Genomic DNA, 72,089 nt, shown 5'->3' with positions numbered 1-72,089 from the left:
TGGTGATAAACGGAGACTCCCACCTACTTTGGGAACTGCTGTGGCCACAGGTGGCAAGCGGGCACCCACAGGGAAGCCCCTAAGCCTTTGCCCGGGCCCCCAAAGAGCCTGAGGCTACTTACCCACAGGCGCCATGTGCAGGCCCGCACAGAGCCAGTAGGATGAGGATGCACAACAAAATCATTGCCGTCACAGCTGCAAGTCAGCTGCAAGGAGAGAGAGCTTGACACCTCCAGGGCAGCTGCCAACGTAATGCCAACAGAATTTGCTTTGCCGCAGTGCCCTCGGCCCTAGGCCTGATGTCACAGAGGGACTGGTTCCATGTTCCAGACACGGTGCTGGCCGCTGCAGGCAGGGGGGAAGGGCAATTTAGAGGCCTAAAACCACAGAAAGGTCTGGATTGGAAGGTACCTTAAGGACTGACTAGTTTCAAACCCCAACCATGCACACAGAGGCCTTCCACTACACCAGGTTGCTCAGAGTCCCATCCAAGCTGGCCTCAAATGGTAAAAGGAACGGGGCATCCACAGCTTCTCTGGGAAACATGTGCCACTCTTGTGCTAATGATACAAGATTTTGCTTGACATCCAAAACTACAGAATTGGCAGTAACAACAATTCAAAGCAACACACATTCTGATTTTTAAAAAGTTTGTGACATTGCAGGACTACTACTGTAGCAATCCACATCACTCACTAATCTCCTTGGGGCTATATGGGCACTGCATAAGATCTTCTTCAGGCTAGCTGTGCTAGCCGTTCTGACAGAAAGTGGCATTGTTTAGCAAGACCGCCTTTTTCCAGACCTTTTGTGACTTTTTTTTTTTCTTTTTTCTTTTTTTTTTTTTAAATTTCAGGCCATTTAAGCGCATAATTTAGCTAAATGCATCTTCCTTAGAGGGATCCTGCCTTTGAAAATGGAAGTGTGGGAGAAGAAAGCAGTCTATCCTTATGCAGAGGTGAAAGAGGTGTTTCTCTTCCATGGCTCTGGGCAAGCCTGCACAGACCTAAGGGTAAGGGCCTAGCCCAGTGTTTATGGCTGACCTGGTACACCCCTGATGCCCGCTTTGACTGTGAGCATGATAGTCACAGTAACAGGATGGAGTTTTGTCTTCTAATCCCAGGTGGGTAGAGCTCATCCTCAGGACCACGTAGGATGACCAACACATCCTTCATGACTCGTTCTCTGAGCTGGATGAGATCTGTATGAAAGAGGCTGAAGATGCCGAGTGCAAAGAAATGGCAAGGTAAATCCCTGCTGCCGGCTGCGATGGGAGAGAAGTACCCATGCTGGCAATACCCTCGGGCTCTGTCTTCTGCTCTCTGGAACACTTTCTGCAGCTGCTGATGGAAGCAGCCTTCTCCTCTTGCCAGCCCAGAGCTTTAGCAATGCAATTGGAGACCTGGAGCTGAAGAGGAGATGAATGACAGTATCAAGTGAAGGATCATGCCCTATGTGGCTACTCTCTCCTTGCACAGCCTCTGAACTGAGGAGCTGCACCACAAATGAAAGGATGCTGCTGGACAATTGTGCCAACAGCATCAAAGACACTGAAGGTAACGCGGGAGCCACATCCCTCTGGGAGTGGCCGAGCTTGGTTTGTCGCATGGCCCTTCACTCCCAAATCAACCTTGCCCCGAAGATGCATCCTTTTTCACAAGTCCCATTGGATCTTTAAATTCTGTAGTCATCATCTCTCTAGTATTGCGAAGGCTGGCTCATTAAGTCAATTCCTAAGGCATCCAAGGAAACATTTGCTTACCACACTTCAGCCTATTAGTCGGCATTTTGTACAGTCCCTAACACTTGGTGGCCTACAGCTGCTAGTCTCGTTTCCTAAGTACTGCTTAGTTATACAAAGAATTCCATAGTCCTGCATTACCTGGGTTAGTTGGAACAGTTCAAGGTTTTGTCCTGCACCTATGGCTAAGCTTAACTAGCCAGAATAGCTAGGCATGCTCACACGAGCGACACCCAAGGTTTTCTGCCTCTCATGCTGGAGTGGCAGTCCTCACCTTCCCTTGGAGGCTTTCTCATAGCCCTCCTAACACTGGGGTTTCTGCTCTTTGTCTTGCACTGACACCTCATCCTTTTCTTGACCCTCACCCTGCCTTAAGCCCATGTCCAGCATGAGCCTTGCCAGCCAAGGCTGTCTACCTTGCACCGGGTCTTAGCCATTTCAGTCTTCATCAATTCCCAAGACATTCAAAAAACAGGAGAATTGTATTGATGCATTTCTCATGGAAGGAGGAGATGACTCCAGTACAACTTATGAATAGGGGTGGAGACTCCCTAACAGAAAAACAATTTTACAACCTCTACTACTGACAGAACAGAAGTATGCATACGCAACAAACGGTCAAATGCACAAAAACTCCCCAACTTTCCAGATTTTCTTGGTACACTTTCCTGTCTCAAACTCAGCTCTATGTTATTGCTTCATAGTTGTTCCTAAAGCATTTCAATAGGGTTCTGTATATTCCTCCAGGAGAGGCTGCAGCACCTGCACCATGACCTCCCCATCTGGACCGCAGAGGCGCAGGGCATACAAGATGCTGTTCTCTGCTCTCACTGCCAGCCACCGCTGGGACCCATAGATTGCCTCCAGCCTCTGGCGCAGCCAGGGCAGCATAGGGTCAAGAACATGCTCTTCTTTTTGGAAAAGTTCTGCCCAGACCTTGGCAGCAGGCTACCCACAGCCTCTGCCCCTGCAGGCCCCTGCTCAGCTGGGGAAGGTGTCCCTTGCACAGGAACCGCTCCTGGGCGCTGGCAGCTGTTTCCATCCAGGAGGCCAAGAGATCTTTCTGCCTCTCTCTTGGTCTCTGGTGATTCTCCCTGGGGTGTGATGACACACTCGAGGTATTTTTGTTCCCGCAGAGAAAACCTGACAGACTCTATCAATCTTCTGCAGAGTGGGCACTCTGCTTTCTTCTCTGCCCAACGCAGCATGCAGCCCATGCAGAACTCATGGCCACAGGGTATGGCATAAGCAACACCCTCTTGCTCATCATGACAAATGGGGCAGCTGCACTCTGTCCCCATGGCTCTGTCTGTTCTCCGTGGCAATTCAGGGAGTCCTGAGAAGCTGCTCCCCATCACTGGCACTACCAAAGAATCTCACACACTGCAACAAAATGGAGAAACCTTGGTCTCTTCCTGTCCCAAGGAGCAGATGAAAAAATGCCCAAGCCCCTGGACAAGGATATTCTCCTGACTCCTCAAGCCCTAATGACCTTCTCACTACCACCCTGGGGAGACTCAGCCTTCAAGGTCTTACAGGCATGCTTGACAGGCTGTGACTTTCCTGAGAGCGTGGAAAGATGGTCTCGGGCAGCTGAAATCGTGTAGGGTTGAGACTCCTGTCTGTGAAAAACAGGTGTTGGGATTAAGTGGTTCAACAATTTGGAGGTCCTGAATTTTTAATTAAATCTCTGGAGGCTGGATTTTTCCTTTCTTTCTATCTTTTTTAAGTTCACTCTTGAATCAGAAAATGTTATTCATTGAATGCAGTTTTTATAAGGGGGAGGTTCTCTTCCAAAGTGAACGCTGTGGGCAAAAATTTAATATGGCCTTAGCAGGCACTGCGCACGTCAGCTGGGTATGCTGGTCAAGCATCACCTCTGCAGGTGATCTCTAGGGAAGAGTAGATGCGTGGCTTTGCTCCCCGCTGATGACTCTTAGGGGCTCTAAGAACCTATGCACCCTTGATGACCAGAGCTGCATAAGATATTGCAAGACACTTAAAGAGCAGAATTGCCTTAAACACCAATCACAGAACCACAGAATCGACTAGGTTGGAAAAAAAACCATCTGAGACCATTGAGTCAAACCTATGACTCAACACCACCTTGTCAACCAGACCACAGCACTAAAAGCCATGTGCTATCTTTGCTTAAACACCTCCAGGTGACTCCACCGCCTCCCTGGGAAGCCTATTCCAATGCCCAAAATCACCCTTTCTGTGAAGAATCTTCTTCTCAATGTCCAGTCCCAACTTCCTGTGGTACAGCTTAAGACTTTGTCGGCTTCTCTTGCTGCTTGCCTGGGAGAAGAGACTGACCCCCACTGGGCTATACCCTCCTTTCGGGGACTTATAGAGGTTGGTACGCTCACCCCTGAGCCTTCTCTTCTCCAAGCTAAGCAACCCCAGCTCCCTCAGCTGCTCCTCATAAGACACGTGTCCCAGACCATTCACTATCCTTGTTGCCCTCCTCTGGACCCATTTGAGCATCTCAACGTCCTTCCTAAACTGAGGAGCCCAGAACTGGACGCAGCACTCAAGGTGCGGCCTCACCAGTGCTGACTACGGGGGAAGAATGACCTCCCCGCTCCTGCTGGCCACACCATTCCTGATCCAGGCCAGGATGCCATTGGCCTTCTTGGCCACCAGAGCGCACCGCTGGCTCACGTTCAGCTGCTGTCTCCAGTACCCCCAGGTCCCTTTTCTGCCTGGGCACTGTCCAGCCACACCAACCCCAGCTTGTGGTGCTGCAGGGGCTTGCTGTGATTCAAAGGCACGACCTGGCACTTGGACTTGTGAAACCTCCCATTGTTGGATTCAGCACACCTATCCAGCCTGTCCAGGTCCCTCTGCAGAGTCCTCCTACCCTCTAACAGAGCAGTGCTTGCTCCCAGCTTGGTGTCATCTGCAAGGTGATCCCCTTGTCCGGATCATCAGTGAAGATATTTAAACAAGACTGGTCCCAACACAGACCCCTGGGGGGCTGCACTAAGTGACTAGCCCCCATCTGGATGCAGGACCATTCACCTCCAGTCTCTGGGCCTGGCCATCCAGCCAGTTCTGAACACGGCTCCTGCCCAAGCTGTGGGCTACCAGCTTTTCCAGGAGTGCGCTACGGGAGATGGGGTAAGAGGCTTTGCTGAAGGCCAGGTATACAACATCCACAGCCTTCCCGTCATCCACCTGGCGGGTCAGCTGGTAACAAAGGGAGATCAGGTTGGTTAAAGCACAACCTGCCCCTCCTAAATCCCTGCTGGCTGGGTCTGATCCCTCAGCTGTCCTGTAGGTGCTGCGTTATCGCACTTAAGATGATCTCTTGTTTAACCTTACTGAGTACCAAGGTCAGGCTGACAGGCCTGTAGTTTCCCATGTGCTCCTTATGGCCCTTCTTATGGATGAGCATCACGTTGGCCAGCCCAGTCGTCTTGTTACCCAGGACTGATGGTAAATGATGGAAAGCGTCTTGGTGACGTCTTCTGCCATCTCCTGCACCACCCTAGGATGAATCCTGTCTGGTCTCATCGACTTGTCAGCATCTAAGTGGCTCACATGGTCACTAACTACTTTCTCCTGGATAACAGGAGAGGCTGTTCTGTTCCCTGCTCCCCATCTACGAGTTCAGGAGGCCAGTTGCCTTGAGGACAACCCGTCTTTTTGTTGAAAACTGAAGCAAAGAAGATGCTAGGGACCTCAGCCTTTTCCTCATCTTTGATAACTATATTCCCTCCCTTATGCAATAAAGATGAGAGGTTCTTGCCCCTCCAAGATGCATTAAGATTATTGAAAGGCTTTGCCCACTGTGACAAACTCTCCAAAGAAGCAACTGCTCATCGGCAGCAACTGAAGCTCCCCCTCCCTGAACATGCCTCTGTGAAACTTGGGCTGTCAGTTAACCCACCCGAGAGGAATGTGAGGTAGGATTGGATGCGCTCTTAGACTAGCGGGAGGAAAACAGATACTGGAGGAGCACTGATACTGGACAGAAAGAACCCACACTCAAAGCCAACAAAGCCACTCTGTTGAAAAGCAACTCTGAGTGGGTAACTGTAGCCAATGAGCATTGATTCCTTTGTTGGCTAAAATGCCTAAATAGCAAAAAGGTTTGAATGCCTGGGGGAAGCACACCAGCAAGAAGACCAGGGTGAAGAAAAGGTGCAAGAGGATGCTTTCTGGATCCAAGTGCGGTGATAGCTTTCTACTTCAACTGTCTCACTCTTTCTCTCCCTCTGGCCCTCCTCTCTTTCCTATTTCTATCTCTCTACCTCATGCTTACTGTTAAAGAAAATCCATGCTATTGACTTCGGCACATGCCTCTTACCTTCAGGTAGAGGCATGTGCCAATAATCGGATCATAAAAGACGTGCTGGTACAACAGACTGCTGCTGTGAGGGGGTGAGATGTGCAATTGATCCTTGGCCCAGGGATTGGCACTGGAGAAGGCAGATGCAGCTCTTCCCTTCCCTGGAGTGTTTGTGCATTGGTCTTACACGCCACTCCTATGTGGAAGGGAGCAACAGAGGTTCGTCGATGTTCACGGATGGAAAAGAATGGCAAAAAGCAAAAGGGTCCAAAAAAACCTCACCGCTTTTTATTAACAAACTACACACTCAGCATGGCAATTGGTATATGTTTTGCCACTACCTTCTAATAATAAGACAGAAGACTAAAAGAAAAGAGGGAAGAAGAAGGGAAAGAGGAATCGGGTAGGAGAGGAAAGAAGATTAAAGTCCTGGGTCCAGCACCGATCCAGCCAACAGGTGTCCAGGGTCCTGAGAGAATGCCACCCGGCCTCTGTGGTGGTACATTTTTCTAGGTAAGTTTTCCCCATTCTGGGATTAGGTTCCTCACTCTTTGTACAAATGAGTTGGCATGTGCAGCCTAGTATTCTAGACTTTTCTGGAAATGGGCTGGGGGGCTTTGGGTTTGTTTTCTTTTTTTTTTGTGGTCTTGATTCTCCATCTATTGGTCTTGCTTGCTCCTTGACCCCACTCCTGCACTTAAGCTGTTCTTTATGTTGTGTGGTCACTACAGACTGGAACAGGAACTTCAGCTCCAGAATGGGGCTGGCCTACGTTCAATACAGCTCCCCTTTCCAGGCACATGCTGTTATAACTCGTTTGCTTGATGGCTGTTGGTGTTCAGGGCATAGCAGTGCATGAACTCTTTACTGCTTAGGTTTCTACATGGGCCAAAAAACCCAGTTGCCATCTGATGGGGACAAAAACCATCCTTAGGGCACAGAGCAGAATGAAGGGCTTCACATTTTTGATGACAGGGCAACATCTGCACCCTTCTTTTCTTTTCTCTTGTTTTCCTAGTGTTGTGTTTCTTGAACTTGTTTTTGCAAACTTAAGGTGCCAGATGCTACTCTTCCGCTGCAGACGTACCAATAGCTGTGGGGAAGGCATTGATCTGTACGGAAGGGAGTGTGAAGCCAAATTCTTCCTAGATGAGTATGAAGGGATCCCTGAGTTCAGGACTGCTTGGGCAAAATCAAGCCAGCGGGATTTTAGAGAATTTGGATGCAAATTTGTCGCAGAGCAGAAAATACAGATCTCCTTTTGAGTTTGCTTCCAATTTAATTCCGTTTAATGCAATTCAAATTAATAGAACTCAGAAGGAAAGGGTTGTGGTCTACTATAGCCTGAACTGCAGCTGGTCCATTTTGCCGTTCAAACAATTTTTCCCTTTAGGTACAGCAAGATCTCCTTCAGCAGATTAAAGAATTGGAGCAGCTTTGCCCGAGGAACTGGACAGGGTTGAGTTGGTCTTGGAGGTAGTGTCTGCAGGGGGGTTGAGGTGTAGGCTGGTGCTGGCGTAATTCCTGGTACTGGCCTTCTTCCCACTGTAGTCCGGATCCAGTCGTAGTAGTACTGAGTGGAGCTGGAGACTGCAGGCCGTTTAGGTCTAGCACAGCCTACTCCCCAGCTGGTCACACCAATTTGCCAGAAGAAGCCGGCATGCTTATCTTGGCAGACAAGAGGCCCCCCGCTGTCACCCTGGAGCAGAGCAGAGAGGATTAAGGTGCCTCTGTGTGCCCCTGTCAGCAGTCGGAGTTGGTTGCTTTACTCTCTTCAGCCCCTGCCAGAAGAACTGGACTCCTGGCTGAGCAAGGCCCTGCTCAAGTGCTGGAACCTGTAGAACCTCAGCACCCTTGGGAGCAGGTTGGGGGCCTGTCAGGTGAGGCTCTCTGTCTCCCCTGTGCTTGGATGCTTCAGGGTTAGCATCTGGACCCCACAGAGCAAGGACCCACGGATGGGAAAGGGGGCAGAAGCTTCAGCGGCAGTGCAGAGCTGGGGCTGGGAGAGCAACTGGTCAGGGAAAGCACGCGCTGGGCTGTGCTTGGGTGCTGGGATGAGGCTGCCTACACTGCTGGGGGCTGGGGGACTCGGCATGCTCCTACCTGGCAGGTGCCAACGCCGCCCTGGCCAGCACACACGTGGAAGTCATAGATGTACCCATGCAGCCACTCACTGCTGTTGCAGAGCTGGTTAGGGACCACTTGCACCTTGGCCTGCTGCAGGATATCTCTACCTGAAGCTGTGAGCAGAGAAAGGAATGAGCTCCCAGCAGCTCTTTGCCCGTGTGTTGAAGTTTTTCCCTAGAGGCTTGCTGGCCTCTAGAGAGGTGTTGGGAGTGCTGTGTCGCTGCTGTGTGGCATTGGGCAGCAGGCCAGGCCAGAGGCATATGTCCCACGGCCTAACTCTGCTGTCAGGAAGGCCCAGCCGTCTCTCCCTGGTGGGCCAAGCTTGCCCTCAGGGTCCAGATCCTTTATGGGAACTCACTCACATTTCACGATTCTGTCACCCCAGCCAGCAACGTAACAGTTTTTCAGCTCCGACACTTTCACTGCAGGACCAGGCAGGCAGGCGGTCTGAATGGTGGAGCTGCACTGGACTGGCCGATCCAGTTCCAGCAAGGCGATGTCGTTATACTCAAGGTCAGGGATGTATTTTTCATGAATAATCAGCCGCTTAATCCGGCGCACTTCCACACCAGGGCCCGACTGGCCCAACGAGGTGGCCCCAAGAACGATGGCCCACTCGCTGATGGGACTGGAAGGCAGATGGAGAGAGGGGTGAGGGCGAGTAGAATCACGTGCTGTAACACCCCAGCCCTTCCTGCCTTCTGCTTCCTGAGGCAGAGAGGAAAACAGCACTCCACAGAGTGAAAGTAGGCTTGAGCTATATTGAGCTGCAGGCTGCTAGGAAGCGGTGGCATGAACCCAGTCGTCTCCCTGAGCAGTCTCTCAGCTGGGCCCTGCAATGTCCTGGCACTAGGCACATGCAAGGAAATGGGATGGGAATAGCATGCACTGGTGGTGTGGGGATATCCCTGTGCCCAGGTCCGACTTACTTTGTGATGTTGACAAAGCAGTGGGCAGCTGAGAGCAGCCACTTTGCGCTGATGAGGGTCCCTCCACAGATATGCACAGATACCGGTGGTTTCCAGACGCAGCGGATACTGGCGATCCCAGCCCAGGCCCCAGACCCTGGCATGACATCTGTGCCACCCACAACGCGTGATGAGCTGAAGGTAGTACCCATGGGCCGCAGCCCACAAGTCTGTCTGGAAGCAGAAAGTCGTTAGTGTCCCATGAGAAGGCCTGCTGCTGTGCTGAAGGTCAGCCAGCTTCCCTCCTCACAAGGCTCTGGTTGCAAAGCCAGCAGGGAGCTGCCTGGGATGTCCACATGTTTGCCCATTTCTGCTTTAGCCCCTTAGACAACTGGTGCCAGCAGCCTGGCCAGTGGTGATAAACGGAGACTCCCACCTACTTTGGGAACTGCTGTGGCCACAGGTGGCAAGCGGGCACCCACAGGGAAGCCCCTAAGCCTTTGCCCGGGCCCCCAAAGAGCCTGAGGCTACTTACCCACAGGCGCCATGTGCAGGCCCGCACAGAGCCAGTAGGATGAGGATGCACAACAAAATCATTGCCGTCACAGCTGCAAGTCAGCTGCAAGGAGAGAGAGCTTGACACCTCCAGGGCAGCTGCCAACGTAATGCCAACAGAATTTGCTTTGCCGCAGTGCCCTCGGCCCTAGGCCTGATGTCACAGAGGGACTGGTTCCATGTTCCAGACACGGTGCTGGCCGCTGCAGGCAGGGGGGAAGGGCAATTTAGAGGCCTAAAACCACAGAAAGGTCTGGATTGGAAGGTACCTTAAGGACTGACTAGTTTCAAACCCCAACCATGCACACAGAGGCCTTCCACTACACCAGGTTGCTCAGAGTCCCATCCAAGCTGGCCTCAAATGGTAAAAGGAACGGGGCATCCACAGCTTCTCTGGGAAACATGTGCCACTCTTGTGCTAATGATACAAGATTTTGCTTGACATCCAAAACTACAGAATTGGCAGTAACAACAATTCAAAGCAACACACATTCTGATTTTTAAAAAGTTTGTGACATTGCAGGACTACTACTGTAGCAATCCACATCACTCACTAATCTCCTTGGGGCTATATGGGCACTGCATAAGATCTTCTTCAGGCTAGCTGTGCTAGCCGTTCTGACAGAAAGTGGCATTGTTTAGCAAGACCGCCTTTTTCCAGACCTTTTGTGACTTTTTTTTTTTCTTTTTTCTTTTTTTTTTTTTAAATTTCAGGCCATTTAAGCGCATAATTTAGCTAAATGCATCTTCCTTAGAGGGATCCTGCCTTTGAAAATGGAAGTGTGGGAGAAGAAAGCAGTCTATCCTTATGCAGAGGTGAAAGAGGTGTTTCTCTTCCATGGCTCTGGGCAAGCCTGCACAGACCTAAGGGTAAGGGCCTAGCCCAGTGTTTATGGCTGACCTGGTACACCCCTGATGCCCGCTTTGACTGTGAGCATGATAGTCACAGTAACAGGATGGAGTTTTGTCTTCTAATCCCAGGTGGGTAGAGCTCATCCTCAGGACCACGTAGGATGACCAACACATCCTTCATGACTCGTTCTCTGAGCTGGATGAGATCTGTATGAAAGAGGCTGAAGATGCCGAGTGCAAAGAAATGGCAAGGTAAATCCCTGCTGCCGGCTGCGATGGGAGAGAAGTACCCATGCTGGCAATACCCTCGGGCTCTGTCTTCTGCTCTCTGGAACACTTTCTGCAGCTGCTGATGGAAGCAGCCTTCTCCTCTTGCCAGCCCAGAGCTTTAGCAATGCAATTGGAGACCTGGAGCTGAAGAGGAGATGAATGACAGTATCAAGTGAAGGATCATGCCCTATGTGGCTACTCTCTCCTTGCACAGCCTCTGAACTGAGGAGCTGCACCACAAATGAAAGGATGCTGCTGGACAATTGTGCCAACAGCATCAAAGACACTGAAGGTAACGCGGGAGCCACATCCCTCTGGGAGTGGCCGAGCTTGGTTTGTCGCATGGCCCTTCACTCCCAAATCAACCTTGCCCCGAAGATGCATCCTTTTTCACAAGTCCCATTGGATCTTTAAATTCTGTAGTCATCATCTCTCTAGTATTGCGAAGGCTGGCTCATTAAGTCAATTCCTAAGGCATCCAAGGAAACATTTGCTTACCACACTTCAGCCTATTAGTCGGCATTTTGTACAGTCCCTAACACTTGGTGGCCTACAGCTGCTAGTCTCGTTTCCTAAGTACTGCTTAGTTATACAAAGAATTCCATAGTCCTGCATTACCTGGGTTAGTTGGAACAGTTCAAGGTTTTGTCCTGCACCTATGGCTAAGCTTAACTAGCCAGAATAGCTAGGCATGCTCACACGAGCGACACCCAAGGTTTTCTGCCTCTCATGCTGGAGTGGCAGTCCTCACCTTCCCTTGGAGGCTTTCTCATAGCCCTCCTAACACTGGGGTTTCTGCTCTTTGTCTTGCACTGACACCTCATCCTTTTCTTGACCCTCACCCTGCCTTAAGCCCATGTCCAGCATGAGCCTTGCCAGCCAAGGCTGTCTACCTTGCACCGGGTCTTAGCCATTTCAGTCTTCATCAATTCCCAAGACATTCAAAAAACAGGAGAATTGTATTGATGCATTTCTCATGGAAGGAGGAGATGACTCCAGTACAACTTATGAATAGGGGTGGAGACTCCCTAACAGAAAAACAATTTTACAACCTCTACTACTGACAGAACAGAAGTATGCATATGCAACAAACGGTCAAATGCACAAAAACTCCCCAACTTTCCAGATTTTCTTGGTACACTTTCCTGTCTCAAACTCAGCTCTATGTTATTGCTTCATAGTTGTTCCTAAAGCATTTCAATAGGGTTCTGTATATTCCTCCAGGAGAGGCTGCAGCACCTGCACCATGACCTCCCCATCTGGACCGCAGAGGCACAGGGCATACAAGATGCTGTTCTCTGCTCTCACTGCCAGCCACCGCTGGGACCCATAGATTGCCTCCAGCCTCTGGCGCAGCCAGGGCAGCATAGGGTCAAGAACATGCTCTTCTTTTTGGAAAAGTTCTGCCCAGACCTTGGCAGCAGGCTACCCACAGCCTCTGCCCCTGCAGGCCCCTGCTCAGCTGGGGAAGGTGTCCCTTGCACAGGAACCGCTCCTGGGCGCTGGCAGCTGTTTCCATCCAGGAGGCCAAGAGATCTTTCTGCCTCTCTCTTGGTCTCTGGTGATTCTCCCTGGGGTGTGATGACACACTCGAGGTATTTTTGTTCCCGCAGAGAAAACCTGACAGACTCTATCAATCTTCTGCAGAGTGGGCACTCTGCTTTCTTCTCTGCCCAACGCAGCATGCAGCCCATGCAGAACTCATGGCCACAGGGTATGGCATAAGCAACACCCTCTTGCTCATCATGACAAATGGGGCAGCTGCACTCTGTCCCCATGGCTCTGTCTGTTCTCCGTGGCAATTCAGGGAGTCCTGAGAAGCTGCTCCCCATCACTGGCACTACCAAAGAATCTCACACACTGCAACAAAATGGAGAAACCTTGGTCTCTTCCTGTCCCAAGGAGCAGATGAAAAAATGCCCAAGCCCCTGGACAAGGATATTCTCCTGACTCCTCAAGCCCTAATGACCTTCTCACTACCACCCTGGGGAGACTCAGCCTTCAAGGTCTTACAGGCATGCTTGACAGGCTGTGACTTTCCTGAGAGCGTGGAAAGATGGTCTCGGGCAGCTGAAATCGTGTAGGGTTGAGACTCCTGTCTGTGAAAAACAGGTGTTGGGATTAAGTGGTTCAACAATTTGGAGGTCCTGAATTTTTAATTAAATCTCTGGAGGCTGGATTTTTCCTTTCTTTCTATCTTTTTTAAGTTCACTCTTGAATCAGAAAATGTTATTCATTGAATGCAGTTTTTATAAGGGGGAGGTTCTCTTCCAAAGTGAACGCTGTGGGCAAAAATTTAATATGGCCTTAGCAGGCACTGCGCACGTCAGCTGGGTATGCTGGTCAAGCATCACCTCTGCAGGTGATCTCTAGGGAAGAGTAGATGCGTGGCTTTGCTCCCCGCTGATGACTCTTAGGGGCTCTAAGAACCTATGCACCCTTGATGACCAGAGCTGCATAAGATATTGCAAGACACTTAAAGAGCAGAATTGCCTTAAACACCAATCACAGAACCACAGAATCGACTAGGTTGGAAAAAAAAACATCTGAGACCATTGAGTCAAACCTATGACTCAACACCACCTTGTCAACCAGACCACAGCACTAAAAGCCATGTGCTATCTTTGCTTAAACACCTCCAGGTGACTCCACCGCCTCCCTGGGAAGCCTATTCCAATGCCCAAAATCACCCTTTCTGTGAAGAATCTTCTTCTCAATGTCCAGTCCCAACTTCCTGTGGTACAGCTTAAGACTTTGTCGGCTTCTCTTGCTGCTTGCCTGGGAGAAGAGACTGACCCCCACTGGGCTATACCCTCCTTTCGGGGACTTATAGAGGTTGGTACGCTCACCCCTGAGCCTTCTCTTCTCCAAGCTAAGCAACCCCAGCTCCCTCAGCTGCTCCTCATAAGACACGTGTCCCAGACCATTCACTATCCTTGTTGCCCTCCTCTGGACCCATTTGAGCATCTCAACGTCCTTCCTAAACTGAGGAGCCCAGAACTGGACGCAGCACTCAAGGTGCGGCCTCACCAGTGCTGACTACGGGGGAAGAATGACCTCCCCGCTCCTGCTGGCCACACCATTCCTGATCCAGGCCAGGATGCCATTGGCCTTCTTGGCCACCAGAGCGCACCGCTGGCTCACGTTCAGCTGCTGTCTCCAGTACCCCCAGGTCCCTTTTCTGCCTGGGCACTGTCCAGCCACACCAACCCAAGCTTGTGGTGCTGCAGGGGCTTGCTGTGATTCAAAGGCACGACCTGGCACTTGGACTTGTGAAACCTCCCATTGTTGGATTCAGCACACCTATCCAGCCTGTCCAGGTCCCTCTGCAGAGTCCTCCTACCCTCTAACAGAGCAGTGCTTGCTCCCAGCTTGGTGTCATCTGCAAGGTGATCCCCTTGTCCGGATCATCAGTGAAGATATTTAAACAAGACTGGTCCCAACACAGACCCCTGGGGGGCTGCACTAAGTGACTAGCCCCCATCTGGATGCAGGACCATTCACCTCCAGTCTCTGGGCCTGGCCATCCAGCCAGTTCTGAACACGGCTCCTGCCCAAGCTGTGGGCTACCAGCTTTTCCAGGAGTGCGCTACGGGAGATGGGGTAAGAGGCTTTGCTGAAGGCCAGGTATACAACATCCACAGCCTTCCCGTCATCCACCTGGCGGGTCAGCTGGTAACAAAGGGAGATCAGGTTGGTTAAAGCACAACCTGCCCCTCCTAAATCCCTGCTGGCTGGGTCTGATCCCTCAGCTGTCCTGTAGGTGCTGCGTTATCGCACTTAAGATGATCTCTTGTTTAACCTTACTGAGTACCAAGGTCAGGCTGACAGGCCTGTAGTTTCCCATGTGCTCCTTATGGCCCTTCTTATGGATGAGCATCACGTTGGCCAGCCCAGTCGTCTTGTTACCCAGGACTGATGGTGAATGATGGAAAGCGTCTTGGTGACGTCTTCTGCCATCTCCTGCACCACCCTAGGATGAATCCTGTCTGGTCTCATCGACTTGTCAGCATCTAAGTGGCTCACATGGTCACTAACTACTTTCTCCTGCATAACAGGAGAGGCTGTTCTGTTCCCTGCTCCCCATCTACGAGTTCAGGAGGCCAGTTGCCTTGAGGACAACCCGTCTTTTTGTTGAAAACTGAAGCAAAGAAGATGCTAGGGACCTCAGCCTTTTCCTCATCTTTGATAACTATATTCCCTCCCTTATGCAATAAAGATGAGAGGTTCTTGCCCCTCCAAGATGCATTAAGATTATTGAAAGGCTTTGCCCACTGTGACAAACTCTCCAAAGAAGCAACTGCTCATCGGCAGCAACTGAAGCTCCCCCTCCCTGAACATGCCTCTGTGAAACTTGGGCTGCCAGTTAACCCACCCGAGAGGAATGTGAGGTAGGATTGGATGCGCTCTCAGACTAGCGGGAGGAAAACAGATACTGGAGGAGCACTGATACTGGACAGAAAGAACCCACACTCAAAGCCAACAAAGCCACTCTGTTGAGAAGCAACTCTGAGTGGGTAACTGTAGCCAATGAGCATTGATTCCTTTGTTGGCTAAAATGCCTAAATAGCAAAAAGGTTTGAATGCCTGGGGGAAGCACACCAGCAAGAAGACCAGGGTGAAGAAAAGATGCAAGAGGATGCTTTCTGGATCCAAGTGCGGTGATAGCTTTCTACTTCAACTGTCTCACTCTTTCTCTCCCTCTGGCCCTCCTCTCTTTCCTATTTCTATCTCTCTACCTCATGCTTACTGTTAAAGAAAATCCATGCTATTGACTTCGGCACATGCCTCTTACCTTCAGGTAGAGGCATGTGCCAATAATCGGATCATAAAAGACGTGCTGGTACAACAGACTGCTGCTGTGAGGGGGTGAGATGTGCAATTGATCCTTGGCCCAGGGATTGGCACTGGAGAAGGCAGATGCAGCTCTTCCCTTCCCTGGAGTGTTTGTGCATTGGTCTTACACGCCACTCCTATGTGGAAGGGAGCAACAGAGGTTCGTCGATGTTCACGGATGGAAAAGAATGGCAAAAAGCAAAAGGGTCCAAAAAAACCTCACCGCTTTTTATTAACAAACTACACACTCAGCATGGCAATTGGTATATGTTTTGCCACTACCTTCTAATAATAAGACAGAAGACTAAAAGAAAAGAGGGAAGAAGAAGGGAAAGAGGAATCGGGTAGGAGAGGAAAGAAGATTAAAGTCCTGGGTCCAGCACCGATCCAGCCAACAGGTGTCCAGGGTCCTGAGAGAATGCCACCCGGCCTCTGTGGTGGTACATTTTTCTAGGTAAGTTTTCCCCATTCTGGGATTAGGTTCCTCACTCTTTGTACAAATGAGTTGGCATGTGCAGCCTAGTATTCTAGACTTTTCTGGAAATGGGCTGGGGGGCTTTGGGTTTGTTTTCTTTTTTTTTTGTGGTCTTGATTCTCCATCTATTGGTCTTGCTTGCTCCTTGACCCCACTCCTGCACTTAAGCTGTTCTTTATGTTGTGTGGTCACTACAGACTGGAACAGGAACTTCAGCTCCAGAATGGGGCTGGCCTACGTTCAATACAGCTCCCCTTTCCAGGCACATGCTGTTATAACTCGTTTGCTTGATGGCTGTTGGTGTTCAGGGCATAGCAGTGCATGAACTCTTTACTGCTTAGGTTTCTACATGGGCCAAAAAACCCAGTTGCCATCTGATGGGGACAAAAACCATCCTTAGGGCACAGAGCAGAATGAAGGGCTTCACATTTTTGATGACAGGGCAACATCTGCACCCTTCTTTTCTTTTCTCTTGTTTTCCTAGTGTTGTGTTTCTTGAACTTGTTTTTGCAAACTTAAGGTGCCAGATGCTACTCTTCCGCTGCAGACGTACCAATAGCTGTGGGGAAGGCATTGATCTGTACGGAAGGGAGTGTGAAGCCAAATTCTTCCTAGATGAGTATGAAGGGATCCCTGAGTTCAGGACTGCTTGGGCAAAATCAAGCCAGCGGGATTTTAGAGAATTTGGATGCAAATTTGTCGCAGAGCAGAAAATACAGATCTCCTTTTGAGTTTGCTTCCAATTTAATTCCGTTTAATGCAATTCAAATTAATAGAACTCAGAAGGAAAGGGTTGTGGTCTACTATAGCCTGAACTGCAGCTGGTCCATTTTGCCGTTCAAACAATTTTTCCCTTTAGGTACAGCAAGATCTCCTTCAGCAGATTAAAGAATTGGAGCAGCTTTGCCCGAGGAACTGGACAGGGTTGAGTTGGTCTTGGAGGTAGTGTCTGCAGGGGGGTTGAGGTGTACGCTGGTGCTGGCGTAATTCCTGGTACTGGCCTTCTTCCCACTGTAGTCCGGATCCAGTCGTAGTAGTACTGAGTGGAGCTGGAGACTGCAGGCCGTTTAGGTCTAGCACAGCCTACTCCCCAGCTGGTCACACCAATTTGCCAGAAGAAGCCGGCATGCTTATCTTGGCAGACAAGAGGCCCCCCGCTGTCACCCTGGAGCAGAGCAGAGAGGATTAAGGTGCCTCTGTGTGCCCCTGTCAGCAGTCGGAGTTGGTTGCTTTACTCTCTTCAGCCCCTGCCAGAAGAACTGGACTCCTGGCTGAGCAAGGCCCTGCTCAAGTGCTGGAACCTGTAGAACCTCAGCACCCTTGGGAGCAGGTTGGGGGCCTGTCAGGTGAGGCTCTCTGTCTCCCCTGTGCTTGGATGCTTCAGGGTTAGCATCTGGACCCCACAGAGCAAGGACCCACGGATGGGAAAGGGGGCAGAAGCTTCAGCGGCAGTGCAGAGCTGGGGCTGGGAGAGCAACTGGTCAGGGAAAGCACGCGCTGGGCTGTGCTTGGGTGCTGGGATGAGGCTGCCTACACTGCTGGGGGCTGGGGGACTCGGCATGCTCCTACCTGGCAGGTGCCAACGCCGCCCTGGCCAGCACACACGTGGAAGTCATAGATGTACCCATGCAGCCACTCACTGCTGTTGCAGAGCTGGTTAGGGACCACTTGCACCTTGGCCTGCTGCAGGATATCTCTACCTGAAGCTGTGAGCAGAGAAAGGAATGAGCTCCCAGCAGCTCTTTGCCCGTGTGTTGAAGTTTTTCCCTAGAGGCTTGCTGGCCTCTAGAGAGGTGTTGGGAGTGCTGTGTCGCTGCTGTGTGGCATTGGGCAGCAGGCCAGGCCAGAGGCATATGTCCCACGGCCTAACTCTGCTGTCAGGAAGGCCCAGCCGTCTCTCCCTGGTGGGCCAAGCTTGCCCTCAGGGTCCAGATCCTTTATGGGAACTCACTCACATTTCACGATTCTGTCACCCCAGCCAGCAACGTAACAGTTTTTCAGCTCCGACACTTTCACTGCAGGACCAGGCAGGCAGGCGGTCTGAATGGTGGAGCTGCACTGGACTGGCCGATCCAGTTCCAGCAAGGCGATGTCGTTATACTCAAGGTCAGGGATGTATTTTTCATGAATAATCAGCCGCTTAATCCGGCGCACTTCCACACCAGGGCCCGACTGGCCCAACGAGGTGGCCCCAAGAACGATGGCCCACTCGCTGATGGGACTGGAAGGCAGATGGAGAGAGGGGTGAGGGCGAGTAGAATCACGTGCTGTAACACCCCAGCCCTTCCTGCCTTCTGCTTCCTGAGGCAGAGAGGAAAACAGCACTCCACAGAGTGAAAGTAGGCTTGAGCTATATTGAGCTGCAGGCTGCTAGGAAGCGGTGGCATGAACCCAGTCGTCTCCCTGAGCAGTCTCTCAGCTGGGCCCTGCAATGTCCTGGCACTAGGCACATGCAAGGAAATGGGATGGGAATAGCATGCACTGGTGGTGTGGGGATATCCCTGTGCCCAGGTCCGACTTACTTTGTGATGTTGACAAAGCAGTGGGCAGCTGAGAGCAGCCACTTTGCGCTGATGAGGGTCCCTCCACAGATATGCACAGATACCGGTGGTTTCCAGACGCAGCGGATACTGGCGATCCCAGCCCAGGCCCCAGACCCTGGCATGACATCTGTGCCACCCACAACGCGTGATGAGCTGAAGGTAGTACCCATGGGCCGCAGCCCACAAGTCTGTCTGGAAGCAGAAAGTCGTTAGTGTCCCATGAGAAGGCCTGCTGCTGTGCTGAAGGTCAGCCAGCTTCCCTCCTCACAAGGCTCTGGTTGCAAAGCCAGCAGGGAGCTGCCTGGGATGTCCACATGTTTGCCCATTTCTGCTTTAGCCCCTTAGACAACTGGTGCCAGCAGCCTGGCCAGTGGTGATAAACGGAGACTCCCACCTACTTTGGGAACTGCTGTGGCCACAGGTGGCAAGCGGGCACCCACAGGGAAGCCCCTAAGCCTTTGCCCGGGCCCCCAAAGAGCCTGAGGCTACTTACCCACAGGCGCCATGTGCAGGCCCGCACAGAGCCAGTAGGATGAGGATGCACAACAAAATCATTGCCGTCACAGCTGCAAGTCAGCTGCAAGGAGAGAGAGCTTGACACCTCCAGGGCAGCTGCCAACGTAATGCCAACAGAATTTGCTTTGCCGCAGTGCCCTCGGCCCTAGGCCTGATGTCACAGAGGGACTGGTTCCATGTTCCAGACACGGTGCTGGCCGCTGCAGGCAGGGGGGAAGGGCAATTTAGAGGCCTAAAACCACAGAAAGGTCTGGATTGGAAGGTACCTTAAGGACTGACTAGTTTCAAACCCCAACCATGCACACAGAGGCCTTCCACTACACCAGGTTGCTCAGAGTCCCATCCAAGCTGGCCTCAAATGGTAAAAGGAACGGGGCATCCACAGCTTCTCTGGGAAACATGTGCCACTCTTGTGCTAATGATACAAGATTTTGCTTGACATCCAAAACTACAGAATTGGCAGTAACAACAATTCAAAGCAACACACATTCTGATTTTTAAAAAGTTTGTGACATTGCAGGACTACTACTGTAGCAATCCACATCACTCACTAATCTCCTTGGGGCTATATGGGCACTGCATAAGATCTTCTTCAGGCTAGCTGTGCTAGCCGTTCTGACAGAAAGTGGCATTGTTTAGCAAGACCGCCTTTTTCCAGACCTTTTGTGACTTTTTTTTTTTTCTTTTTTCTTTTTTTTTTTTTAAATTTCAGGCCATTTAAGCGCATAATTTAGCTAAATGCATCTTCCTTAGAGGGATCCTGCCTTTGAAAATGGAAGTGTGGGAGAAGAAAGCAGTCTATCCTTATGCAGAGGTGAAAGAGGTGTTTCTCTTCCATGGCTCTGGGCAAGCCTGCACAGACCTAAGGGTAAGGGCCTAGCCCAGTGTTTATGGCTGACCTGGTACACCCCTGATGCCCGCTTTGACTGTGAGCATGATAGTCACAGTAACAGGATGGAGTTTTGTCTTCTAATCCCAGGTGGGTAGAGCTCATCCTCAGGACCATGTAGGATGACCAACACATCCTTCATGACTCGTTCTCTGAGCTGGATGAGATCTGTATGAAAGAGGCTGAAGATGCCGAGTGCAAAGAAATGGCAAGGTAAATCCCTGCTGCCGGCTGCGATGGGAGAGAAGTACCCATGCTGGCAATACCCTCGGGCTCTGTCTTCTGCTCTCTGGAACACTTTCTGCAGCTGCTGATGGAAGCAGCCTTCTCCTCTTGCCAGCCCAGAGCTTTAGCAATGCAATTGGAGACCTGGAGCTGAAGAGGAGATGAATGACAGTATCAAGTGAAGGATCATGCCCTATGTGGCTACTCTCTCCTTGCACAGCCTCTGAACTGAGGAGCTGCACCACAAATGAAAGGATGCTGCTGGACAATTGTGCCAACAGCATCAAAGACACTGAAGGTAACGCGGGAGCCACATCCCTCTGGGAGTGGCCGAGCTTGGTTTGTCGCATGGCCCTTCACTCCCAAATCAACCTTGCCCCGAAGATGCATCCTTTTTCACAAGTCCCATTGGATCTTTAAATTCTGTAGTCATCATCTCTCTAGTATTGCGAAGGCTGGCTCATTAAGTCAATTCCTAAGGCATCCAAGGAAACATTTGCTTACCACACTTCAGCCTATTAGTCGGCATTTTGTACAGTCCCTAACACTTGGTGGCCTACAGCTGCTAGTCTCGTTTCCTAAGTACTGCTTAGTTATACAAAGAATTCCATAGTCCTGCATTACCTGGGTTAGTTGGAACAGTTCAAGGTTTTGTCCTGCACCTATGGCTAAGCTTAACTAGCCAGAATAGCTAGGCATGCTCACACGAGCGACACCCAAGGTTTTCTGCCTCTCATGCTGGAGTGGCAGTCCTCACCTTCCCTTGGAGGCTTTCTCATAGCCCTCCTAACACTGGGGTTTCTGCTCTTTGTCTTGCACTGACACCTCATCCTTTTCTTGACCCTCACCCTGCCTTAAGCCCATGTCCAGCATGAGCCTTGCCAGCCAAGGCTGTCTACCTTGCACCGGGTCTTAGCCATTTCAGTCTTCATCAATTCCCAAGACATTCAAAAAACAGGAGAATTGTATTGATGCATTTCTCATGGAAGGAGGAGATGACTCCAGTACAACTTATGAATAGGGGTGGAGACTCCCTAACAGAAAAACAATTTTACAACCTCTACTACTGACAGAACAGAAGTATGCATATGCAACAAACGGTCAAATGCACAAAAACTCCCCAACTTTCCAGATTTTCTTGGTACACTTTCCTGTCTCAAACTCAGCTCTATGTTATTGCTTCATAGTTGTTCCTAAAGCATTTCAATAGGGTTCTGTATATTCCTCCAGGAGAGGCTGCAGCACCTGCACCATGACCTCCCCATCTGGACCGCAGAGGCACAGGGCATACAAGATGCTGTTCTCTGCTCTCACTGCCAGCCACCGCTGGGACCCATAGATTGCCTCCAGCCTCTGGCGCAGCCAGGGCAGCATAGGGTCAAGAACATGCTCTTCTTTTTGGAAAAGTTCTGCCCAGACCTTGGCAGCAGGCTACCCACAGCCTCTGCCCCTGCAGGCCCCTGCTCAGCTGGGGAAGGTGTCCCTTGCACAGGAACCGCTCCTGGGCGCTGGCAGCTGTTTCCATCCAGGAGGCCAAGAGATCTTTCTGCCTCTCTCTTGGTCTCTGGTGATTCTCCCTGGGGTGTGATGACACACTCGAGGTATTTTTGTTCCCGCAGAGAAAACCTGACAGACTCTATCAATCTTCTGCAGAGTGGGCACTCTGCTTTCTTCTCTGCCCAACGCAGCATGCAGCCCATGCAGAACTCATGGCCACAGGGTATGGCATAAGCAACACCCTCTTGCTCATCATGACAAATGGGGCAGCTGCACTCTGTCCCCATGGCTCTGTCTGTTCTCCGTGGCAATTCAGGGAGTCCTGAGAAGCTGCTCCCCATCACTGGCACTACCAAAGAATCTCACACACTGCAACAAAATGGAGAAACCTTGGTCTCTTCCTGTCCCAAGGAGCAGATGAAAAAATGCCCAAGCCCCTGGACAAGGATATTCTCCTGACTCCTCAAGCCCTAATGACCTTCTCACTACCACCCTGGGGAGACTCAGCCTTCAAGGTCTTACAGGCATGCTTGACAGGCTGTGACTTTCCTGAGAGCGTGGAAAGATGGTCTCGGGCAGCTGAAATCGTGTAGGGTTGAGACTCCTGTCTGTGAAAAACAGGTGTTGGGATTAAGTGGTTCAACAATTTGGAGGTCCTGAATTTTTAATTAAATCTCTGGAGGCTGGATTTTTCCTTTCTTTCTATCTTTTTTAAGTTCACTCTTGAATCAGAAAATGTTATTCATTGAATGCAGTTTTTATAAGGGGGAGGTTCTCTTCCAAAGTGAACGCTGTGGGCAAAAATTTAATATGGCCTTAGCAGGCACTGCGCACGTCAGCTGGGTATGCTGGTCAAGCATCACCTCTGCAGGTGATCTCTAGGGAAGAGTAGATGCGTGGCTTTGCTCCCCGCTGATGACTCTTAGGGGCTCTAAGAACCTATGCACCCTTGATGACCAGAGCTGCATAAGATATTGCAAGACACTTAAAGAGCAGAATTGCCTTAAACACCAATCACAGAACCACAGAATCGACTAGGTTGGAAAAAAAACCATCTGAGACCATTGAGTCAAACCTATGACTCAACACCACCTTGTCAACCAGACCACAGCACTAAAAGCCATGTGCTATCTTTGCTTAAACACCTCCAGGTGACTCCACCGCCTCCCTGGGAAGCCTATTCCAATGCCCAAAATCACCCTTTCTGTGAAGAATCTTCTTCTCAATGTCCAGTCCCAACTTCCTGTGGTACAGCTTAAGACTTTGTCGGCTTCTCTTGCTGCTTGCCTGGGAGAAGAGACTGACCCCCACTGGGCTATACCCTCCTTTCGGGGACTTATAGAGGTTGGTACGCTCACCCCTGAGCCTTCTCTTCTCCAAGCTAAGCAACCCCAGCTCCCTCAGCTGCTCCTCATAAGACACGTGTCCCAGACCATTCACTATCCTTGTTGCCCTCCTCTGGACCCATTTGAGCATCTCAACGTCCTTCCTAAACTGAGGAGCCCAGAACTGGACGCAGCACTCAAGGTGCGGCCTCACCAGTGCTGACTACGGGGGAAGAATGACCTCCCCGCTCCTGCTGGCCACACCATTCCTGATCCAGGCCAGGATGCCATTGGCCTTCTTGGCCACCAGAGCGCACCGCTGGCTCACGTTCAGCTGCTGTCTCCAGTACCCCCAGGTCCCTTTTCTGCCTGGGCACTGTCCAGCCACACCAACCCAAGCTTGTGGTGCTGCAGGGGCTTGCTGTGATTCAAAGGCACGACCTGGCACTTGGACTTGTGAAACCTCCCATTGTTGGATTCAGCACACCTATCCAGCCTGTCCAGGTCCCTCTGCAGAGTCCTCCTACCCTCTAACAGAGCAGTGCTTGCTCCCAGCTTGGTGTCATCTGCAAGGTGATCCCCTTGTCCGGATCATCAGTGAAGATATTTAAACAAGACTGGTCCCAACACAGACCCCTGGGGGGCTGCACTAAGTGACTAGCCCCCATCTGGATGCAGGACCATTCACCTCCAGTCTCTGGGCCTGGCCATCCAGCCAGTTCTGAACACGGCTCCTGCCCAAGCTGTGGGCTACCAGCTTTTCCAGGAGTGCGCTACGGGAGATGGGGTAAGAGGCTTTGCTGAAGGCCAGGTATACAACATCCACAGCCTTCCCGTCATCCACCTGGCGGGTCAGCTGGTAACAAAGGGAGATCAGGTTGGTTAAAGCACAACCTGCCCCTCCTAAATCCCTGCTGGCTGGGTCTGATCCCTCAGCTGTCCTGTAGGTGCTGCGTTATCGCACTTAAGATGATCTCTTGTTTAACCTTACTGAGTACCAAGGTCAGGCTGACAGGCCTGTAGTTTCCCATGTGCTCCTTATGGCCCTTCTTATGGATGAGCATCACGTTGGCCAGCCCAGTCGTCTTGTTACCCAGGACTGATGGTGAATGATGGAAAGCGTCTTGGTGACGTCTTCTGCCATCTCCTGCACCACCCTAGGATGAATCCTGTCTGGTCTCATCGACTTGTCAGCATCTAAGTGGCTCACATGGTCACTAACTACTTTCTCCTGCATAACAGGAGAGGCTGTTCTGTTCCCTGCTCCCCATCTACGAGTTCAGGAGGCCAGTTGCCTTGAGGACAACCCGTCTTTTTGTTGAAAACTGAAGCAAAGAAGATGCTAGGGACCTCAGCCTTTTCCTCATCTTTGATAACTATATTCCCTCCCTTATGCAATAAAGATGAGAGGTTCTTGCCCCTCCAAGATGCATTAAGATTATTGAAAGGCTTTGCCCACTGTGACAAACTCTCCAAAGAAGCAACTGCTCATCGGCAGCAACTGAAGCTCCCCCTCCCTGAACATGCCTCTGTGAAACTTGGGCTGCCAGTTAACCCACCCGAGAGGAATGTGAGGTAGGATTGGATGCGCTCTCAGACTAGCGGGAGGAAAACAGATACTGGAGGAGCACTGATACTGGACAGAAAGAACCCACACTCAAAGCCAACAAAGCCACTCTGTTGAGAAGCAACTCTGAGTGGGTAACTGTAGCCAATGAGCATTGATTCCTTTGTTGGCTAAAATGCCTAAATAGCAAAAAGGTTTGAATGCCTGGGGGAAGCACACCAGCAAGAAGACCAGGGTGAAGAAAAGATGCAAGAGGATGCTTTCTGGATCCAAGTGCGGTGATAGCTTTCTACTTCAACTGTCTCACTCTTTCTCTCCCTCTGGCCCTCCTCTCTTTCCTATTTCTATCTCTCTACCTCATGCTTACTGTTAAAGAAAATCCATGCTATTGACTTCGGCACATGCCTCTTACCTTCAGGTAGAGGCATGTGCCAATAATCGGATCATAAAAGACGTGCTGGTACAACAGACTGCTGCTGTGAGGGGGTGAGATGTGCAATTGATCCTTGGCCCAGGGATTGGCACTGGAGAAGGCAGATGCAGCTCTTCCCTTCCCTGGAGTGTTTGTGCATTGGTCTTACACGCCACTCCTATGTGGAAGGGAGCAACAGAGGTTCGTCGATGTTCACGGATGGAAAAGAATGGCAAAAAGCAAAAGGGTCCAAAAAAACCTCACCGCTTTTTATTAACAAACTACACACTCAGCATGGCAATTGGTATATGTTTTGCCACTACCTTCTAATAATAAGACAGAAGACTAAAAGAAAAGAGGGAAGAAGAAGGGAAAGAGGAATCGGGTAGGAGAGGAAAGAAGATTAAAGTCCTGGGTCCAGCACCGATCCAGCCAACAGGTGTCCAGGGTCCTGAGAGAATGCCACCCGGCCTCTGTGGTGGTACATTTTTCTAGGTAAGTTTTCCCCATTCTGGGATTAGGTTCCTCACTCTTTGTACAAATGAGTTGGCATGTGCAGCCTAGTATTCTAGACTTTTCTGGAAATGGGCTGGGGGGCTTTGGGTTTGTTTTCTTTTTTTTTTGTGGTCTTGATTCTCCATCTATTGGTCTTGCTTGCTCCTTGACCCCACTCCTGCACTTAAGCTGTTCTTTATGTTGTGTGGTCACTACAGACTGGAACAGGAACTTCAGCTCCAGAATGGGGCTGGCCTACGTTCAATACAGCTCCCCTTTCCAGGCACATGCTGTTATAACTCGTTTGCTTGATGGCTGTTGGTGTTCAGGGCATAGCAGTGCATGAACTCTTTACTGCTTAGGTTTCTACATGGGCCAAAAAACCCAGTTGCCATCTGATGGGGACAAAAACCATCCTTAGGGCACAGAGCAGAATGAAGGGCTTCACATTTTTGATGACAGGGCAACATCTGCACCCTTCTTTTCTTTTCTCTTGTTTTCCTAGTGTTGTGTTTCTTGAACTTGTTTTTGCAAACTTAAGGTGCCAGATGCTACTCTTCCGCTGCAGACGTACCAATAGCTGTGGGGAAGGCATTGATCTGTACGGAAGGGAGTGTGAAGCCAAATTCTTCCTAGATGAGTATGAAGGGATCCCTGAGTTCAGGACTGCTTGGGCAAAATCAAGCCAGCGGGATTTTAGAGAATTTGGATGCAAATTTGTCGCAGAGCAGAAAATACAGATCTCCTTTTGAGTTTGCTTCCAATTTAATTCCGTTTAATGCAATTCAAATTAATAGAACTCAGAAGGAAAGGGTTGTGGTCTACTATAGCCTGAACTGCAGCTGGTCCATTTTGCCGTTCAAACAATTTTTCCCTTTAGGTACAGCAAGATCTCCTTCAGCAGATTAAAGAATTGGAGCAGCTTTGCCCGAGGAACTGGACAGGGTTGAGTTGGTCTTGGAGGTAGTGTCTGCAGGGGGGTTGAGGTGTACGCTGGTGCTGGCGTAATTCCTGGTACTGGCCTTCTTCCCACTGTAGTCCGGATCCAGTCGTAGTAGTACTGAGTGGAGCTGGAGACTGCAGGCCGTTTAGGTCTAGCACAGCCTACTCCCCAGCTGGTCACACCAATTTGCCAGAAGAAGCCGGCATGCTTATCTTGGCAGACAAGAGGCCCCCCGCTGTCACCCTGGAGCAGAGCAGAGAGGATTAAGGTGCCTCTGTGTGCCCCTGTCAGCAGTCGGAGTTGGTTGCTTTACTCTCTTCAGCCCCTGCCAGAAGAACTGGACTCCTGGCTGAGCAAGGCCCTGCTCAAGTGCTGGAACCTGTAGAACCTCAGCACCCTTGGGAGCAGGTTGGGGGCCTGTCAGGTGAGGCTCTCTGTCTCCCCTGTGCTTGGATGCTTCAGGGTTAGCATCTGGACCCCACAGAGCAAGGACCCACGGATGGGAAAGGGGGCAGAAGCTTCAGCGGCAGTGCAGAGCTGGGGCTGGGAGAGCAACTGGTCAGGGAAAGCACGCGCTGGGCTGTGCTTGGGTGCTGGGATGAGGCTGCCTACACTGCTGGGGGCTGGGGGACTCGGCATGCTCCTACCTGGCAGGTGCCAACGCCGCCCTGGCCAGCACACACGTGGAAGTCATAGATGTACCCATGCAGCCACTCACTGCTGTTGCAGAGCTGGTTAGGGACCACTTGCACCTTGGCCTGCTGCAGGATATCTCTACCTGAAGCTGTGAGCAGAGAAAGGAATGAGCTCCCAGCAGCTCTTTGCCCGTGTGTTGAAGTTTTTCCCTAGAGGCTTGCTGGCCTCTAGAGAGGTGTTGGGAGTGCTGTGTCGCTGCTGTGTGGCATTGGGCAGCAGGCCAGGCCAGAGGCATATGTCCCACGGCCTAACTCTGCTGTCAGGAAGGCCCAGCCGTCTCTCCCTGGTGGGCCAAGCTTGCCCTCAGGGTCCAGATCCTTTATGGGAACTCACTCACATTTCACGATTCTGTCACCCCAGCCAGCAACGTAACAGTTTTTCAGCTCCGACACTTTCACTGCAGGACCAGGCAGGCAGGCGGTCTGAATGGTGGAGCTGCACTGGACTGGCCGATCCAGTTCCAGCAAGGCGATGTCGTTATACTCAAGGTCAGGGATGTATTTTTCATGAATAATCAGCCGCTTAATCCGGCGCACTTCCACACCAGGGCCCGACTGGCCCAACGAGGTGGCCCCAAGAACGATGGCCCACTCGCTGATGGGACTGGAAGGCAGATGGAGAGAGGGGTGAGGGCGAGTAGAATCACGTGCTGTAACACCCCAGCCCTTCCTGCCTTCTGCTTCCTGAGGCAGAGAGGAAAACAGCACTCCACAGAGTGAAAGTAGGCTTGAGCTATATTGAGCTGCAGGCTGCTAGGAAGCGGTGGCATGAACCCAGTCGTCTCCCTGAGCAGTCTCTCAGCTGGGCCCTGCAATGTCCTGGCACTAGGCACATGCAAGGAAATGGGATGGGAATAGCATGCACTGGTGGTGTGGGGATATCCCTGTGCCCAGGTCCGACTTACTTTGTGATGTTGACAAAGCAGTGGGCAGCTGAGAGCAGCCACTTTGCGCTGATGAGGGTCCCTCCACAGATATGCACAGATACCGGTGGTTTCCAGACGCAGCGGATACTGGCGATCCCAGCCCAGGCCCCAGACCCTGGCATGACATCTGTGCCACCCACAACGCGTGATGAGCTGAAGGTAGTACCCATGGGCCGCAGCCCACAAGTCTGTCTGGAAGCAGAAAGTCGTTAGTGTCCCATGAGAAGGCCTGCTGCTGTGCTGAAGGTCAGCCAGCTTCCCTCCTCACAAGGCTCTGGTTGCAAAGCCAGCAGGGAGCTGCCTGGGATGTCCACATGTTTGCCCATTTCTGCTTTAGCCCCTTAGACAACTGGTGCCAGCAGCCTGGCCAGTGGTGATAAACGGAGACTCCCACCTACTTTGGGAACTGCTGTGGCCACAGGTGGCAAGCGGGCACCCACAGGGAAGCCCCTAAGCCTTTGCCCGGGCCCCCAAAGAGCCTGAGGCTACTTACCCACAGGCGCCATGTGCAGGCCCGCACAGAGCCAGTAGGATGAGGATGCACAACAAAATCATTGCCGTCACAGCTGCAAGTCAGCTGCAAGGAGAGAGAGCTTGACACCTCCAGGGCAGCTGCCAACGTAATGCCAACAGAATTTGCTTTGCCGCAGTGCCCTCGGCCCTAGGCCTGATGTCACAGAGGGACTGGTTCCATGTTCCAGACACGGTGCTGGCCGCTGCAGGCAGGGGGGAAGGGCAATTTAGAGGCCTAAAACCACAGAAAGGTCTGGATTGGAAGGTACCTTAAGGACTGACTAGTTTCAAACCCCAACCATGCACACAGAGGCCTTCCACTACACCAGGTTGCTCAGAGTCCCATCCAAGCTGGCCTCAAATGGTAAAAGGAACGGGGCATCCACAGCTTCTCTGGGAAACATGTGCCACTCTTGTGCTAATGATACAAGATTTTGCTTGACATCCAAAACTACAGAATTGGCAGTAACAACAATTCAAAGCAACACACATTCTGATTTTTAAAAAGTTTGTGACATTGCAGGACTACTACTGTAGCAATCCACATCACTCACTAATCTCCTTGGGGCTATATGGGCACTGCATAAGATCTTCTTCAGGCTAGCTGTGCTAGCCGTTCTGAGAGAAAGTGGCATTGTTTAGCAAGACCGCCTTTTTCCAGACCTTTTGTGACTTTTTTTTTTTCTTTTTTCTTTTTTTTTTTTTAAATTTCAGGCCATTTAAGCGCATAATTTAGCTAAATGCATCTTCCTTAGAGGGATCCTGCCTTTGAAAATGGAAGTGTGGGAGAAGAAAGCAGTCTATCCTTATGCAGAGGTGAAAGAGGTGTTTCTCTTCCATGGCTCTGGGCAAGCCTGCACAGACCTAAGGGTAAGGGCCTAGCCCAGTGTTTATGGCTGACCTGGTACACCCCTGATGCCCGCTTTGACTGTGAGCATGATAGTCACAGTAACAGGATGGAGTTTTGTCTTCTAATCCCAGGTGGGTAGAGCTCATCCTCAGGACCACGTAGGATGACCAACACATCCTTCATGACTCGTTCTCTGAGCTGGATGAGATCTGTATGAAAGAGGCTGAAGATGCCGAGTGCAAAGAAATGGCAAGGTAAATCCCTGCTGCCGGCTGCGATGGGAGAGAAGTACCCATGCTGGCAATACCCTCGGGCTCTGCCTTCTGCTCTCTGGAACACTTTCTGCAGCTGCTGATGGAAGCAGCCTTCTCCTCTTGCCAGCCCAGAGCTTTAGCAATGCAATTGGAGACCTGGAGCTGAAGAGGAGATGAATGACAGTATCAAGTGAAGGATCATGCCCTATGTGGCTACTCTCTCCTTGCACAGCCTCTGAACTGAGGAGCTGCACCACAAATGAAAGGATGCTGCTGGACAATTGTGCCAACAGCATCAAAGACACTGAAGGTAACGCAGGAGCCACATCCCTCTGGGAGTGGCCGAGCTTGGTTTGTCGCATGGCCCTTCACTCCCAAATCAACCTTGCCCCGAAGATGCATCCTTTTTCACAAGTCCCATTGGATCTTTAAATTCTGTAGTCATCATCTCTCTAGTATTGCGAAGGCTGGCTCATTAAGTCAATTCCTAAGGCATCCAAGGAAACATTTGCTTACCACACTTCAGCCTATTAGTCGGCATTTTGTACAGTCCCTAACACTTGGTGGCCTACAGCTGCTAGTCTCGTTTCCTAAGTACTGCTTAGTTATACAAAGAATTCCATAGTCCTGCATTACCTGGGTTAGTTGGAACAGTTCAAGGTTTTGTCCTGCACCTATGGCTAAGCTTAACTAGCCAGAATAGCTAGGCATGCTCACACGAGCGACACCCAAGGTTTTCTGCCTCTCATGCTGGAGTGGCAGTCCTCACCTTCCCTTGGAGGCTTTCTCATAGCCCTCCTAACACTGGGGTTTCTGCTCTTTGTCTTGCACTGACACCTCATCCTTTTCTTGACCCTCACCCTGCCTTAAGCCCATGTCCAGCATGAGCCTTGCCAGCCAAGGCTGTCTACCTTGCACCGGGTCTTAGCCATTTCAGTCTTCATCAATTCCCAAGACATTCAAAAAACAGGAGAATTGTATTGATGCATTTCTCATGGAAGGAGGAGATGACTCCAGTACAACTTATGAATAGGGGTGGAGACTCCCTAACAGAAAAACAATTTTACAACCTCTACTACTGACAGAACAGAAGTATGCATACGCAACAAACGGTCAAATGCACAAAAACTCCCCAACTTTCCAGATTTTCTTGGTACACTTTCCTGTCTCAAACTCAGCTCTATGTTATTGCTTCATAGTTGTTCCTAAAGCATTTCAATAGGGTTCTGTATATTCCTCCAGGAGAGGCTGCAGCACCTGCACCATGACCTCCCCATCTGGACCGCAGAGGCGCAGGGCATACAAGATGCTGTTCTCTGCTCTCACTGCCAGCCACCGCTGGGACCCATAGATTGCCTCCAGCCTCTGGCGCAGCCAGGGCAGCATAGGGTCAAGAACATGCTCTTCTTTTTGGAAAAGTTCTGCCCAGACCTTGGCAGCAGGCTACCCACAGCCTCTGCCCCTGCAGGCCCCTGCTCAGCTGGGGAAGGTGTCCCTTGCACAGGAACCGCTCCTGGGCGCTGGCAGCTGTTTCCATCCAGGAGGCCAAGAGATCTTTCTGCCTCTCTCTTGGTCTCTGGTGATTCTCCCTGGGGTGTGATGACACACTCGAGGTATTTTTGTTCCTGCAGAGAAAACCTGACAGACTCTATCAATCTTCTGCAGAGTGGGCACTCTGCTTTCTTCTCTGCCCAACGCAGCATGCAGCCCATGCAGAACTCATGGCCACAGGGTATGGCATAAGCAACACCCTCTTGCTCATCATGACAAATGGGGCAGCTGCACTCTGTCCCCATGGCTCTGTCTGTTCTCCGTGGCAATTCAGGGAGTCCTGAGAAGCTGCTCCCCATCACTGGCACTACCAAAGAATCTCACACACTGCAACAAAATGGAGAAACCTTGGTCTCTTCCTGTCCCAAGGAGCAGATGAAAAAATGCCCAAGCCCCTGGACAAGGATATTCTCCTGACTCCTCAAGCCCTAATGACCTTCTCACTACCACCCTGGGGAGACTCAGCCTTCAAGGTCTTACAGGCATGCTTGACAGGCTGTGACTTTCCTGAGAGCGTGGAAAGATGGTCTCGGGCAGCTGAAATCGTGTAGGGTTGAGACTCCTGTCTGTGAAAAACAGGTGTTGGGATTAAGTGGTTCAACAATTTGGAGGTCCTGAATTTTTAATTAAATCTCTGGAGGCTGGATTTTTCCTTTCTTTCTATCTTTTTTAAGTTCACTCTTGAATCAGAAAATGTTATTCATTGAATGCAGTTTTTATAAGGGGGAGGTTCTCTTCCAAAGTGAACGCTGTGGGCAAAAATTTAATATGGCCTTAGCAGGCACTGCGCACGTCAGCTGGGTATGCTGGTCAAGCATCACCTCTGCAGGTGATCTCTAGGGAAGAGTAGATGCGTGGCTTTGCTCCCCGCTGATGACTCTTAGGGGCTCTAAGAACCTATGCACCCTTGATGACCAGAGCTGCATAAGATATTGCAAGACACTTAAAGAGCAGAATTGCCTTAAACACCAATCACAGAACCACAGAATCGACTAGGTTGGAAAAAAAACCATCTGAGACCATTGAGTCAAACCTATGACTCAACACCACCTTGTCAACCAGACCACAGCACTAAAAGCCATGTGCTATCTTTGCTTAAACACCTCCAGGTGACTCCACCGCCTCCCTGGGAAGCCTATTCCAATGCCCAAAATCACCCTTTCTGTGAAGAATCTTCTTCTCAATGTCCAGTCCCAACTTCCTGTGGTACAGCTTAAGACTTTGTCGGCTTCTCTTGCTGCTTGCCTGGGAGAAGAGACTGACCCCCACTGGGCTATACCCTCCTTTCGGGGACTTATAGAGGTTGGTACGCTCACCCCTGAGCCTTCTCTTCTCCAAGCTAAGCAACCCCAGCTCCCTCAGCTGCTCCTCATAAGACACGTGTCCCAGACCATTCACTATCCTTGTTGCCCTCCTCTGGACCCATTTGAGCATCTCAACGTCCTTCCTAAACTGAGGAGCCCAGAACTGGACGCAGCACTCAAGGTGCGGCCTCACCAGTGCTGACTACGGGGGAAGAATGACCTCCCCGCTCCTGCTGGCCACACCATTCCTGATCCAGGCCAGGATGCCATTGGCCTTCTTGGCCACCAGAGCACACCGCTGGCTCACGTTCAGCTGCTGTCTCCAGTACCCCCAGGTCCCTTTTCTGCCTGGGCACTGTCCAGCCACACCAACCCCAGCTTGTGGTGCTGCAGGGGCTTGCTGTGATTCAAAGGCACGACCTGGCACTTGGACTTGTGAAACCTCCCATTGTTGGATTCAGCACACCTATCCAGCCTGTCCAGGTCCCTCTGCAGAGTCCTCCTACCCTCTAACAGAGCAGTGCTTGCTCCCAGCTTGGTGTCATCTGCAAGGTGATCCCCTTGTCCGGATCATCAGTGAAGATATTTAAACAAGACTGGTCCCAACACAGACCCCTGGGGGGCTGCACTAAGTGACTAGCCCCCATCTGGATGCAGGACCATTCACCTCCAGTCTCTGGGCCTGGCCATCCAGCCAGTTCTGAACACGGCTCCTGCCCAAGCTGTGGGCTACCAGCTTTTCCAGGAGTGCGCTACGGGAGATGGGGTAAGAGGCTTTGCTGAAGGCCAGGTATACAACATCCACAGCCTTCCCGTCATCCACCTGGCGGGTCAGCTGGTAACAAAGGGAGATCAGGTTGGTTAAAGCACAACCTGCCCCTCCTAAATCCCTGCTGGCTGGGTCTGATCCCTCAGCTGTCCTGTAGGTGCTGCGTTATCGCACTTAAGATGATCTCTTGTTTAACCTTACTGAGTACCAAGGTCAGGCTGACAGGCCTGTAGTTTCCCATGTGCTCCTTATGGCCCTTCTTATGGATGAGCATCACGTTGGCCAGCCCAGTCGTCTTGTTACCCAGGACTGATGGTAAATGATGGAAAGCGTCTTGGTGACGTCTTCTGCCATCTCCTGCACCACCCTAGGATGAATCCTGTCTGGTCTCATCGACTTGTCAGCATCTAAGTGGCTCACATGGTCACTAACTACTTTCTCCTGGATAACAGGAGAGGCTGTTCTGTTCCCTGCTCCCCATCTACGAGTTCAGGAGGCCAGTTGCCTTGAGGACAACCCGTCTTTTTGTTGAAAACTGAAGCAAAGAAGATGCTAGGGACCTCAGCCTTTTCCTCATCTTTGATAACTATATTCCCTCCCTTATGCAATAAAGATGAGAGGTTCTTGCCCCTCCAAGATGCATTAAGATTATTGAAAGGCTTTGCCCACTGTGACAAACTCTCCAAAGAAGCAACTGCTCATCGGCAGCAACTGAAGCTCCCCCTTCCTGAACATGCCTCTGTGAAACTTGGGCTGCCAGTTAACCCACCCGAGAGGAATGTGAGGTAGGATTGGATGTGCTCTCAGACTAGCGGGAGGAAAACGGATACTGGAGGAGCACTGATACTGGACAGAAAGAACCCACACTCAAAGCCAACAAAGCCACTCTGTTGAAAAGCAACTCTGAGTGGGTAACTGTAGCCAATGAGCATTGATTCCTTTGTTGGCTAAAATGCCTAAATAGCAAAAAGGTTTGAATGCCTGGGGGAACCACACCAGCAAGAAGACCAGGGTGAAGAAAAGATGCAAGAGGATGCTTTCTGGATCCAAGTGCGGTGATAGCTTTCTACTTCAACTGTCTCACTCTTTCTCTCCCTCTGGCCCTCCTCTCTTTCCTATTTCTATCTCTCTACCTCATGCTTACTGTTAAAGAAAATCCATGCTATTGACTTCGGCACATGCCTCTTACCTTCAGGTAGAGGCATGTGCCAATAATCGGATCATAAAAGACGTGCTGGTACAACAGACTGCTGCTGTGAGGGGGTGAGATGTGCAATTGATCCTTGGCCCAGGGATTGGCACTGGAGAAGGCAGATGCAGCTCTTCCCTTCCCTGGAGTGTTTGTGCATTGGTCTTACACGCCACTCCTATGTGGAAGGGAGCAACAGAGGTTCGTCGATGTTCACGGATGGAAAAGAATGGCAAAAAGCAAAAGGGTCCAAAAAAACCTCACCGCTTTTTATTAACAAACTACACACTCAGCATGGCAATTGGTATATGTTTTGCCACTACCTTCTAATAATAAGACAGAAGACTAAAAGAAAAGAGGGAAGAAGAAGGGAAAGAGGAATCGGGTAGGAGAGGAAAGAAGATTAAAGTCCTGGGTCCAGCACCGATCCAGCCAACAGGTGTCCAGGGTCCTGAGAGAATGCCACCCGGCCTCTGTGGTGGTACATTTTTCTAGGTAAGTTTTCCCCATTCTGGGATTAGGTTCCTCACTCTTTGTACAAATGAGTTGGCATGTGCAGCCTAGTATTCTAGACTTTTCTGGAAATGGGCTGGGGGGCTTTGGGTTTGTTTTCTTTTTTTTTTGTGGTCTTGATTCTCCATCTATTGGTCTTGCTTGCTCCTTGACCCCACTCCTGCACTTAAGCTGTTCTTTATGTTGTGTGGTCACTACAGACTGGAACAGGAACTTCAGCTCCAGAATGGGGCTGGCCTACGTTCAATACAGCTCCCCTTTCCAGGCACATGCTGTTATAACTCGTTTGCTTGATGGCTGTTGGTGTTCAGGGCATAGCAGTGCATGAACTCTTTACTGCTTAGGTTTCTACATGGGCCAAAAAACCCAGTTGCCATCTGATGGGGACAAAAACCATCCTTAGGGCACAGAGCAGAATGAAGGGCTTCACATTTTTGATGACAGGGCAACATCTGCACCCTTCTTTTCTTTTCTCTTGTTTTCCTAGTGTTGTGTTTCTTGAACTTGTTTTTGCAAACTTAAGGTGCCAGATGCTACTCTTCCGCTGCAGACGTACCAATAGCTGTGGGGAAGGCATTGATCTGTACGGAAGGGAGTGTGAAGCCAAATTCTTCCTAGATGAGTATGAAGGGATCCCTGAGTTCAGGGCTGCTTGGGCAAAATCAAGCCAGCGGGATTTTAGAGAATTTGGATGCAAATTTGTCGCAGAGCAGAAAATACAGATCTCCTTTTGAGTTTGCTTCCAATTTAATTCCGTTTAATGCAATTCAAATTAATAGAACTCAGAAGGAAAGGGTTGTGGTCTACTATAGCCTGAACTGCAGCTGGTCCATTTTGCCGTTCAAACAATTTTTCCCTTTAGGTACAGCAAGATCTCCTTCAGCAGATTAAAGAATTGGAGCAGCTTTGCCCGAGGAACTGGACAGGGTTGAGTTGGTCTTGGAGGTAGTGTCTGCAGGGGGGTTGAGGTGTACGTTGGTGCTGGCGTAATTCCTGGTACTGGCCTTCTTCCCACTGTAGTCCGGATCCAGTCGTAGTAGTACTGAGTGGAGCTGGAGACTGCAGGCCGTTTAGGTCTAGCACAGCCTACTCCCCAGCTGGTCACACCAATTTGCCAGAAGAAGCCGGCATGCTTATCTTGGCAGACAAGAGGCCCCCCGCTGTCACCCTGGAGCAGAGCAGAGAGGATTAAGGTGCCTCTGTGTGCCCCTGTCAGCAGTCGGAGTTGGTTGCTTTACTCTCTTCAGCCCCTGCCAGAAGAACTGGACTCCTGGCTGAGCAAGGCCCTGCTCAAGTGCTGGAACCTGTAGAACCTCAGCACCCTTGGGAGCAGGTTGGGGGCCTGTCAGGTGAGGCTCTCTGTCTCCCCTGTGCTTGGATGCTTCAGGGTTAGCATCTGGACCCCACAGAGCAAGGACCCACGGATGGGAAAGGGGGCAGAAGCTTCAGCGGCAGTGCAGAGCTGGGGCTGGGAGAGCAACTGGTCAGGGAAAGCACGCGCTGGGCTGTGCTTGGGTGCTGGGATGAGGCTGCCTACACTGCTGGGGGCTGGGGGACTCGGCATGCTCCTACCTGGCAGGTGCCAACGCCGCCCTGGCCAGCACACACGTGGAAGTCATAGATGTACCCATGCAGCCACTCACTACTGTTGCAGAGCTGGTTAGGGACCACTTGCACCTTGGCCTGCTGCAGGATATCTCTACCTGAAGCTGTGAGCAGAGAAAGGAATGAGCTCCCAGCAGCTCTTTGCCCGTGTGTTGAAGTTTTTCCCTAGAGGCTTGCTGGCCTCTAGAGAGGTGTTGGGAGTGCTGTGTCGCTGCTGTGTGGCATTGGGCAGCAGGCCAGGCCAGAGGCATATGTCCCACGGCCTAACTCTGCTGTCAGGAAGGCCCAGCCGTCTCTCCCTGGTGGGCCAAGCTTGCCCTCAGGGTCCAGATCCTTTATGGGAACTCACTCACATTTCACGATTCTGTCACCCCAGCCAGCAACGTAACAGTTTTTCAGCTCCGACACTTTCACTGCAGGACCAGGCAGGCAGGCGGTCTGAATGGTGGAGCTGCACTGGACTGGCCGATCCAGTTCCAGCAAGGCGATGTCGTTATACTCAAGGTCAGGGATGTATTTTTCATGAATAATCAGCCGCTTAATCCGGCGCACTTCCACACCAGGGCCCGACTGGCCCAACGAGGTGGCCCCAAGAACGATGGCCCACTCGCTGATGGGACTGGAAGGCAGATGGAGAGAGGGGTGAGGGCGAGTAGAATCACGTGCTGTAACACCCCAGCCCTTCCTGCCTTCTGCTTCCTGAGGCAGAGAGGAAAACAGCACTCCACAGAGTGAAAGTAGGCTTGAGCTATATTGAGCTGCAGGCTGCTAGGAAGCGGTGGCATGAACCCAGTCGTCTCCCTGAGCAGTCTCTCAGCTGGGCCCTGCAATGTCCTGGCACTAGGCACATGCAAGGAAATGGGATGGGAATAGCATGCACTGGTGGTGTGGGGATATCCCTGTGCCCAGGTCCGACTTACTTTGTGATGTTGACAAAGCAGTGGGCAGCTGAGAGCAGCCACTTTGCGCTGATGAGGGTCCCTCCACAGATATGCACAGATACCGGTGGTTTCCAGACGCAGCGGATACTGGCGATCCCAGCCCAGGCCCCAGACCCTGGCATGACATCTGTGCCACCCACAACGCGTGATGAGCTGAAGGTAGTACCCATGGGCCGCAGCCCACAAGTCTGTCTGGAAGCAGAAAGTCGTTAGTGTCCCATGAGAAGGCCTGCTGCTGTGCTGAAGGTCAGCCAGCTTCCCTCCTCACAAGGCTCTGGTTGCAAAGCCAGCAGGGAGCTGCCTGGGATGTCCACATGTTTGCCCATTTCTGCTTTAGCCCCTTAGACAACTGGTGCCAGCAGCCTGGCCAGTGGTGATAAACGGAGACTCCCACCTACTTTGGGAACTGCTGTGGCCACAGGTGGCAAGCGGGCACCCACAGGGAAGCCCCTAAGCCTTTGCCCGGGCCCCCAAAGAGCCTGAGGCTACTTACCCACAGGCGCCATGTGCAGGCCCGCACAGAGCCAGTAGGATGAGGATGCACAACAAAATCATTGCCGTCACAGCTGCAAGTCAGCTGCAAGGAGAGAGAGCTTGACACCTCCAGGGCAGCTGCCAACGTAATGCCAACAGAATTTGCTTTGCCGCAGTGCCCTCGGCCCTAGGCCTGATGTCACAGAGGGACTGGTTCCATGTTCCAGACACGGTGCTGGCCGCTGCAGGCAGGGGGGAAGGGCAATTTAGAGGCCTAAAACCACAGAAAGGTCTGGATTGGAAGGTACCTTAAGGACTGACTAGTTTCAAACCCCAACCATGCACACAGAGGCCTTCCACTACACCAGGTTGCTCAGAGTCCCATCCAAGCTGGCCTCAAATGGTAAAAGGAACGGGGCATCCACAGCTTCTCTGGGAAACATGTGCCACTCTTGTGCTAATGATACAAGATTTTGCTTGACATCCAAAACTACAGAATTGGCAGTAACAACAATTCAAAGCAACACACATTCTGATTTTTAAAAAGTTTGTGACATTGCAGGACTACTACTGTAGCAATCCACATCACTCACTAATCTCCTTGGGGCTATATGGGCACTGCATAAGATCTTCTTCAGGCTAGCTGTGCTAGCCGTTCTGAGAGAAAGTGGCATTGTTTAGCAAGACCGCCTTTTTCCAGACCTTTTGTGACTTTTTTTTTTTTCTTTTTTATTTTTTTTTTTTTTAAATTTCAGGCCATTTAAGCGCATAATTTAGCTAAATGCATCTTCCTTAGAGGGATCCTGCCTTTGAAAATGGAAGTGTGGGAGAAGAAAGCAATCTATCCTTATGCAGAGGTGAAACAGGTGTTTCTCTTCCATGGCTCTGGGCAAGCCTGCACAGACCTAAGGGTAAGGGCCTAGCCCAGTGTTTATGGCTGACCTGGTACACCCCTGATGCCCGCTTTGACTGTGAGCATGATAGTCACAGTAACAGGATGGAGTTTTGTCTTCTAATCCCAGGTGGGTAGAGCTCATCCTCAGGACCACGTAGGATGACCAACACATCCTTCATGACTCGTTCTCTGAGCTGGATGAGATCTGTATGAAAGAGGCTGAAGATGCCGAGTGCAAAGAAATGGCAAGGTAAATCCCTGCTGCCGGCTGCGATGGGAGAGAAGTACCCATGCTGGCAATACCCTCGGGCTCTGTCTTCTGCTCTCTGGAACACTTTCTGCAGCTGCTGATGGAAGCAGCCTTCTCCTCTTGCCAGCCCAGAGCTTTAGCAATGCAATTGGAGACCTGGAGCTGAAGAGGAGATGAATGACAGTATCAAGTGAAGGATCATGTCCTATGTGGCTACTCTCTCCTTGCACAGCCTCTGAACTGAGGAGCTGCACCACAAATGAAAGGATGCTGCTGGACAATTGTGCCAACAGCATCAAAGACACTGAAGGTAACGCGGGAGCCACATCCCTCTGGGAGTGGCCGAGCTTGGTTTGTCGCATGGCCCTTCACTCCCAAATCAACCTTGCCCCGAAGATGCATCCTTTTTCACAAGTCCCATTGGATCTTTAAATTCTGTAGTCATCATCTCTCTAGTATTGCGAAGGCTGGCTCATTAAGTCAATTCCTAAGGCATCCAAGGAAACATTTGCTTACCACACTTCAGCCTATTAGTCGGCATTTTGTACAGTCCCTAACACTTGGTGGCCTACAGCTGCTAGTCTCGTTTCCTAAGTACTGCTTAGTTATACAAAGAATTCCATAGTCCTGCATTACCTGGGTTAGTTGGAACAGTTCAAGGTTTTGTCCTGCACCTATGGCTAAGCTTAACTAGCCAGAATAGCTAGGCATGCTCACACGAGCGACACCCAAGGTTTTCTGCCTCTCATGCTGGAGTGGCAGTCCTCACCTTCCCTTGGAGGCTTTCTCATAGCCCTCCTAACACTGGGGTTTCTGCTCTTTGTCTTGCACTGACACCTCATCCTTTTCTTGACCCTCACCCTGCCTTAAGCCCATGTCCAGCATGAGCCTTGCCAGCCAAGGCTGTCTACCTTGCACCGGGTCTTAGCCATTTCAGTCTTCATCAATTCCCAAGACATTCAAAAAACAGGAGAATTGTATTGATGCATTTCTCATGGAAGGAGGAGATGACTCCAGTACAACTTATGAATAGGGGTGGAGACTCCCTAACAGAAAAACAATTTTACAACCTCTACTACTGACAGAACAGAAGTATGCATATGCAACAAACGGTCAAATGCACAAAAACTCCCCAACTTTCCAGATTTTCTTGGTACACTTTCCTGTCTCAAACTCAGCTCTATGTTATTGCTTCATAGTTGTTCCTAAAGCATTTCAATAGGGTTCTGTATATTCCTCCAGGAGAGGCTGCAGCACCTGCACCATGACCTCCCCATCTGGACCGCAGAGGCACAGGGCATACAAGATGCTGTTCTCTGCTCTCACTGCCAGCCACCGCTGGGACCCATAGATTGCCTCCAGCCTCTGGCGCAGCCAGGGCAGCATAGGGTCAAGAACATGCTCTTCTTTTTGGAAAAGTTCTGCCCAGACCTTGGCAGCAGGCTACCCACAGCCTCTGCCCCTGCAGGCCCCTGCTCAGCTGGGGAAGGTGTCCCTTGCACAGGAACCGCTCCTGGGCGCTGGCAGCTGTTTCCATCCAGGAGGCCAAGAGATCTTTCTGCCTCTCTCTTGGTCTCTGGTGATTCTCCCTGGGGTGTGATGACACACTCGAGGTATTTTTGTTCCCGCAGAGAAAACCTGACAGACTCTATCAATCTTCTGCAGAGTGGGCACTCTGCTTTCTTCTCTGCCCAACGCAGCATGCAGCCCATGCAGAACTCATGGCCACAGGGTATGGCATAAGCAACACCCTCTTGCTCATCATGACAAATGGGGCAGCTGCACTCTGTCCCCATGGCTCTGTCTGTTCTCCGTGGCAATTCAGGGAGTCCTGAGAAGCTGCTCCCCATCACTGGCACTACCAAAGAATCTCACACACTGCAACAAAATGGAGAAACCTTGGTCTCTTCCTGTCCCAAGGAGCAGATGAAAAAATGCCCAAGCCCCTGGACAAGGATATTCTCCTGACTCCTCAAGCCCTAATGACCTTCTCACTACCACCCTGGGGAGACTCAGCCTTCAAGGTCTTACAGGCATGCTTGACAGGCTGTGACTTTCCTGAGAGCGTGGAAAGATGGTCTCGGGCAGCTGAAATCGTGTAGGGTTGAGACTCCTGTCTGTGAAAAACAGGTGTTGGGATTAAGTGGTTCAACAATTTGGAGGTCCTGAATTTTTAATTAAATCTCTGGAGGCTGGATTTTTCCTTTCTTTCTATCTTTTTTAAGTTCACTCTTGAATCAGAAAATGTTATTCATTGAATGCAGTTTTTATAAGGGGGAGGTTCTCTTCCAAAGTGAACGCTGTGGGCAAAAATTTAATATGGCCTTAGCAGGCACTGCGCACGTCAGCTGGGTATGCTGGTCAAGCATCACCTCTGCAGGTGATCTCTAGGGAAGAGTAGATGCGTGGCTTTGCTCCCCGCTGATGACTCTTAGGGGCTCTAAGAACCTATGCACCCTTGATGACCAGAGCTGCATAAGATATTGCAAGACACTTAAAGAGCAGAATTGCCTTAAACACCAATCACAGAACCACAGAATCGACTAGGTTGGAAAAAAAACCATCTGAGACCATTGAGTCAAACCTATGACTCAACACCACCTTGTCAACCAGACCACAGCACTAAAAGCCATGTGCTATCTTTGCTTAAACACCTCCAGGTGACTCCACCGCCTCCCTGGGAAGCCTATTCCAATGCCCAAAATCACCCTTTCTGTGAAGAATCTTCTTCTCAATGTCCAGTCCCAACTTCCTGTGGTACAGCTTAAGACTTTGTCGGCTTCTCTTGCTGCTTGCCTGGGAGAAGAGACTGACCCCCACTGGGCTATACCCTCCTTTCGGGGACTTATAGAGGTTGGTACGCTCACCCCTGAGCCTTCTCTTCTCCAAGCTAAGCAACCCCAGCTCCCTCAGCTGCTCCTCATAAGACACGTGTCCCAGACCATTCACTATCCTTGTTGCCCTCCTCTGGACCCATTTGAGCATCTCAACGTCCTTCCTAAACTGAGGAGCCCAGAACTGGACGCAGCACTCAAGGTGCGGCCTCACCAGTGCTGACTACGGGGGAAGAATGACCTCCCCGCTCCTGCTGGCCACACCATTCCTGATCCAGGCCAGGATGCCATTGGCCTTCTTGGCCACCAGAGCGCACCGCTGGCTCACGTTCAGCTGCTGTCTCCAGTACCCCCAGGTCCCTTTTCTGCCTGGGCACTGTCCAGCCACACCAACCCAAGCTTGTGGTGCTGCAGGGGCTTGCTGTGATTCAAAGGCACGACCTGGCACTTGGACTTGTGAAACCTCCCATTGTTGGATTCAGCACACCTATCCAGCCTGTCCAGGTCCCTCTGCAGAGTCCTCCTACCCTCTAACAGAGCAGTGCTTGCTCCCAGCTTGGTGTCATCTGCAAGGTGATCCCCTTGTCCGGATCATCAGTGAAGATATTTAAACAAGACTGGTCCCAACACAGACCCCTGGGGGGCTGCACTAAGTGACTAGCCCCCATCTGGATGCAGGACCATTCACCTCCAGTCTCTGGGCCTGGCCATCCAGCCAGTTCTGAACACGGCTCCTGCCCAAGCTGTGGGCTACCAGCTTTTCCAGGAGTGCGCTACGGGAGATGGGGTAAGAGGCTTTGCTGAAGGCCAGGTATACAACATCCACAGCCTTCCCGTCATCCACCTGGCGGGTCAGCTGGTAACAAAGGGAGATCAGGTTGGTTAAAGCACAACCTGCCCCTCCTAAATCCCTGCTGGCTGGGTCTGATCCCTCAGCTGTCCTGTAGGTGCTGCGTTATCGCACTTAAGATGATCTCTTGTTTAACCTTACTGAGTACCAAGGTCAGGCTGACAGGCCTGTAGTTTCCCATGTGCTCCTTATGGCCCTTCTTATGGATGAGCATCACGTTGGCCAGCCCAGTCGTCTTGTTACCCAGGACTGATGGTGAATGATGGAAAGCGTCTTGGTGACGTCTTCTGCCATCTCCTGCACCACCCTAGGATGAATCCTGTCTGGTCTCATCGACTTGTCAGCATCTAAGTGGCTCACATGGTCACTAACTACTTTCTCCTGCATAACAGGAGAGGCTGTTCTGTTCCCTGCTCCCCATCTACGAGTTCAGGAGGCCAGTTGCCTTGAGGACAACCCGTCTTTTTGTTGAAAACTGAAGCAAAGAAGATGCTAGGGACCTCAGCCTTTTCCTCATCTTTGATAACTATATTCCCTCCCTTATGCAATAAAGATGAGAGGTTCTTGCCCCTCCAAGATGCATTAAGATTATTGAAAGGCTTTGCCCACTGTGACAAACTCTCCAAAGAAGCAACTGCTCATCGGCAGCAACTGAAGCTCCCCCTCCCTGAACATGCCTCTGTGAAACTTGGGCTGCCAGTTAACCCACCCGAGAGGAATGTGAGGTAGGATTGGATGCGCTCTCAGACTAGCGGGAGGAAAACAGATACTGGAGGAGCACTGATACTGGACAGAAAGAACCCACACTCAAAGCCAACAAAGCCACTCTGTTGAGAAGCAACTCTGAGTGGGTAACTGTAGCCAATGAGCATTGATTCCTTTGTTGGCTAAAATGCCTAAATAGCAAAAAGGTTTGAATGCCTGGGGGAAGCACACCAGCAAGAAGACCAGGGTGAAGAAAAGATGCAAGAGGATGCTTTCTGGATCCAAGTGCGGTGATAGCTTTCTACTTCAACTGTCTCACTCTTTCTCTCCCTCTGGCCCTCCTCTCTTTCCTATTTCTATCTCTCTACCTCATGCTTACTGTTAAAGAAAATCCATGCTATTGACTTCGGCACATGCCTCTTACCTTCAGGTAGAGGCATGTGCCAATAATCGGATCATAAAAGACGTGCTGGTACAACAGACTGCTGCTGTGAGGGGGTGAGATGTGCAATTGATCCTTGGCCCAGGGATTGGCACTGGAGAAGGCAGATGCAGCTCTTCCCTTCCCTGGAGTGTTTGTGCATTGGTCTTACACGCCACTCCTATGTGGAAGGGAGCAACAGAGGTTCGTCGATGTTCACGGATGGAAAAGAATGGCAAAAAGCAAAAGGGTCCAAAAAAACCTCACCGCTTTTTATTAACAAACTACACACTCAGCATGGCAATTGGTATATGTTTTGCCACTACCTTCTAATAATAAGACAGAAGACTAAAAGAAAAGAGGGAAGAAGAAGGGAAAGAGGAATCGGGTAGGAGAGGAAAGAAGATTAAAGTCCTGGGTCCAGCACCGATCCAGCCAACAGGTGTCCAGGGTCCTGAGAGAATGCCACCCGGCCTCTGTGGTGGTACATTTTTCTAGGTAAGTTTTCCCCATTCTGGGATTAGGTTCCTCACTCTTTGTACAAATGAGTTGGCATGTGCAGCCTAGTATTCTAGACTTTTCTGGAAATGGGCTGGGGGGCTTTGGGTTTGTTTTCTTTTTTTTTTGTGGTCTTGATTCTCCATCTATTGGTCTTGCTTGCTCCTTGACCCCACTCCTGCACTTAAGCTGTTCTTTATGTTGTGTGGTCACTACAGACTGGAACAGGAACTTCAGCTCCAGAATGGGGTTGGCCTACGTTCAATACAGCTCCCCTTTCCAGGCACATGCTGTTATAACTCGTTTGCTTGATGGCTGTTGGTGTTCAGGGCATAGCAGTGCATGAACTCTTTACTGCTTAGGTTTCTACATGGGCCAAAAAACCCAGTTGCCATCTGATGGGGACAAAAACCATCCTTAGGGCACAGAGCAGAATGAAGGGCTTCACATTTTTGATGACAGGGCAACATCTGCACCCTTCTTTTCTTTTCTCTTGTTTTCCTAGTGTTGTGTTTCTTGAACTTGTTTTTGCAAACTTAAGGTGCCAGATGCTACTCTTCCGCTGCAGACGTACCAATAGCTGTGGGGAAGGCATTGATCTGTACGGAAGGGAGTGTGAAGCCAAATTCTTCCTAGATGAGTATGAAGGGATCCCTGAGTTCAGGGCTGCTTGGGCAAAATCAAGCCAGCGGGATTTTAGAGAATTTGGATGCAAATTTGTCGCAGAGCAGAAAATACAGATCTCCTTTTGAGTTTGCTTCCAATTTAATTCCATTTAATGCAATTCAAATTAATAGAACTCAGAAGGAAAGGGTTGTGGTCTACTATAGCCTGAACTGCAGCTGGTCCATTTTGCCGTTCAAACAATTTTTCCCTTTAGGTACAGCAAGATCTCCTTCAGCAGATTAAAGAATTGGAGCAGCTTTGCCCGAGGAACTGGACAGGGTTGAGTTGGTCTTGGAGGTAGTGTCTGCAGGGGGGTTGAGGTGTACGTTGGTGCTGGCGTAATTCCTGGTACTGGCCTTCTTCCCACTGTAGTCCGGATCCAGTCGTAGTAGTACTGAGTGGAGCTGGAGACTGCAGGCCGTTTAGGTCTAGCACAGCCTACTCCCCAGCTGGTCACACCAATTTGCCAGAAGAAGCCGGCATGCTTATCTTGGCAGACAAGAGGCCCCCCGCTGTCACCCTGGAGCAGAGCAGAGAGGATTAAGGTGCCTCTGTGTGCCCCTGTCAGCAGTCGGAGTTGGTTGCTTTACTCTCTTCAGCCCCTGCCAGAAGAACTGGACTCCTGGCTGAGCAAGGCCTTGCTCAAGTGCTGGAACCTGTAGAACCTCAGCACCCTTGGGAGCAGGTTGGGGGCCTGTCAGGTGAGGCTCTCTGTCTCCCCTGTGCTTGGATGCTTCAGGGTTAGCATCTGGACCCCACAGAGCAAGGACCCACGGATGGGAAAGGGGGCAGAAGCTTCAGCGGCAGTGCAGAGCTGGGGCTGGGAGAGCAACTGGTCAGGGAAAGCACGCGCTGGGCTGTGCTTGGGTGCTGGGATGAGGCTGCCTACACTGCTGGGGGCTGGGGGACTCGGCATGCTCCTACCTGGCAGGTGCCAACGCCGCCCTGGCCAGCACACACGTGGAAGTCATAGATGTAGCCATGCAGCCACTCACTACTGTTGCAGAGCTGGTTAGGGACCACTTGCACCTTGGCCTGCTGCAGGATATCTCTACCTGAAGCTGTGAGCAGAGAAAGGAATGAGCTCCCAGCAGCTCTTTGCCCGTGTGTTGAAGTTTTTCCCTAGAGGCTTGCTGGCCTCTAGAGAGGTGTTGGGAGTGCTGTGTCGCTGCTGTGTGGCATTGGGCAGCAGGCCAGGCCAGAGGCATATGTCCCACGGCCTAACTCTGCTGTCAGGAAGGCCCAGCCGTCTCTCCCTGGTGGGCCAAGCTTGCCCTCAGGGTCCAGATCCTTTATGGGAACTCACTCACATTTCACGATTCTGTCACCCCAGCCAGCAACGTAACAGTTTTTCAGCTCCGACACTTTCACTGCAGGACCAGGCAGGCAGGCGGTCTGAATGGTGGAGCTGCACTGGACTGGCCGATCCAGTTCCAGCAAGGCGATGTCGTTATACTCAAGGTCAGGGATGTATTTTTCATGAATAATCAGCCGCTTAATCCGGCGCACTTCCACACCAGGGCCCGACTGGCCCAACGAGGTGGCCCCAAGAACGATGGCCCACTCGCTGATGGGACTGGAAGGCAGATGGAGAGAGGGGTGAGGGCGAGTAGAATCACGTGCTGTAACACCCCAGCCCTTCCTGCCTTCTGCTTCCTGAGGCAGAGAGGAAAACAGCACTCCACAGAGTGAAAGTAGGCTTGAGCTATATTGAGCTGCAGGCTGCTAGGAAGCGGTGGCATGAACCCAGTCGTCTCCCTGAGCAGTCTCTCAGCTGGGCCCTGCAATGTCCTGGCACTAGGCACATGCAAGGAAATGGGATGGGAATAGCATGCACTGGTGGTGTGGGGATATCCCTGTGCCCAGGTCCGACTTACTTTGTGATGTTGACAAAGCAGTGGGCAGCTGAGAGCAGCCACTTTGCGCTGATGAGGGTCCCTCCACAGATATGCACAGATACCGGTGGTTTCCAGACGCAGCGGATACTGGCGATCCCAGCCCAGGCCCCAGACCCTGGCATGACATCTGTGCCACCCACAACGCGTGATGAGCTGAAGGTAGTACCCATGGGCCGCAGCCCACAAGTCTGTCTGGAAGCAGAAAGTCGTTAGTGTCCCATGAGAAGGCCTGCTGCTGTGCTGAAGGTCAGCCAGCTTCCCTCCTCACAAGGCTCTGGTTGCAAAGCCAGCAGGGAGCTGCCTGGGATGTCCACATGTTTGCCCATTTCTGCTTTAGCCCCTTAGACAACTGGTGCCAGCAGCCTGGCCAGTGGTGATAAACGGAGACTCCCACCTACTTTGGGAACTGCTGTGGCCACAGGTGGCAAGCGGGCACCCACAGGGAAGCCCCTAAGCCTTTGCCCGGGCCCCCAAAGAGCCTGAGGCTACTTACCCACAGGCGCCATGTGCAGGCCCGCACAGAGCCAGTAGGATGAGGATGCACAACAAAATCATTGCCGTCACAGCTGCAAGTCAGCTGCAAGGAGAGAGAGCTTGACACCTCCAGGGCAGCTGCCAACGTAATGCCAACAGAATTTGCTTTGCCGCAGTGCCCTCGGCCCTAGGCCTGATGTCACAGAGGGACTGGTTCCATGTTCCAGACACGGTGCTGGCCGCTGCAGGCAGGGGGCAAGGGCAATTTAGAGGCCTAAAACCACAGAAAGGTCTGGATTGGAAGGTACCTTAAGGACTGACTAGTTTCAAACCCCAACCATGCACACAGAGGCCTTCCACTACACCAGGTTGCTCAGAGTCCCATCCAAGCTGGCCTCAAATGGTAAAAGGAATGGGGCATCCACAGCTTCTCTGGGAAACATGTGCCACTCTTGTGCTAATGATACAAGATTTTGCTTGACATCCAAAACTACAGAATTGGCAGTAACAACAATTCAAAGCAACACACATTCTGATTTTTAAAAAGTTTGTGACATTGCAGGACTACTACTGTAGCAATCCACATCACTCACTAATCTCCTTGGGGCTATATGGGCACTGCATAAGATCTTCTTCAGGCTAGCTGTGCTAGCCGTTCTGAGAGAAAGTGGCATTGTTTAGCAAGACCGCCTTTTTCCAGACCTTTTGTGACTTTTTTTTTTTTCTTTTTTCTTTTTTTTTTTTTTAAATTTCAGGCCATTTAAGCGCATAATTTAGCTAAATGCATCTTCCTTAGAGGGATTCTGCCTTTGAAAATGGAAGTGTGGGAGAAGAAAGCAGTGTATCCTTATGCAGAGGTGAAACAGGTGTTTCTCTTCCATGGCTCTGGGCAAGCCTGCACAGACCTAAGGGTAAGGGCCTAGCCCAGTGTTTATGGCTGACCTGGTACACCCCTGATGCCCGCTTTGACTGTGAGCATGATAGTCACAGTAACAGGATGGAGTTTTGTCTTCTAATCCCAGGTGGGTAGAGCTCATCCTCAGGACCACGTAGGATGACCAACACATCCTTCATGACTCGTTCTCTGAGCTGGATGAGATCTGTATGAAAGAGGCTGAAGATGCCGAGTGCAAAGAAATGGCAAGGTAAATCCCTGCTGCCGGCTGCGATGGGAGAGAAGTACCCATGCTGGCAATACCCTCGGGCTCTGCCTTCTGCTCTCTGGAACACTTTCTGCAGCTGCTGATGGAAGCAGCCTTCTCCTCTTGCCAGCCCAGAGCTTTAGCAATGCAATTGGAGACCTGGAGCTGAAGAGGAGATGAATGACAGTATCAAGTGAAGGATCATGCCCTATGTGGCTACTCTCTCCTTGCACAGCCTCTGAACTGAGGAGCTGCACCACAAATGAAAGGATGCTGCTGGACAATTGTGCCAACAGCATCAAAGACACTGAAGGTAACGCGGGAGCCACATCCCTCTGGGAGTGGCCGAGCTTGGTTTGTCACATGGCCCTTCACTCCCAAATCAACCTTGCCCCGAAGATGCATCCTTTTTCACAAGTCCCATTGGATCTTTAAATTCTGTAGTCATCATCTCTCTAGTATTGCGAAGGCTGGCTCATTAAGTCAATTCCTAAGGCATCCAAGGAAACATTTGCTTACCACACTTCAGCCTATTAGTCGGCATTTTGTACAGTCCCTAACACTTGGTGGCCTACAGCTGCTAGTCTCGTTTCCTAAGTACTGCTTAGTTATACAAAGAATTCCATAGTCCTGCATTACCTGGGTTAGTTGGAACAGTTCAAGTTTTTGTCCTGCACCTATGGCTAAGCTTAACTAGCCAGAATAGCTAGGCATGCTCACACGAGCGACACCCAAGGTTTTCTGCCTCTCATGCTGGAGTGGCAGTCCTCACCTTCCCTTGGAGGCTTTCTCATAGCCCTCCTAACACTGGGGTTTCTGCTCTTTGTCTTGCACTGACACCTCATCCTTTTCTTGACCCTCACCCTGCCTTAAGCCCATGTCCAGCATGAGCCTTGCCAGCCAAGGCTGTCTACCTTGCACCGGGTCTCAGCCATTTCAGTCTTCATCAATTCCCAAGACATTCAAAAAACAGGAGAATTGTATTGATGCATTTCTCATGGAAGGAGGAGATGACTCCAGTACAACTTATGAATAGGGGTGGAGACTCCCTAACAGAAAAACAATTTTACAACCTCTACTACTGACAGAACAGAAGTATGCATATGCAACAAACGGTCAAATGCACAAAAACTCCCCAACTTTCCAGATTTTCTTGGTACACTTTCCTGTCTCAAACTCAGCTCTATGTTATTGCTTCATAGCTGTTCCCAAAGCATTTTAATAGAACAGTAAAATTTTGAAATTCCAGAGTGGAAATCAGGAGGAAGATGGAATCCTCTTCCACAGTTTTTATTTTAGGTTTTTTAAGACTCGATACTGTGTCCAGGGAAGAAATAAAATCTATGTGCGGGGACAGCAGGGATAGAGAGCGGAAGTTTGCAACTGACTTCTCGTTTATTTTAAGAAGTGACTAGGAAGAATATATGGCAGATATATGCGTACATATACACACGCACATAGATATACGTACACACATTAATATTCAAAGATGGAAACAGTATTTCTGTAGAATTTCAAAGATTTAAAATAAAGGTGGAATGAAAGTAATAACACATGACTGTATAAAAACTCCAAGAATATACTTGATTGCAATTCTCATTCCATGATTTAACAACAGTTCTAAATATGCTTGCATGAATTCAGAAAAGACACATTGGTTTGTGGTTTTTTTTGTGTAATTCCTAAAGAACACTGTGAAAATAAAAACTCTAAACTTCAATAGAATTGGAATTGTATTTATTTTGCCTCTTGAACTTTATAACATTCACTACTACTTCCATATCCGAAATAGAGTTGTTTCACAACAGCTTCTGTATCTACAAATCTGGAAACCGCATGGAGTTTCGCATTAAGAAAAAAATCTACTGCTCAGTGAGCAGTCTGCAAAGAAGTAACAGTTCACAGTAACTCTTTCTTCCTTACCCTTCTGTATTAATGCACTGACAAGAAACTCTAACACAACTCCAAAGGAAAGGGCGTAAATTTCACATATAAAATTAGATTCGTTCGTTCGTGCAGATGTTTGGTCTATAGATGAAAACAGTTTCAGGGTAAATACGTGCATATTGCTCAAAATGCTTCAAGGAAACTAAAAATTCAACTGAGACGTACCCTGAGCTATCTAGATTCTTTAATAGTGCAATGTTGCAGAGATGCCTGGTTTCACCCTGGCTTTTGCAAATAAACATAGTAACTACTGACAGAGCTCTTAAATGGCCAACACAGCGCAGTATCATGTGTACTACAGCAGTTCTTGTAGCTTTGCCAAGTTTCTTTCCATCCACCGGATCTTGAGCTGAATTGTGTCAATTGCCTCTTTTACGCAACGCAGTTGAGAACTCTCCTCTGATTTTGACTCAAAAAATGACTTGACCTGTATAACAAGAGTAAAGAAAGAAGAAGGAAATCTTAACTAAAATCAACACTAGCCAGATAACTAGGTTCAGCAGCAAAGACACTACACATGGGACAGGAAATCCATTTTTGAGAATTATTTGTATCTATGCAGTAAGCAAACCTCTCAAAGGAGTTCCGAAAATGCAAGCAAACCATCTTTCATGGATTCAGCAGCAATACCTCATTTGGTTTCAATATATCATTTACCATATCACAAAGCCAACAGAGAATGTGCGGAGTTCTGGAAAAGGAGTCCTATTCTGTGACAAAGAATTGCTTGTTGCAGGCAACCCATTTCATCGTTCTGGAACAGCCCCCACACCCAATCATCATTATAACTGTCAGTGCTAACATTTAAAATACTATTGACCAAACCATTAACGCCTATCTCTACCAAATTATCTGAATGAAAACATTAGACTAAACCGTAAACAATTCTTGTTCCATTAACTTCGAGGCCTTGTCAGGGAAGACAACGGAGTTTTTTAAAAGCTATTAAACACCTCTGGGCTGATCCTCAACTTCTGCAATAATTCTTTGGGATGGCTGAAGGAAAAAACCAGCATAAAGCAATTTTTGTGGCACATTTCATAAACATTTCAGAGATACAGAAAGCATTGCTTGTTTACAAAATCTAGCCAAAATTACATATACATCAAATCATTATTTTGTGAGACAGGGTGTTCCAGTGCTGCACAGGAAAACACAACAGCATCAACCAATAACTGGGTTCAATTCTGCAACACATCTCTGTCACAGACTCAGTATATAATCTCCCACTGTCTATGTACATATTTGTCATGTGTGAGATAGTGAAAGCAACTTATAGATAGATAGATATATAGTAACTTGGCCATGAGGGTGCCCAGCAGAAATGGTGTTACCCAATCACATGGTAGCGATGCTCTGAGAAGGTTCTGACAGTACAAGCACAACAATTTCATAATTCAAGTTCAGCCTAGATTCCACAGTTGGTAACTTTGGCCTATTGTCTTGTATCCATCAGAGAACCTGAGAAATGAAACAAAAAGGATACAGAACCATTTATGTCTTGTCCTCTTCTACTTAGCCCTTGTTACTCCTAAATCTTAGTTCTGGAGTGCTTAAAATGAACAGCAAGAGCTTCTGATTTGAACTGCAGAGCAGAAAAGCCATGGAATCTGCCCTCTCTCTCTCTTATTACAGTTCCCTGCTTTGAAATTAATATATTAACAAATCCCACATAAGGCTCTCCCATTTTGCTATAGGATGGTTAGCCTGTGTTTTACTTCATTTTTCATTAGGTCCCTGACTGCTTTGTGTCCTCAGAGAGATTTTTAGTCTCTTTGCTCTCTTTCTCTCTGAAAGTCATTGAAACATCAGTCAGTCTAGAGTCTGTTACCTATGCAACTCAAGAAAATAAATCTGAATTTTGTGTGATTTTGACAAGACAGCTTTTAAGGTTAAAGGAAAAAAAAAGGCAACCAACAGCCCATGAGGTTTTAAGACACTCAGTTTCCTCAACAGTCAATTTTCTCCTTCTCCAAAAGCTGATGTTCCCCACAGTCACTCATGTACATCAAGACAGCAATAGAGAACACAGGATATCCTTGGTCCTAGTGGTTAATATTCTGAAGTGCCTTTTCATACCATAATGCATTTTTGAAGCTAATGATTGCATAGGACATAAAATACAGAACCTACTCAACTCGGAGGTCAAGAGATGCTTTTGTAGCCACATTTTTGCCATATCACATGGTACACATCAATTTTGTTCACCTTGCCATGCAGTGACAGCCACCTCTCTGAATCTGCCATTACCAGAAAATGTGAAGATCAAAGAGATGAACCACACTGCAGTAAAATGACCTTCAATTTACTATTACATGCACAAAGAGCAGGGTGCATAGGCAGGCATATTTTTCTGGAGGAAGAGAGGCTGTTTTTCCCCCCCAGATCAAGGTTATATTAAGAAATCCTATATTCATTGGATTATCAAAAATTAACAATTTCAGACAGAGCATCATAAAATAATGCTGCTTGAATGATCCAATTGTACTAGGTTCAATATCTGTAAATTGTTAGAGATCCCCCTCCTGACACAAATGTCAGCTGCATTCTCACCCAATCTGACAGGGACTCCAAAAAAAAATAATCTTACCCTCCCCTCCAAGAAGAATTTTACTGGAAGGAACAAACTATATATCGAAAACCTAAATTGTTTGCTGCATGTTGCTGTCTTAGCTCTGAAAAATTATTAACCAGCTGGAAGTGCTAAAGAGGAATAACTTTTTTTCCCCCTATATTACAACTATTAAAAGGTCATTAGTGGCACACAACAGATCAGGACACAGGAAAAAGATTTTTTTATCAGGTTATCATCCCACTGTTAGGACCATACAAGGCAGTTTATCTGGGTACCTTGCCACGGAGTTGACATTTTCTGTCTCAAGCAGCACAGAGAGGCAGCACTGTGAGCAACACCTAGGCCAGTGCCTGGCAGCCTCAAGACAAAGCTTCATCCAAGAGCTGCTTTTCACAGAGCTCCAGGAGCAGCTCAGTGGGGTTAGCAGAGAGACAGCAAACCCGTGGGAGGGTTACTGCCGCTGTCTCCTGCACACATTACATTACGTACACAAGGCTGACGTCTTCTGGCAAGACACAGTGTGACTTCTTGGATGCTTCTGATTTGGTCTGGGACTGGAAGAAAGCCACTTCCAACACAGCACTGTACTAGTATTCCAAGAGACACTGACTACTGTACGTGCCTAGCAGAGACCCAGAAGCAACAGCTGCTAGGATGACTAAAGAATTTACAGCAGCTTAAATTTCAAGCCATCAACAGCACTAGGTGAGGTCAACCCCTTTCTGAATATGTAATTGCCCCTCCTACTCACCCTAGTTTACAAGGCCAGTGAAATACGGGGTCTACCCATAGATCTTAGAAGTTTAGACCTTAGAAGTTTCAATTGATACATTTTCTGCTTCAAGTTACACACTGCCAACAGCATTGATGCAAAAGACAACAATGGCTTCACTCTGGCTTCTGACACTCACAGGGCAATGAAATGACTTGACTAAAATGGAGTTTACAGGGGGAAAAAGACCTCAGGATAAAACGCGACAGAAATCTTAGTCTTAAACAGGCTTTCTCACCTTAAACAGCCACGTGTGAAAAGCTAATCAGAATCAAAACCTCCACGCAAAACAGCAGGTTTTGAGTGCTGCCACTACGATTCAAAACATACTGGAATAGAGGAAAAACAGTCTTTCCATTGTGGTGTATATGAGTCCTTCTCAATAACCAACTGGCCTAAAGACCAGGTAACATGTGGGGAGAAAAAGCTTCCCACTCGATCAAGGTACAAGTTGCCTATGCCAAGTCATGTATCAGTACTCCCTCAACATTTATTTTTATCAAAAGTACCCCATTCTCCTTTTTTACAACGCTATCAAGAGGGACAATAAATTATCCCAGAAAGCTGAGAAGTTAAAAGCTTTTCTTTTCTGTGCTCTGAAATCCTCTCTCTCAAAGAGGCATCAGCACAACTTTTATGATAGTCTAGCAGTATAAAAAGCTGTCCCAAATTTTTCTGTTATCGCCTAATTGAGTACAGCAGCATAATTGTGCAAGGCCAGCTTCAGAAAGTGTTAAAAAACTCTCTCTAAAAACTATGCTATTTAAACTATAGTCTTCATGAAAGATAGCTGTCAGTCCACTGGCTTTTTCCATGGTAAAATTCAATTTACATTCAAAATACCATTGTACCATTTCAGAGCTAGAAATGCAGCAGAACAGGCATTTTGCATCAGCTCATGGCTTATTGTTCAGTTAAAAAAAAAAAAACAGATTTCCATCAACAGTTATAACTAATGTGAAATTTTTAAACAGTAACAGTAGAGCAAGTATGCAAAGCATCCCTTCGAATTAGAAATCTGTAAGAACTAATAGTTTTTTAAAAACACTCCCTTAACTTCTCTATACCCCAAATTCAAACAGCAAATCAAATCCAGTTACAGACACATAAGAACCAGAGAAATAAGGACATGAAACAGTTCATAAAAGCAAAGTCATGCCTTCCAAGAAGATGAGCAGAACAGGGGACAGCTAAAAGGTAAAAGCATTTGTAAAATCACTGTATTTGAATTCTGCAGTGGTCTTGCCAGTAGCACGTTTAAAGCAGCTGCATTAAAGACCAGAACACAGGCAGCACATCAGGCACAAGGTAAACAGAAAAAAAAGCTTCAGCAAGCCAAAAAGCAACTTGTTACACCCTCGAATTCAATTCCTGCTAGTGGCAACTGATCCACTGTTCCAATTTACCATCATTTGGAAACCAATACTAAAATACCTTTTAGTATTCCCCAAGTCCATCACTGTTGATTCGAAATTGAGTTGCCCCTATGCTGAAGAAAGTACAATACAGTTTTATATACTCTGGAAAATCTGCTGTAATCAGGAGCACAAGAGAGTAATTTTTGTCAGTTTAAACCTTTCCTTTCCTTCTGAATTTTACTTTGATTTAATTACTCTTGGTGTTCTACATCATCACTGCCCAATTCTTCAGAGATCTTTAGCCATAAAACACGTGAGGATTAATTTTGGACTCATTAAAAAACAAAAATCAACCCACACTCTACTGGTACTGTTTGCTGGTTTTGGTTTGGGGTTTTCCACCAAATTTTAATTACTAAGGAACCCCAGAAGCATCTATTATTGCATACCAACCCTCTCAAAGAGTTCATGTACGTGTCACAGTGGATGCTGTCAGATTTTTAGGCACTTAGAAAATTGGAAGTGAATATTGATTGGGCAAAAGCCATGTCTTCCAGGACTCTTAAATAGGACTACTTGAACGAGGCCACAGGGAAAAAAAATTATTCTTTTCACAGTGGCATCGTCTGCCAGCAGCCTAAGTATTTAACAGCAGCCCTTTAAAAAACAGAGTAATTCAGGACTGCATGGAAAAGGTTTTTAAGGAGATTGGTAATTGGATGCAAAGCATTAGATCATGAGTGATTCAAGCATAATCCAGCACACTACTGACCTTTAGTGGTTACCATTCAAAAGCCTAAGAAAACATGGTGATGATCTCATTCCTGTCTTTAGCAAGAAGGTATCAATTCCACAAAAGCACAGACACAGCTGGAGTTAATTGTCACTCCTGCTGCCAGTCACCAAGGAGATCATGGATTCTCTCAGGCTTCAGCCTACTCAGACATTGTCTAGACTTTAAAAATGCACATTTTTCTAACTTTAAAACTACAACCTATGAACCCTTCCTCAGACACAAAGACAGCAAGGTGGAAATACTAACATTATCATTCATACAGTCTGGACAAACTTATAATCATTTAGGAAGACTTCTCACAGAAATGGACCTATAAATGTCAGATTTACAGGGGTCACAAGCAACAACAAAACTAAATTTTACAAAGTCTGGATTATATTTTAAGGCTAGCAATCAGACAACAAAACCAATTCTGTGTTACCATAAACAATTAAGCACAGTTTATCTACGAGTCAGAATTATGAAACAATATTTCTGTAATTGCTCATAGGGGTCTTTTGTTCTTGACTGTGGCTCAATCAAGACCAGCTGAACACTTACTAATGCTCTGCTTCTTGAGCTCTAATTCTGCAACCACCTGTACTCATTTATCCTTAAACCAGATACACTGCCAAAGAAAAGTCTGACTGATTACAAGTTTAGGTTAAGTCATTAGCACCAGCTGTATAAATAGCTTGTGTATATGCTCTTAATGATCAGAAGAAAATATCACTCAGCTTCAAAGATATAGCACATAATGATCTGCATTTCTGGATTCTGTCTACAAACTAATTATTTGTTTGGTGCTCTAAGCAATTAGTTCTTGTTACTGGAAATGCTATTCTACATGGGGGAATTCTTTATCATAATATTTTCACCGCTTTGATGGGAGGCTTCTATTTATAGGTTTTTGGGGTTTTTTTGTAAAAGTACATGGAGTTTGCTTGTTTGGATAGGTTTTGTTATTTTTGTGTACTTAAGAGCAATTTTAAAACATTCCCATCCAAAGAAGTGTCATACAACAAAATAGGATTTGAAAGGTTACAAGATCTTCTGTTCTGACTATTACTTTCTGAAACTATTCCAGTAGTGCTTTCACTTGAATATTTCCTTAGTACTGATAGTGTTCTTGTGGCTATCAAAACAAAGCACACAGGATACAATGCTTTCCCATAATTCAGGATGTTCAGTCATGCTCTAAACATTCCTGCCCATTCACAAGGCTCTCATGAGCCACAGGGACATTTCCCACTGCTCCTTACTTGCCCCTGATGCCTTCATGTCTTCTAAATGCTCCCAACATTTAATGCTTTTTACAGCACTTCTGTCAACATCCAAGTCCCATATTTGTATTTAAAGTCATTTTCAACTTCCTTAATATGGAGTTTTCCAACTGACATCTGCAAGTGCACAGTCTCCTGTTTAACTACTGGTCACCACAAATATTTAAAGGAATTCAGGCACGCTTTCTTCAGCAATCCCTTGAAAATAAGAAACCTGGATTATCAACCACAGGCTACAAAATGGCACTGATGATCTGGCTCAGCACTGTGCCCTGAAGGCTGTTGCAGGCAGAGTACTTCAGCAGCAAGATCATCGCCCCTTTTTACATTATCTGGAAATATTTCTTTATCTCAACAGGGAGACAAGCTACACCAAAAATCCACAATTTATTGCCTATTTTCATTGTTTGTCTAACAGTTCTTTTGGTGGCTCTTCCCCAGCATAACATAAATTCCACAAATACGGGAATAATATTTCAAACTGCACCCACTTCTCCTCATACCACATTGCTCCATATTCAGCAAAGCAAACGAAGTTCTGAAGTATTTGAAACAAGACCACTGCCTGCAGGAGCTGTGCTAGGGTACTACTGGTGCCTAAGAGAATCTAAAACTCCCTCAGAATAATGTCACTGCCCAAAAACACCTGGATTCCATTCAAATCTTCCCTAATATGTTACCAAGCCCTACAAGATCAGATGCTACTTAGATGTGAACGTTCCAGTGTGTTACTCATTGCTCAAATTGTGACTGAACTTCAATCACAATTGAATCTGAGTGTTTTCAAGCCTCTATTTCCTCACTCGTATTTCCATAGAGAAATTTAATTTCTGCTGGAATCTACTACATTTTTTCCAAAGGTAGATAGAATATTGGTTCCAACCAACTTGGAGCTGAAGTAAAGAAGAACACTGGAAATACTTTAAGCAACTGCAGATGGCCTTCAGGACTTGTGTACAAATACTCCTGGATCATTCAAGGAAGTATATTAATTCAAGACCTCTGGAAAAAGGTACCAGTTAAAATGTCTGCCATGTCTCCTGGCAGTCATCAGGTGTATGTTTGGTGGCTGCTTGCTTGACTTCAGCACAAGGAAGAGTTGGCATTTTTAATTTACAAGCTGCAGGTAAACTTTGAAGATGTTACTTGCTGTTGGTAATATTGGCTGTTAAATTTGCTCTCTTCATACCTGCTTCTTTCTTCTCCACCTTGCCCCACACAGGGGAAAAAAACCAAAAAAACCTACCTAGGTGCTCTTCAGAGAGGAGAGACTAAATCACAAACACTTCAGGGCAGGAAGCTTGAACAGCTTAAGCTCTTATTTGCAAGTTCTGTAAATGCTATTTCATACAACTCAATATATTCGTCACCCCACCTTTTCCACAGGCAAACACTGTATCCATCCCTCCAACCCTGAAGCCCACCAGGGGCACTCTGGTATCTCTGCCCCCATCTTGAGGAGCAACAGACTCTGAAACATTATTTTTAAGGAAACTGACAATTATACACACAGCATACGCTGTTTGCCTCTGCAAGTTATAGCTAACATTTCTATTTTTTCCTCTAACAATAAAGTGTATACTACATTTATATAAGAAGAATATATAACCCAAGAGTGCCAGCTGCAGCCCCACAAAGCCACCAAAAGTTTATTTTGTCTCACAAAAGAAAGCAAGCACCTTTCAGAGGCACCATCATTTCCTTCTCTCCTGGATACAGATCCCTTCAGGCAGATTTGGCACACACGGTTGCATTAAGAGGACAAGATGGAGCAATTCTGTCAGTGCAGCAGATTAAAAAAAACCTGCCACCAAGAGGCTTTATTCCAAAGGCAATTCTCCTCTGATTCACGAAAGATCTGTCTACCATACAGCCAAGCAGAGGTTCCCAGATGGTGCTGGCAAAACAATCTCCACTTTCTCCCAACAGCACAGCAGCATGTTGATCTCTAGTAGAAACTATTTCCAGTCCTGATCCCTTTGCTATCAGTTCTGTAACATGCACTGCTCTGATTAAATAAATAAAAGCCTATCAACCACCAGCAGTTTCAAGACTTACCTGAAGCTCTCCTACTCTTAGGGAAAAAACCCCATGAAGTCAGCATTTAAAACCAAGATAAAGTGCTTGGAATTATATCTCTTTCTTAATGACAGTCCCACTATTCCTTAAAGTTTGGGGAAGTTCTTTAAAGCAGCAAAATGTTTTTGGCCAAGTGATCAATAGTTTGCTCCAGTACAAGACAGGACTAACACTGGACAGGTACCTCTAAAGTCACCAGAAACCAGCAGATTGCAGTTGGCTTCTCTCACAGACACATCTCTAAGCAAGCTTGGCTTCCAATTCCAGTCTCCTCCACCCTGGGATCCACACATGAACAAATGGACTAAGCAGCATTGCTCAAATCCTGCTGCACTTGCTTAACCTCCATAAGATTTCCCAAGAGAGCTTTACTTTGTGTCAGTTCTGCTCTCCTTCAATCCTGAAGCTCTTCTGCAAGTTTCTGCTCAAGAATTAGCACAGACCACTCAAAAAATCAAAACACAGGAACTCAGAAATATTTCAACAATTAAGCTTTCTTCTGGAGTAGAACCAACCATATAAATCATACAATTAGAATATTTCCCTGATTTTTATTTTAAACTTTAAAAAAAAAATCCACACTAATAAAAGGACCTTAATACATTGATAAAGTATTTACCAGGTCAATGAATAAAAAGATCGAAGTTTCTCTCAAAGGAGAAAAAAAAACAACCAAACAAATCTAGGTGGGAGATAATAGGCACAAGACCCTGTGACACATTTTATGTCTTGAAGAAAAGACAATGGGGATGTTCGGACAAGTATTTATCAGAGCAAATCCTACAGTGGCCTCTGAGGATAAAGTCAAATTTTTTAGATGCCAGCTAGTCAGTAACTCATTGAAACTGTTAAAAAACTGAACTCAAACTGAACTCTTGCAAAAGCAAGATTTGAGAACTGTAGATATACTATCAAATTTCTACCACGTGAAACCTATTTTGATGGCCACAACCAGCAAGACACATTCCCTAATGCATACATTTGTCACACTCAGATTTGTTACATCAGGTGATTTAAAGTGATCCTGCAGAAAAACTGGTTTGTAAAGACAGCAGACAAGAAAAACTCAGAGGCCACAAAGAGCAGAAGAGGAAAAAGTGAACTTGCTAATGATAGTTCAGTTCATGCACTTGTGTATGCAGACCCAGCCAAGCCAACAGAAGGTGAATGAAAAATCTGAAAGCATAATTGAGCAAACCTTCAAAAATATCTATCACTTAAGAGACCAATTTCATATGCACATGATGCTGAAAATTTAGAAGAATCAAAATAATTGAACACTGAAGCAGGAGGATAAGAGTCCATACCATTGACACAAGATCATTTTTTCGTCATAAAACAATGGCAGAAATGTCTTGTATTAAAACAATTGTTTTCTTCAGGACTTCTAAATTGCACTAAATATTAACCTTCCTAAAAATGCACAATGGCAAACCCAAATAAAAAAAACTTGGGACAAGAAAAAACAGTGATATATATGAACACAGTTCAACAGACCTCCATAGGCACTCTTATGTTTCAGAATTGAATTCATATTGACTATCCATATACATTAATTTGAAGTCCCAGCTTTAGTCTTTCATACAAGTTCTACTTCTCAGTATTTTTAATGAGGAACTAAGATCTTAATAAAGCTATTAATTTCATTGTATCAGAAAGTCCTTTGCCTGCTGCTCATTTTCTCTACAGCTGTAGCCATGCATGAGTACGCCTAGCATGTGCATCTGCGTATTTATATTTACACTCGGAGTGCTTAAATATTCATCTGCAGTTATGTATTTATGTACACAGCTAAAACCACATAGCTATGTTAGACCTGAAGTGATGTATTTTAATGGGGGTCAAATCCTCAATCCATGTTGGGATTTTCTGCTATTTAAGAAAAACAGGCTCTGGAGCATTTGACCTTTTTCTCCAAGAGCAAGATAAAATGTCCCAGATGTCCCAAATTCTTGAATGCATTGTTTGTATCTCTTGTAATCCAGGTACCTGAGCAAAGATAACCCACCTTACATGGATACCTCCCAGACTGGCAGCAAAGTGCTGTCATCTTACTAACCAATATTAAAAGCAGGCTACTGCATGAGGCTGCCAGAGAGGCTGAGGCAGTGCTGTTACATCTCACATTTCACACTTGGTTTGCTACAAGAAGCAACAAAAAATAGTATTTTTGGCTCACCAATATCAATAGGAAAAGAGCAAGTGCTTTCCATAAAGAAGGATTCTCACCTGACACCAGGAGCCCCCTGAAATCTTGGATACAATCAAGCTCTATGAAATACACTGCTGATATACCTTGCAGGTAAGACAGAATTTTACACCAATCTCAGTTTCCCATCTTAATACATTCTCTTTGCTGTGACAGGTAATTATGCAGAGCAGGACAGCCCTCTGAATCGCTGTCTTGGAAAACAAACATCGCTTTAATTAACATAACCAGTACAACAAAACATTTTCTAAACTTGCACTCAAGACAAAAGATGCCCTTCACAAAGACAGCAGCTGGAGGGCATTGAGAGGATTTTTTGGACTTGGGGGACAGGGACAGAGCAACATTACTTGTCTGTTTTCAGTTTTGTGCAGCTCCTCATCTGGTTCACCACCTATCTTATCTAAACAGTTCTTATCTGACCTTTTTTGCCTTCTCTTGAGACAGACAGCAGGACTCCGTTACTGCTAAAGGAAAAAGAGCTGCCTGGTATCTCTAAAAACACAGATTCTCAGAAAGAAAAGAACAGTCGAATGCATCAAACAAGAACACTTTATTCCTTCAATAATGCTTACGTATTTTCACTTTTTCAAAGTCTCCAAATAAAGTTTAGAAATCAAACACGTCAATGCTACATTCAAATATTTCTCTCTTCTAACCTAAGCCAGAAAAAAAAAAAAACAAATCAGGAAAAGAAATCCTTATTTTTACTACAAAAAGTCTCGGTTTTCCACATGAGAAGCCACATTCTCAACAAACAGATGCCAGAAGAGTCAACATTCTTGAAGACGGTTAAAGTGAGCTGTCAAATTACCTTCCGTCCTCTGAGGATGTGCACTACGCTGCCAGCATGTTTCCAGCTCTCACATTCAGAGTAGGAGAGCCAGGACTAAAACATCTGCTGAGCCTAACAAGGTCCCTGTCACATCTCTGTGATAACACGTTGCTCATGTCTATCATGTAACACAGGCAGAACATATTCTCCTGGTTTTAGTCCCTTAGATTCCTCGGTCTAAGCAAGAAATTGGCAGCCTGCCAGGCTTCCTATGGACCATTCTGGGGTGGGACCACCAGGTAAATCTCCCCGAGTCAGGTCATGATATCCTAAAGAGAGACACTGCCCTCCTTCCCCATGGATAAATGGGATGATGAGCAGTGCAGCAGGAGCAGGAAGCTCTGCTAAGTTTCCACCACTGCCATGCATTTTCTCTTCACTAAACATCGATTTACGTGCAGGAAGAAAGGCTCCCCTAATAGAACCCGTTCTTTTGATGGCAACCAAGAGGGAAATGGGCAAAAAATACCTTGAAACTATACCAGTTTCAAGCTATTATTAACTGGCAGGCATACACTGACAGTAGGAGAGATGAGGTGGCAAGAGGACTTTCAATAGCCAAAGAGCCCTTTCATCATCTGACCAGCTTCATCTATTGTATTCAAATAAGTGTTAAAATACAGAGAAATCACACATATCTAGTGCCTTTACAAGGAGTATCCAGGTGCAGATTTCTTTCTGCACGTGACTAAATTTAATGCATCCTTGCCATGTACAAAAAAAAAAGCCTTGTGAAATGAGAGGTGCTAACATTTTCTAACAGATGGGATGACATTACAGAACAGAATCCTTTTTGTTACTCATGAAAACAACATGCTCTTGGTGCAATTGATTTCACACATAAACGGCAAGAGTTTCAAAGCCCAACATCGCTATTTTGGGCCAGTTAGTAGAAACCCATTTCTAAAGCTGATATCAGCTCTGACAATTAATTACAAGCTCAAGATCAAGCATGTCCAATCCTTGGGAAATCCCTAGACATCAATCAGAATGACTCCTGAGGGCCTCCACAGAGTTCAGAGCAAGTATTCTCTCTTTTGGCAGATCATCTTTCAGTGCCTCTGAGCTGCACAGATTATCAGCAGGAATATTTTATGGAATAATATCAAGGTAAATAGGGCCAGGAGGTGTACAATTTCCTGAGTTTAGGTTCAACAGACTTGCCACAGGTAAATAACTGCTCACTTAGGCAGTTATACATATTACAGCCTGGTGAGGGGTGGGGAAACCCTCACAAAGGAGACTAAAACACACTGCAGGCCAAACTGCAATTCCACCAGTCCGCACCTGCAAAACTCATTTTCCCACAACCCTGCTCAGCATTCCATAAAGACTCCTAAGGAATTTATGCAGCACCAGTACAAGTTGACAAATACATGAAAAACATTTTAAAAAAAATAACTATTATGTCATGATGTTCCTCATGCTGATCTGAGTCAGGGTAAGAGCTGAAGGGCATTTCCTTGTGAGCTGACAGGCCCACAGAAATAACCCAGCCATGACTGTCCCCAAGGACAACAAATGGGGCAGACCCCACTCTTCCAAGCAGGCTGAGCTAATCAACAGATCTGCACATCTACTGCAGAATCTGCATAAGAAATCGATTGAAACCATGTGTTGTTATGGATTCATTCTGCCAAAAAATTAACTGTGACAGGTTGGCACGGTAATGACTTGAACTTTTCCACAATACCATGAAGTACTGATGCTTCTGGAAAAACAAAGTAGATTCTGATGTACCATTTAGCCTTCCTAGAAAGAAACCACGCCAACAAGATGAGGTAATCTTGAAATTGCCATCTCCAAGCTTCCTAAAACTGGAGAGAAGGTTTGAAATCTATTCGGACTCTGATTAAACTCAGCAATCAACACGGTAAAAAAGTATATTAAATAGAGCTTTTAAATAGACAAACTGCAACAGTATTTACTTATTTTCTTCTATTTCTCCTCCCTGGAATCCAGTACTCAGGCAAACTTCTCACTTCTACAACAGCATATTGACTTTTTGACACTATGATCATTAAAGTCAACGTGGAAAATACATGCCCAAATAGAAAATCTAGATGCTGAAAGGAATATCAAGCAAGTCAAATCCAACTTCTAAAAATAAAATCCTCAAGAATATTTTCCTTCTGTAAAACAACAGAACTTAGACCAGATTTTACTCACCCACAGACTCTGCAAGCTCAGGTGTCGTTGCTTTACACTCACTGTGTCAGGTTCTCCTACCACCAAGCCCAAAGGTGCCACAGTGAAGGAGCTCTGGAACTTGCTGCTCTGATGAAGGCACTTGGTCCAACTGCAGTATCCACTCTGTCTAACTGAAACCTTGACTGATGCCAGCTGCACCTCATTTGTTCCATCACCAGGTTTTCCTGAAGAGTAGCACTCACCCTCCAAATTTTAACCCTGTAGGGGCGAACAAAAAGCATGCACAGCTGAGTTTCAGAAAATACAAATACTCACACAAAGCAACATTTTCAACTCCAAGAGTGTTTAGTATGACACACTTAACTACCTCCAGTACCTAAAAGATCTGTATTGAAAAATCTGAGCCATGTTACTAATTTTAAGTGGACACTAAAAAACCAAACCCAAACATTAACATGCAACATGTCCTGGCTCTCTTAGCACTGCATTGGCCATAAACACACAATAATTATGATTCCAAAGATTTCTCAAGGTTTCCTGGGTTTTTGTTGTTCCTACAAGTATCCCAGCTTGTTTTTACTCACTGTACCAGTCTCAGGTTGTAAACACAAGTGGGCTGTGACTCTCCCATGAGCAAGTTTTTTCATGTATTTGCAAAACTGACCGCACGAACGTGGTTACAGCTGCTCACATGCTCTACTGCCTACACACACTGAAATGCCAAACAATTAAGGAAGGCTCCAATGAATTCTCAAGATTTGGGATGCTTTTTAAGAGCTATTTCAAAAAATAACTAAAACCAATATTTGTTGATGCATTTCCTACCACGTAATTGTACTAGAGCCCGTTGAAGAGACAAATTTGAGGGGTTTTTTTAATGCCTTAACTTCATACTTGTACAGCAATCTAAACTGAAAAGCATCAAAATATACCACGTGGAATCACTAGTGCGACAACCATGCCAAAAACAATCTCTGCTATCAATCTTCAGCAGCCAGCTCCCACTTTTTTACCCTGTTTTATAAACCATTTCTTCTCACAGAGTCACTGCCAGGCCCTCACTTTGAGTCTACTGTGTTTGACAGATCAGCTACAACATTTTTCTTCTGTAAAACAACAGAACTTAGACCAGATTTTACTCAGCCACAGACTCTGCAAGCTCAGGTGTCGTTGCTTTACACTCACTGTGTCAGGTTCTCCTACCACCAAGCCCGAAGGTGCCACAGTGAAGGAGCTCTGGAACTTGCTGCTCTGATGAAGGCACTTGGTCCAACTGCAGAGTTTCCACTCTGTCTAACTGAAACCTTGACTGATGCCAGCTGCACCTCATTTGTTCCATCACCAGGTTTTCCTGAAGAGCAGCACTCACCCTCCAAATTTTAGTCCTGTAGGGGACAAAATTAAATTATATAAAAATATACAATGAACATCTATATTATTTATAAACTGAAGCATTTATGATTTATTTAGTGAAACTGTAAAGTTTAGCCCTCTAGGGGCTAAAATTAAGGGGACAACAAGTAGAAAGACAAGAGAAGCACGGTCTGTCCAAGAAGTAAAAATCACTCAAGGCCCATCAGGAGTTTGAAAGTTTCCCTCAAATAGTAAAGATCACACAAGCAAAACAGAAGTCTCCAAAGTATCTAACAGAATCATTTTTGTAGAGATTACATCAGTAGATCCACCATTTAATTAATTCATTAACAGGTGCTAAAACCCCTCCTTTATCTGTCCAAAGACCAATCATGCACAGAAAAGAGGAACATATGGAAATGAAATAGAGTCTTGCAACATGCAGGCATGTGGGAGACAGACCTTTTGGGGATCCCGAAGGTGGCAGCACAATTACTAAATTACCTAAGCAAGAGTCAGCCGCCAAAAACTCCTGGGGAAGCACCACGGCCCAGAGCTGCCCCTGCCAGTGTCACATGGGACAGCTGCAGCTTGTTTGGAGGAATACCTAAAGGTGATCCACCCAGAAGGAAAGGGATCCTGCTTTAAGAGAAGTCTCTAGTTCTTAAAGGATTGCTGAAAGTAAGAGTACGTTTATTTGTATGTTTTACGCTTAATACTTGCTTGAATACCCCTCCAAAAATGTTGTTAATCTGATAACTAAGAACGTGCCATTAAAAAAAAATGGCATGTTTTTGTCTCTTTCTTTCAAAAGTCAAATATTCCTTGTTGTTTAATGGAAAAGCTGGCTCCTCTCCAAACACATCCTGTGAGGCCTTTTCCAGTGAAGCAGTGTGCATAATGATAAATGAAAAAGGGAAAGGTTCTTGCAAGTATTTTTATCTGTAGTATGCAGGGGTTGATCTGTTACACCCAAAAATTATTTTCAACTTAAACAATTCACCTTTGCCAAATCCCTAACTGACTCTAAAACTCTAATAGGTACACACAACATTTCTTGTGAATAAGTTTGCAACAAATCCTACAAGTTCACCCTCAGGAAAGGTGGCAAACACCCCAAGGGAGTATACAACACACAATATACACTCCTTGGAAGCGGAGGGAGTGAGATTTGTTCTTCCTCCTTGTCTTGGTTTGGGAAGACAGGTATCTGCCAGGTAAAATTACAATCAGAGGCTCTTTGGCAAAGATTTGGGAAATAGGAATAGCAGTTCTTTACTAGTATGTAATACAAAGCAAACAAACACAAAAAACTCCCCCCCCCCACCAAACAACTGCAGCATTAATAACAAACGACAACAGTACCAAGAACCTCGAGGGCTTTGTTTCACAAAACCCAGGGCAGTTTGGTTTCGCTGTCCCTGCAGGATCCTCAGAGCACCAAGCTGGAACAGTGGAAAAGTCCCGGGCTGGTCGCTGGGATGGCAGGGTGTCCCGGCAGGCAGGGGCAGGATGTCCCGGCAGCGCAGGGGGTGCAGGGTCACGCTGCAGCAAGAGGAGCAGCGCCGAAGGAGCCGAAGGCGAGGCAGGGCCTGGACCAGCTCCTGCAGGTGGCCGGGAAAACTCAGGATTCAGGCTGAACTGGTGATAGTAGATTTCCCAGGACTGGATCCCTTTGGCCACAGTGAAACTCCTCCAGCCAGCAACAGCCGTTCTCTGCTCGGCGTGCTCTGCGGCGGCTGAGATCCTCGAGGAGCGGCAGACACGCGTCTCCCCGAACGCCGGAGAAAGAAAAGCACGCAGCTGCCTCAAGCTTTGTCTTTTACCTGCGTTATCTCCCCCTTCCACCTTTGTCCACCTCTTTGTTTCGGTTAAGTACTCTCTAGTATCCAACACTTGGTCTCCTTGGTAACGTGTCGGGAAAAAATTCTTTAGAGAAAGAAGGAACAAACCTAACCCCCAACACTCCTCCTACTGTTTTTGCCAAGAGTGAGGGAGTCCCAAGAAACCATTTCAACACTTCAAGGAATGTCTCACATGCCAGGAAAGGCTCTGACACACTGACTGAAAACACTGGGAGGAGGGAGGACACACAACACATCAGCCAACGCAGATTTTCAGCTGCCTTGGACATTATTCCTTCACAACAGCCACAATCTTTTTCCACAGACATTCTCCCCAGGTAAAAATCCAGGCGTGATGGTGAAGGGGCTAATTCTTTACCCTGTTTAGAATCAGTCAGAGAACTTCACTGTGTTTGTGACTCGTGCTCTCTTCACTTGAAAGAGCTCCCACAAGACCTTGAAGGACAACTTGCTTCAACTGCCAGGAGGTCAAACTTGATAAAACCTTCAATATTGTCCTTTCCGGTGTATTTCCTTATCCTCCTGCCCTTATGAGATCTGCCTGTACTGCAGGACCAGCTATCTGCTCTAACAACATGGTTCTTGTATGAAAAATACAAGCCAAAATAGAAAATCTAGATGCTGAAAGGAATATCAACCAAGTCAAATCCAACTTTTAAAAACAGAATCCTCAAGAAATGATTCACCCACCCCAAAACAAATGCAGCAGGAGAGGCAACTTATTCATCTCACAGAGATCATTCTCCTATCTCTCCATGCTCTGCTCCAAAGTGTGTTCAAATCAAAGGTTCTCATTTTTTTCCTCTTCCCCTCAATTGTATTTAATTAGGTTGGTTTTTTTTTCCTTTGAAGTCAAGGGAAAGAGACCTATTTATTTCAAGGAATATTTAGCCTGGCCTTTTCCTTCCAGTGTTCTACCTCACTGCATCTTCAACCCCATTGTTCCATAGGGACAGGGAGGCATCCAAATAAAGATTAATAAAAAGGCAATTCCTGTGGTGTTATATCAATTGAAGAAACAGGATCACTTTTCCCAGTGTCAATGAACTTCAATACACTAATAAAATTAACAAATATCAAAGTGGTTTGGGTCTGAAATAGAAACATTTCCACTAAATCTGAGTAGCTTTTCCAAATACTGGGCAAATAGTTTGATACACTTTGAAATACTAAAATATCTCCAGTGCTCCAAGATGAAGCTGAGCAAATTTCACTGAGTGAAATGAGACTAGACATTGTTTGCACCTTCTAAGCATGCATTATATTTTCATCTTGGTGTTTAAAACAAGGCCACTGCAAGGAGAATTTCCACTGTCCCAGCTGTCAGTAACTGGGGCACAAATGAGGAGCCAGTCTGCAAAGCCTTGGGCTTTCATCTCACACTGCTACACTGAAGCAAATGGACAGGAAAATAGAAGAAGCCTGAATACACCTCTGCTGATAAAGATCTCTATGTTAATACCATTAACATTGACTACATCGAATTTAAAGCTGATATCTGCCTGCATATCACATCCAAGTCTCTTTTCAGGTGTACAAAAAATGTGTCCATTTCACAGCATTTCTTCCTTTACTTCTCCACCTGGATCATACAGAAAATACATTTCTTGGCCACCAGCAAATCATTACCCCTTATGGGGACTGTTCCCTAAAGAGTTTCAGTACCAGAACAATGGACTACTGCACAGCACCAAATTTCAATTGTGACTTAACTATTCCACAAAGGGGATTTACTGTAGTGACACCTCTCAGGAATACACAATTATTTGAAATTTCACTGACATTTTCCACTAACAAAACAGCACTTCTACTTTAGCAGTGATTCGAAGACGGAAACTTTCCATTAAGCCTTTTCTTTCCTCTGGGTGTCAGAGTTGTCCTCAAAGTCCTTCTGTGTTAAAAATTAATTGTCTGGTTTGGTCTAACACCCAATGTATTCGTTAGGGAGTACACGCACAGTAATACCTCAGAAAGGTTACAACCCTCCTCCCCAAGATCTTGGATGGCAATTTTGGGTTACTCTGAACCTCTCTCCAGCTTTGGCTTCTGAACTTTTCCTTTAATCTACTTTTTCATTCACTTCGTGTATACCCATACAGTAGTTTTCCTCTTTTTGTAACCTGGTGTCCAAATACCAGAACGACCGCTTGACCATTTCCATAAGCAAACCATCGTCTGCAAAACTCTTCAGTCAGAATCTTATTATTAAAGCAAGTTTTTCCAAACAGTTTCTGCCGCAGAGTCCAAGGGCCCTCTGCTCAGAATCCTTTTCCTTAAAAGCATGGGGATATGGATGATTTCTGTGCCCCGTAAAGGTCCAGTGCCATTCACCTCTGGATACCAAACTGTTCTTCCATCTGACTGGGGATGGAGTCGCAGAAGATGAGAGGATTTCTCTCCAGCAATGATATCCTGCCCCTTGGCAGATATCAGGCAGTTCAAATCAAATTTCAGGTTTAGCTCACAACACTCAGGATGCTGACAGATGATGGAAGCACTGTCACAGCAGCTCTAGCTTGACTTTCTGCCTACACTACTGTATATTTTAAACCACTTCTGAACAGGATCACTAGAAATGGGCAGCCATCCCTAAATCATCCCTGAAAACACAATGGCATCCAACAGGTGTTTGCTTGAGTTATGCCCCTAAGGGAAGGCAGTACTTAAACAGGCATAGAGAGGATAAAAGGAATAATTCTGTTCCTAAGAGCTGCCTCCTTCCCCTGTCTCCTCATTTGCCAAGGCCACGCACGAGGCCGATCAGCGCCGCCGGCGCCTCCGGAACCACCTGCAGCTGGCGGCCAAAGGTGACCAAAAAAACCCCCCCCCAAAAAAACCCCAAAAAATTTGGGGGGAGGGGGAATCCCTCCCCAGAATGATATTTTTACATTTTTATTTATTTCGGGTTTTTTTGTTTGTTTAATCAGGCCCTCTCCGGCAAACCTTCGCTCCAAACCCGCTGAGCTCCCCCGGGGCCGCTCCGGCCGCGCCCTCAGACACCCCAAAAAGACCCTGGAAAGACACGTTGGGCTGAGGGGGGATCCTGAAAAATTCAAAATAATTAAGAAACGGAAATATCCGACTCGTTTTTTGGGGCAAAAAACGGATAAAATCGGGAGGTTTTGGGGCGGTTTGGCCTCCGGGGCTTGCCGTACAAAATGGCGGCGCGGTGTGAGGGCGACAAAATGGCGGCTCGGAGATTTCGCCGTACAGAATAGAGAAAACAGGGATTTGGGAGGAAAAAAGGGGATTTCGGGGAAAAGGGGATTTTAGAGATAAAAATTGGATTTTCTGATTCTAAATTTGGAGAAAAAACGGATAAAATCGGGAGGTTTTGGGGCGGTTTGGCCGCTGGGGGTTTCCGTAAAAATGGCGGCGCTGTTTGAGGGAGACGTGAGGGCGACAAAATGGCGGCGTCTTGAGGATCGTGCCGTACAAAATGGAGAAAACGGAGATTTGGGTGGAAAAAGGGGATTTGGGGGAAAAAGTGGATTTTAGAGATAAAAATGGAAATCTCCGACTCTAAATTTGGGGGGAAAAGGGCAAAATTTAGGGAGTTTTGGGGCGGTTTGACCGCTGGGGGTTGCCGTACAAAATGGCGGCGCGGTGTGAGGGGTGAGGAGCGGGCGGCAAAATGGCGGCGCCCTGAGTATCTTGCCGTACAAGATGGCGGCGCGCGGGGTTTTTTTGCCGTACAAAAACTGAGAAAACGGAGATTTGGGGGAAAAAATGGGATTTAAAAAAAAAAAAAAAAGAAATTTTAGAGAGAATAATGGAGATTTTGGTTGGGAAACGGGAAAAATTGTCGGGTTTGGGGTGGTTTGGCCGCTCGCGGTTGCCGTACAAGATGGCGGCGCGGTGCGGGGGGTTTTGCCGGATAAGACGGAAATTTGGGGGGAAAATGGAGATTTTGGGGAAAAAAGGGAGATTTTAGGGGGGAAAATGGGGATTTTAGAGGGAAAAACGAAATTTTGTGGGGAAAAAAATCGCTTTAAAAAGAAAAAAAATCCCCAAATCGGCAAAACCTGAGGGGAAAAATTTTCCCCAAAACCACCTCAAACTCCCACAAACAAAAAAAAAAACCCGCGGCGACAGCAAAACAACAACAACAAAAAGAGGCGATCTGAAAATTTATTGAAATTTAATTTAATTTTAATTTTATTTCTCTTCTGCGTTTAATCGCCGGCGCCGCTC

General features: G+C 47.8%; 1 long non-coding RNA gene across 1 annotated transcript; it reads right to left on the bottom strand.

Annotated features, from left to right (window-relative positions):
* Positions 1–50,413: 50,413 nt before the first annotated feature.
* On the bottom strand, positions 50,414–65,937 carry LOC136304303 (uncharacterized). Its single transcript, XR_010724466.1, has 3 exons — positions 65,863–65,937; positions 64,696–64,935; positions 50,414–51,067 (listed from the first exon to the last, which is right to left on the bottom strand). It is a non-coding gene; the product is annotated as an uncharacterized lncRNA (long non-coding RNA).
* Between the last annotated feature and the right edge of the window lie 6,152 nt (positions 65,938–72,089).

This window comes from Chamaea fasciata, unplaced genomic scaffold (genome assembly GCF_029207755.1).
Source record: "Chamaea fasciata isolate MVZ Bird 193981 ecotype frontalis unplaced genomic scaffold, bChaFas1.0.hap1 SCAF_69, whole genome shotgun sequence".
In the NCBI taxonomy this organism is placed as follows: domain Eukaryota; kingdom Metazoa; phylum Chordata; class Aves; order Passeriformes; family Sylviidae; genus Chamaea; species Chamaea fasciata.
This window is presented reverse-complemented; position numbering and strand designations above follow the sequence as displayed.